The sequence below is a fragment of the Adiantum capillus-veneris genome, chromosome 23 (genome assembly GCF_014529385.1).
Source record: "Adiantum capillus-veneris isolate H3 chromosome 23, ASM1452938v2, whole genome shotgun sequence".
Classification (NCBI taxonomy): Eukaryota; Viridiplantae; Streptophyta; class Polypodiopsida; order Polypodiales; family Pteridaceae; genus Adiantum; species Adiantum capillus-veneris.
Genome location: NC_140953.1, coordinates 49,069,914 through 49,142,002, shown reverse-complemented (window position 1 = coordinate 49,142,002; position 72,089 = coordinate 49,069,914). Strand labels below are relative to the sequence as shown.

The 72,089-nt window shown below is 43.6% G+C and overlaps 2 protein-coding genes across 2 annotated transcripts; both read right to left on the bottom strand.

The window, feature by feature from the left end:
* Positions 1-5,397: 5,397 nt before the first annotated feature.
* On the bottom strand, positions 5,398-6,241 carry LOC147427758 (uncharacterized). Its single transcript, XM_086497190.1, has one exon. The coding sequence runs from the start codon at positions 6,164-6,166 to the stop codon at positions 5,570-5,572; it is 597 nt and encodes a 198-aa protein (XP_086353316.1). The 5' UTR covers positions 6,167-6,241; the 3' UTR covers positions 5,398-5,569.
* A 33,772-nt stretch (positions 6,242-40,013) lies between these two features.
* On the bottom strand, positions 40,014-69,053 carry LOC147427757 (pfkB-like carbohydrate kinase family protein). Its single transcript, XM_086496724.1, has 8 exons — positions 68,753-69,053; positions 41,953-42,216; positions 41,743-41,814; positions 41,610-41,648; positions 41,412-41,522; positions 41,147-41,244; positions 40,832-40,943; positions 40,014-40,734 (listed from the first exon to the last, which is right to left on the bottom strand). Exons 1-8 carry the CDS (start codon positions 68,897-68,899, stop codon positions 40,477-40,479), a joined length of 1,101 nt encoding a protein of 366 aa, XP_086352850.1. The 5' UTR covers positions 68,900-69,053; the 3' UTR covers positions 40,014-40,476.
* Positions 69,054-72,089: the final 3,036 nt, after the last annotated feature.

Here is a 72,089-nt window from a genome sequence, read left to right as displayed (position 1 = left end):
GACCGCCATCTTTGTGGAGCCACATTTTCAGAGGAACTTAGAGTTTCATTGCTTTCTTGATCTTTGGATTCCCCCTCTCGTATGGGAGAGAGTCTTCTTTTGGGGGTCTCTTCAAGAGGCCCCCTAAGCTCTCTCTCCTCTTGGAGAGGAAGGGAAATCCCATTAGCTCGAAGTTGTTGAGTAACTTTGGCTTGCAAAGAAGGGTTTCCCGTAGCTTGCTACAACCTAGTAATGAGATAATTGACAAACATGGGGGCATCATAGCACCTTCATGTGCAAAATCAAAGCTATCAATGTGCATTCTACTCTCTTGGTTATTGTCAGCTATGTTAACAAAATTTGTGTACGTACTTAGTGTATGCTTTGGCAATTCAAAACCTTAGTTTCCACTCCTCTTTGCTTGAAGTGGTTAATTATAGAGAGTAGTGGAGTGGGTCTAATATTGCAGAGTTTCTCAGGGCTAGCTCCTTTCGGACTTATTATGGCTCACTAATGGTAAAGCCGTAGGCAAGTCTAAAAAGATTCCATTATTAAGTCCAAAGCTCCCAAGGTGTGCTCCATATCCCACATAGTGGGCTCAACAAAATAGATAATAGATCCCAGTCCCAATTACCCTGATATAATTAACAAAATCAACCATTTATAGGCTACTTAAGGACCTCTCTTCTTAAGCAAGAAAAGAGAAACCAAATTCTCTGATACCAATGTAATGAAATTGGCCTATTAACTTTGAGAGTAGTGGAAATTAGAGAAGTACTTTTATGAAATTACTTTGTGAGCATAGTGGGTGAACTTAATTGATGGTAGCAACATAAACACGAAATTTAGTTAACTTGGCATGAGCAATACTTTTGCGAGAGAGAGAGAGAGAGAGTTTAGAGAACGTGACAACAGTTGCGGACTGGATTTATGTGGAGCTGGTCCCCCCTCCAATAGGCATTTGTAAATTATAGTTTCTCCCATCAAGAGAGACGAGACTTCTTACAATACCATCTTTGTGTTCCTTGTGACCTAGGTGATGCAATGAAGATGGATAGCTTCATGCATCGCGAGCATAACATAAAGTTTGTGGAAAGAATTAACTATCCAAGCCTCAGTCCCAAGACCTCAAACACCTTCGAAGGTGGAGAGAGCTAGTAGAGAATGAGGGTAGGGAAGAGAAAGAAGAAACATTTCATAGGAGAAACAATTAGTTCCTCACTTATCATCACTCTTCTTCCTAGCATACATAAAATCATAGTAATGAAGATGGGCAAGATGGCAAGCTTAAGCATTGAAGCATGGCCCTTGGTTGGATTTGCATTCCATAGCCAAGAGTAGGAGAGGGAACTCTTGCACTTTTCACACTACACAATGAGAGTGTGTGTGAGTATGTGTAAGAGAGTATACCACTCAAGCAGGCCCCCTACTTGCTTTGGTCGACCCCCCCTTGTAGCTCATGCTTGAAGCTCATTGGACCCCTCCAGGCCTAGCCAATCACAAAGGGCACTCAACCTCTCTACTTGCTTGGAGAAGGAGAGGGAACTCTTGCACTTTTCACACTACACAATGAGAGTGTGTGTGAGTATGTGTAAGAGAGTATACCACTCAAGCAGGCCCCCTACTTGCTTTGGTCGACCCCCCCTTGTAGCTCATGCTTGAAGCTCATTGGACCCCTCCAGGCCTAGCCAATCACAAGCAAGAGTCATACCAAGCAACAAGGGTAGCCTTGGGACAAGTGTCCCCCTTTCCCCTTTGAGAGAGAGGGCTTGATAAATGCTAAAATGATTAATTAAATTCACTAAATTATCATTGGACCCTTTGGAAGGCCAACCAATAGGCTTTAGGCACACCATGAGGGTAACCTAGCTAGGGGCTTGTTGACATGTGTCCTACTTGCTTGTTGGGCAAGGGGTGCCCTTTTGGAGAGAGAGAGAGAGAGTGGTCAAGCAACCACCTGCCTTCTTGCATGGCTTGCCCCTCCTTGTAGGGATTTACTTTGACTTTTGTGCTACCTCAAGCCCCTCAACCTTGGGCCTAGATCTCACCAAAAGCTTGGCCCTTAAGCCCCTCAAGCTTGGGTTGGGTTCGCACCTCAAGTACATTCCTAGCATCTCAAGCATGATAAGCACCTCAAGCATCTCAATCATCAAGCACTTCAATCATCTCAAGCATCTCAGTCCTCAGCATGTCAAGCACCTCAAGCTTGGGCCGAGTTCCCACCTCAAGCACAACCCTAGCTTACCTAAGATCAAAGGACTTTTAACACTAACTATTGGAGGTCTTCAATGAAGCTAACCATAAGGTCTTTATGCTCCATTGGTTAGCCTTGCTCTTTTATGGACCATCTCTCATTTGGGCCCCTTTACCATTGGCCCCATTTTGAGATAGGTCTATAAGCACATGTCTATATCCTAACCCTTGTTCTCATTTATTCTCCCACATTAAATGATCAGTTTAATATGAGAAAATCATTTGGGTTGGTTATATATTAGTATGACATTCTCAATTTGTATATGAAGATATTTCTTGCAAATTTGGAATGCCATTATAGTTACTTTTTGGGAGAGGTCTAGGTTTTAGAGGAGAGTTGGTGGATTATCTATGCGAAAAGTTGCATGTGTGCTACAATTTTTCAATACTCCCTATTATGCCTAGTGTAACGGAATGGATGAGAGGTTTAATTGAGAACTCATAAAAATGCTTACAACTGACAAAAATAAATGTGAATACTTGGGATTTAGAGCTACCTTGTGCTCTATGCACCAACAAGACTACCATCAAGTCAGGTACTGGTTTCTCTCCCTTCCACTTAGTTTTTGGCAAAGGAACTTTGCTTTTTATTGAGGTTGAAATACTAGCTTTAAGGCTGATATAATAGCTTCAAGATGAGTCTCATAATGCACTCAAAGAGAGACTCTTGCATTTACAATGTGTACAATAGGGTAGGTTGCTTGCTTTAAGCATTATGAACAAGTACTAAAAGAACAATCAAGAAAAGGAAAATGAGAAGGTGAAACACAAAGACATCAAGAAGGGTGGCATGGTTCTTCGTTACAATAGAAATCTTGATAGCACGTTTTTAAAAAAATCTTAAATCAAGTGGCGAGGTTGTTTCTTGGTCTTGAACAGGTTTCCAAATGGCACATATCAATTTCGATGGTATCCCACAAAAAGCACGAGTGAATGGCTATAGGTTGAAGAAGTATATTGAAATGTTGATGATCGTGTTTGAGCATGAGTCTTCCTTTGAAGATTTTTCTAATCATGTGGTTGATTATGAAGTCCTTTACTTAGTTTATAGGTTCTCTTTTCTACTACTAACTATGAATGATCTAGGAGGATGCATTGTGGCTAAGTATGTTGCGTGCAATTTGGACTCCAAATTTTTGTGAATTTTTACATATAGACATGACTTTGTGGTCCCAAAAGATGTATGGATTTCTTTTTGTGTGCTTTTGTCTTGCTTTAGCAAGCATATGTACATGCAGTGCAAGTTATTACTGTAGCAGTAAGTATCGGGTTACTTTAAGTGCTCGTTAGTGAGTTTTTTGAAGTATCACTTATATATAACTAAAGTCATGTAAAAACATTGAAAAGTTCAGCCAAATATAAAAAAATATCATGTTTTGGGTCGTTGTGGCTTCTTCATGCGTTTGAATGCAATTTTTTGTTCTCGACTAGCTTTCTCTACACCTAGCTATGGCAGTTTGATATCTGTGCCAATTTTACACATAGTGGTGCATAGATTTGAATTTTAGTGTCTTCGAATTTTTGTTGTGAAAAATGCAGAGAATATTTGAGGTTTGAAATTTCCCCTTTTGGAGTTGTGGTCTAGAGGACACAATCTATTTTGTACAGGGTACAAGATATGGTAGGTCGTGGGCAGTTTGGTATAAAGTTGTGGAAGCTTATATGTTTAGTTGCATATGTACACTTTTTAGCTGCATATGTACACTTTGAAATTGTAGTTTGAAATAAGAAATTGGTGAAGGAGAAAGATCTTTCCTCAAGTGTGTGTGCTACAATTTCATGCCAAGACAAGTGCTTCCTGCTTCCATGGTGATCTCTTGCATGGGTGTATGCTTGTAAATTCCCAAGGGATACCTTGCTTTTGATTTGTGGTTTTGTGAGAGTTCATGTGATGCAGTTTATGGTGTTGAATTTGTATCTTGAGCGCTATTGTGAGACATTGCTATAGAGGTGCCCATTGCTCTTGTTTTCCCAAAAATGTTCATTGCATTGATCTACTAGCAGTCCTTTTGCTCCTTGTGTAATTGCATAATAGATCTCATTAATTTTTAGCTTTTAGGTTTCACTCATCTTCAATGAGAATAGCAAAACATGGATGTAATTTCATATTTTTCTCATAAGCCACATTGGCCTTTTGTAGACGTTAATATATATCTATGTCCGAAAGGCCACATTGACCTTTCATAGTACACGGTAATATACCTCTCTTTCTTTTGGTCTACACAAAACATGCACCACGCACACACAAAGAAAAATACAAGTCTCTCATTCTCTCATGATACATAAAAGAGTACAATTCTCTCTCTCTCTCTCTCTCTCTCTCTCTCTCTCTCTCTCTCACACACACACACACACACACACACACAAGTAGTTGACTAGTGTTGTATTACTTGCTAATACATGGTCATAGCTATTAGCATCCTAATTGCTTGTGTTTTAATATTGTTACATCATTGCTATGAGATTGAATGGGGTGACCTTCTCTAAAAAAGAGAGAAAAATGTCACACTTAAAGCTCTCCAAGTTTCTCAATCAAAATTTGTAGGTAAGTTCGGGGTAAGTTTAGGAAATGAAAAGTAAAAAGACTTTTCATGTCCATGTAAAGAGCTAATCGAGTGTGCATTGGTATATTTGTATTTTTTTTCTCTGCCTTTCCTTTATCAATTTCTTCTATAGTTAGAGTTTCCTTGCTATGTAGGTCGTAAATTTATTTACTTTGAATCCATTACAAAATATATACATTAAGATATATATATTTATATTTATTTATTGGCTCAATATCAAGATTTTGAGCCCTAATATATTGGAATAGACACAAGAAGTTTTGGACAAATTCTCACAATAATTCCCACCGGGCCGGCGGTCCCCTGCCCCCAATCGTACCTAGCTAGATATGCGGTGCCTCCCTCACAGAAGCTCATGATGTTATTCATTGTATGAAAAACACTGGAAAATATTTCGTTTTCCTACATGAGAAAATTTCTAAATTTTCTTGTGAGATAGAGATTTGATGTCCCGTGTGCACTTGAGGCATCAAAACCTCTAATTATTGGAATATTAATACTCAAAGGTAAGGATATTGAGCCCCCCATCTCACCCATTTTTCACGTGCCCATGGCAATTTAACAAAGCCTATCAATGGAGAATTAATGCTAATCAAACTAGTTAAACTTTTCAAAGAAATACATCAACATATGTAGAGCAACATAATTTTCTAGTTAAGAATGTTTTGGTTTGCCATTATTACAGTATTTCTCTTAACCTTAAACCTTTGAGAAAGCTTTACATGTAGTATGCCACCTGTTCTCAGGCATCTACTGTATTCCTTAAGGGCTGGTCATGGTAATGCTGATATGGCTTGAGAGACTCTTGCAAGGGAGGCTTCTGCTTCCTTGTGTACATTGCTCATAGCCAATCGATGCTCACTAATTTTGTCTTGCACTTGTGCTAAGCGCTCTTCTCGTGTGCGCTCCACAACCGTAATCTTTTTGCGCAGGTCTTCGAGCACGGCATGGGCTTGCTCTTTGAAAGAATCTTCACTCTCCCTATCCATTTGTATCAACTCTTCCATCTTCACCTTAAGAGCGTTAGCCTCCTTTTGCCAACCCTGCCTCAAAATGTCACAACCCTTTTGTTTCTCTTCAAGTTGTGCTCGAATACGTGCAAGTCTTTTCTTGAGTTCCTCGGATTGCTTCTCAAGGCTGTGTGATGGAGGTTCTTCGACGAGTTCGGGAAGTCCGGTGGGCAAAAGGGGTTCTGTAGCAGGCCTTTGTTTGTTCCACATTGCACACCATAAGGGGCACAATCTATGACGAAGTTGCTCATAAATGGTGAGCAATTGGTGTGTCAAAGTTTCCATCAAAGCATTGGCTTGCTCATAGAGAGTGCTTTGAGGGGGTTGCTCGATGATGTTGGACGAAGAAGGAGATGGCATGCGTATGCGGCGGAATCGAAGGTGTGAAAAAAGGAAAGATGGATAGACAGAAAAACGAAAGGAGTAGATTGAAAGGGGGATGAGAGGAATGCAACATATAATAGTAGTGGTCCCGAGGCTTGAGTAAAGAAGTGGCAGAAAATGATACATTCTTTGCCTCTTTCGTGATAACGGAATATGATCACGTTTTGTGCAGCATAGATTCCAGTGAAGGGGATCTCGTATGAGAGAGATCAAAAGAGTAGAGAGAGAGAGAGAGAGAGAAAGAGAGATGAGGTATTCGTTTCCTTGCTTTCATAAGAAGATTTAGAAATTTTCTCATGTAGGAAAACGGAGTCTTTTCTAGTGTTTTTCATACAATGAATAACATCATGAGCTTCTGTTCGAGAGGCACCGTATACCTAGCTAGGTATGCGGTGCCTCCCTCACAGAAGCTCATGATGTTGAGGTAAGTCACAATGTGGGAATTATTGTGAGAATTTGTCCAAAACTTCTTGTGAATTTGAAGGGAACCTTGCAACCATACCTCCAAACGAGCTTAACCATACCTTAGAAAACTCACTAAGGTCACCACAATTTGAGAAATCTTCAAAGATAGTAGAGATTTCTTTGATAATGCTAAGAGTGGGAGCCTCAGGGATCCATTGAGGTTTACTGAACGGTAACATGTAAGTGTAGGAGGGGGTCCAATTATCCATAGATAGGGGTAAAAGGGTCATTTCACGCACAAAGCTGAAGACCCCTGATAATTACCAATGAATCCGCATGGGAGTAGGAGTATGTATAGGCTAGGCTTAGAATTGATTCTCAGCATTGGTTCAATCAAATGAAACATTGAAGTCTATTAAATTCATATTTTCATTCTATATCCCCAAATTTCAAAGCAAATGTCCTTAGTTGTATTTCCTCAATAGTCAATTAGTATACAAGTTAACATTGTTACCTCAGACGCTGATCTACACCATACCACCTCAATCAATGACCTGCATGTCATGATTGAGCTATCTAAATGAGTGATGTACACAAATATGAGTGTTGCCTCAATCTACTACCTCAAGAATGAATGGATGCTATCGGGGGCTTTAATTTGCCGACGGGGTTCTAGCCAAAGGTGTTGGTTTAGATAGGTGCTCAGGATACAAAACCACAAGTGAGGTTCCCCCCTCACTTATTCAAGGAGTGCTCGATGATTAGAGGCCTGGTAGGCAAGCTGTGCAAATAGATTCAATGGACATGGAAGATAGGGTTCTTCAAGGATGATTTATTCTTAGGAGAAAAGGTGGTAAAAATTCAAGCGTTCTTAATCTGTACACTACTTTTAGCAAGTCTAGAATGCCAAGAACTGTCAGGGGAGGGATCCCCCCCCTCAACACGTGTCACGAGTTCCTTTGTTCGGCAATGTTCCCTGCAACCTCCGGGCACACAGTGAACAGAAAGAGAAAGAGAGACGTACTACTGGCAATAACACCCTCTTTCTGCAGGTGAAGTCATTTCAGACAGTTCCCTTGTGTAGATTTTTCTTGATGTCTTGCCAGATTCTTACCAAACTTCTGCTAGTACTTCGAGACTTATGACCCATGGAAATCCTGAAGTTTTCTAGTTTGATGCATTGTGCACATTGTTGTTGCAAGAGTCACTTTCCAGGAAAAACGGGACTAGACAGTGTGCAATTGAATAGGCTTTTATTGCTGCTCAAAGAAAAGGTGGTAACAACAATGCAGCCACTTCTCATGGTTCTTCTGCGTGCGAGTGGAAAATCACATGTTTTTAATGCTTCTGGTAGCAGTAATTCGTCTAGAAAATCCGATGATAAGGACAAAAAGAAGATGCGTGGTCATTAATGTAAATCTAATGATCACTTCATCAAGTAGTGTCCTAAATTGAAGGCCAAATAATCTAAGAAGAAAGAGGTTGGTTCCACTACTAATGCTGGTTCCACTACCAATGCAGCTATTGTTGAGTCTTCAATGAAAGGAGATTGTGATGCTGATGTTGATGCAGAATAGGCTTTTAGTACAGAGTGCACTTCTAATTCTGTTGTCCATTATGCATGCGTCAGTTGCTACATATTCACATGTATGGTATTTTGACAATGGTGCTACAAAGCACATTGCCCCACATCGTGATAGGGATTTTTTGTACTCTGTTTAGAATTTTTCACATCAAAAATGGTCTTTTTTGGGTCCAAAATGGCCTAGTTTTTGTTAAAATTGGTAAAAATTCTCAACATTTGACACATCATCTGTGAATTCCCTAGGTAGGAGAGTAGGCTTCTTCTTAACCGAAAAATCCTACAATTTTCTTCTACATTGCAATTCCTTCCATGATTGCTCAATCTATGTGTAGTGCAGTCCCGTCTCTTCGCAATCTTGTATCTGAGCTTGTGAGTGAGGAAATTAGGGTTTCCCCTTATCCAATGGTGTGTGGGATTCAATTTAGAAGTTCTTGAATCTTTGCATAATCAGAAAATGGTCGCCGTGAAGATAGAAGCTCATGTATTCCTTTCAATTGTTTGATGTTATGACTATGCAATTGGGGGCAAGGTTACATGATTCCATGATAGAGGTTTGGGTTTTGATTGGGATTTGTGCTTCTATGAGATTTGAAGTTTCAAGGTTTTAATGTTATTGTTTTTACTCATTCTTTTGAAGTACAATTGGATGTGAATTGGTGATCCTTCCATAACAAACTTACCTACGAAAACAAGCAAATTCCAAGCACAATAGGGGAGAGGGTTTGTGGTTGTCTTGTCACAAACGCTCTTAGATTTTCAGTCATCTTTAGAAAGAGAGTTGATAATTTTTCATAAATGCTTTTTCTTAAATTTTTTGTGACTCTCATCACAAACTCTCATAGCTAGAGGTTTTGCACTTTCCAGCTGGACCGCACACATCCCAACATTTCTGGTGAACCCGACCGGAGGTGGCTGGGGTGAGGATTTGTGATGATATAAATTTATATGTACATGATGTAATTCTAGCAAGAGATAGCAAATATAAATTCATGCAAAATTTAGTTAATCAAAGTAATGGAGATGGAAGAAGTAGTGGGGACTACATTGGGTGCAATGTATGAGAAATGTAATGTCTTTGAGAGTTATGACCCAAGAGGCTTTCTTGAGTGCTATGCAATGGAGATGAGGGTTCAAGGGGTTCCTAAAATATTGAAGCTTATGTCCTTTCAATAGTTAGTGGCTCCATATTTCTATCAGCAAGTACAAGAGATTGCAAAGGAACATGGAGACAACTGGGATGCTTTTTCAAATGCTTTTACACGAAACCTTGGGCTTTATGGAATGGGAAATGGACCACATTGCTTCTACAAAAGTAAATGTTGAAAGTAACAAAGTGATACAAGTAACATGTTATACAATTGATTGCAATCAAATTCATGAAAAGCAAGAAGCTATAATAGATGAGCGCCTTCTCTAGGACATAACATTGTTACGTGCAAAAGATGAGGATATACTCAAAGTTGTTTATGCAAAACTTGGTGTTTTAGTTTTGGCGCATGAACATTGTGCTTCCTTGTGTGATGCTATGGAGTTTTCACATAGACCTATGGTCAAAGATACTATGGATGGCACTCAATCTGTAAAAGATGTGAAGGAGTACGAGCGGAAGTGCGACGCGAGAGAGAGTGAGAGAAGAAGAGCACGACGATATGGTGAACTCGCTCTACTGTAATGTGTAGATCATAGTGAGTTCTTATTAGGTTTTTACAAAAGAATATGTGTACATACATGGCGGCCCTCCCACTTACCTGGGCGACCACATTGGGCTTTATACCCCAACAACCTCCCACTTAAAGTCCAATGTGGTACTTTAAGTGTGCAAGACAAAATGTCAGGGCTCAAGAGGAGCAAGGACAGGATAGAGTGGAACCACAGGTTGTGGCTGAGCCTGAGCCACCTATTGTGCGTAGTTCTGGACGTGTCACGCGACCTCCTGATAGGTTTGTTCCATCTATGAACTATGTCATGTTGACTGATTGCAATGAGCCTTCATGTTACAAGGAAGCAGTGCAAATGAAGGACTCCGGGAATTGGCAATTGGCCATGCAGTCAGAGATGACAGATCTGCATAAAAACCAGACATGGACGCTAGTTAAATTACCACGGGGCAAAAAGGCTCTACCCTGTAAATGGGTTTACAGGTATAAGATCACCGCTCATGATAGTCAGCCAAAGTACAAAGCAAGGCTTGTTGCCAAGGGCTTTAAGCAAGAACAAGGCATTGACTTTGATGAAGTCTTCTCTCCGGTGGTCAAGATGACTACATTGAGATGCTTTCTTGCATTGGTTGCCATATTAGATTTGGTGTTGCACCAAATGGATGTCAAGACAACGTTCTTGCATGGTGATTTAGATGTGGAAAATTACATGCAGCAGCCAGAAGGGTTTGTTGAGAAAGGCAAGGAAGATTGGGTATGCCAGTTGTTAAAGAGTCTTTATGGCTTAAAACAATCACCGAGGGCATGGTACCATACATTCCACAAGTTTATGCTTTCTCAAGGCTACAAACGTAGTGAGTTCGATCACTGTCTATATACAAAGAAGGCTAAGGATGGTAGTTGGCTGATCCTTATTTTGTATGTGGATGACATGTTGATTGTTGGCAAGCACTTGGAAGAAATTTCAGCTTTGAATTCAAAGATGGCAAAATCGTTTGACATGAAAGACATGGGTGAGGCAAGTCATATACTTGGTATGCGCATTGAGAGAGACAGATCAAAGAAGTTGATTTGGTTATCTCAAAAAGAGTATATTGACAAGGTTTTGCAACGTTTCAATATGGAGAAGGGAAAGGCACTGAGTGTTCCATTGCCACCATATGTGAAACTTAGCAAACAAGATTGTCATGTGTCTGAGGAAGAACAAGCTGAAATGGATAAGATTCCATATGCGTCTGCAGTGGGTAGTTTGATGTATGCAATGATTGCTACTCGCCCAGATATTGCATTTGCAATGGGAGTAGTAAGTCGATACATGTCAAACCCAGGCAAGAAACATTGGGAGGCAGTGAAAGGAATATTGAGATACCTGAAAGCTACAAATAGTATGCGTATATGCTATGGGAGTCAGGAGCTAAGTGTAAAGGGTTTTACAGACTCAGATTATGCAGGTGACTTAGACAATCGAAGGTCTACGTCAGGGTATGTCTTTACATTGGTTGGTGGAGCAGTATCATGGCGTTCTAGATTACAAGATTGTGTTACTCAGTCTACTACAGAGGCTGAATATGTTGCAGCATCAGAGGCATGCAAAGAATCAATTTGGCTTAATCGACTAGTAACAGATTTGGGAATCAAAGAAGAGATGCATGTGTTATATTGTGATAGTCAAAGTGCTATACAATTGGCTCGCAATCCAGTTTATCACTCAAAGACAAAGCATGTGGATGTGAAGTATCATTTCATCAGGGAAATGCTCGAGGATAAGCAACTTCAGCTTGTCAAAGTTCACACCACAGAAAATCCTGTTGATCTACTTACAAAAGGACTTCCCTCAGAGAGCTTTGCACATTTTCGCAAGCAGTTAGGTGTAGGGTAGTACACCACTTCTCTACATCTCTTGTATATTAGCTTGTATAGTAGCTTCTCTCACACTTAAAGTACCACATTGGACTTTAAGTGGGAGGTTGTTGGGGTATAAAGCCCAATGTGGTCGCCCAGGTAAGTGGGCGGGCCGCCAGGTATGTACACATATTCTTTTGTAAAAACCTAATAAGAACTCACTATGCTCTACACATTACAGTAGAGCGAGTTCACCATATCGTCGTGCTCTTCTTCTCGCACTCTCTCTCGCGTCGCACTTCCGCTCGTACTCCTTCATTTACGATGTCACTTTTTGGAAAAATAATTCTGGTATAATATCATAATTATGTTTCTCCATCGTATATTCTTTTTTATGATGACCAAAAATTATACTTTTGTAGTTAAGACGTTATTAAAAAGCATATTGATTTTGAAAAACGATGAAAAGCACAAAAAGATTTTTTAAAATGAGAAGAAATTTTAGAATTGAAAGATGGACCTCCACGTGCAAGACAAAATGTCAGGGCTCAAGAGGAGCAAGGACAGGATAGATTGGAACCACAGGTTGTGGCTGAGCCTGAGCCACCTATTGTGCGTAGATCTGGACGTGTCACGCGACCTCCTAACAGGTTTGTTCCATCTATGAACTATGTCATGTTGACTGACTGCAATGAGCCTTCATGTTACAAGGAAGCAGTGCAAATGAAGGACTCCGGGAATTGGCAATTGGCCATGCAGTCAGAGATAACAGCTCTGCATAAAAACAAGACATGGAAGCTAGTTAAATTACCACAGGGCAAAAAGGCTCTACCTTGTAAATGGGTTTACAAGTATAAGATCACCGCTCATGATAGTCAGCCAAAGTACAAAGCAAGGCTTGTTGCCAAAGGCTTTAAGCAAGAACAAGGCATTGACATTGATGAAGTCTTCTCTCCGGTGGTCAAGATGACTACATTGAGATGCTTTCTTGCATTGGTTGCCATATTAGATTTGGTGTTGCACCAAATGGATGTCAAGACAGCGTTCTTGCATGGTGATTTAGATGTGGAAATTTACATGCAGCAGCCAGAAGGGTTTGTTGAGAAAGGCAAGGAAGATTGGGTATGCCAGTTGTTAAAGAGTCTTTATGGCTTAAAACAATCACCGAGGGCATGGTACCATAAATTCCACAAGTTTATGCTTTCTCAAGGCTACAAATGTAGTGAGTTCGATCACTGTCTATATACAAAGAAGGCTAAGGATGGTAGTTGGCTGATCCTTATTTTGTATGTGGATGACATGTTGATTGCTGGCAAGCACTTGGAAGAAATTTCAGCTTTGAATTCAAAGATGGCAAAATCGTTTGACATGAAAGACATGGGTGAGGCAAGTCATATACTTGGTATGCGCATTGAGAGAGACAGATCAAAGAAGTTGATTTGGTTATCTCAAACAGAGTATATTGACAAGGTTTTGCAACGTTTCAATATGGAGAAGGGAAAGGCACTGAGTGTTCCATTGCCACCATATGTGAAACTTAGCAAACAAGATTGTCCTGTGTCTGGGGAAGAACAGGCTGAAATGGATAAGATTCCATATGCGTTTGTAGTGGATAGTTTGATGTATGCAATGATTGCTACTCGCCCAGACATTGCATTTGCAATGGGAGTAGTAAGTCGATACATGTCAAACCCAGGCAAGAAACATTGGGAGGCAGTGAAAGGAATATTGAGATACCTGAAAGCTACAAAGAGTATGCGTATATGCTATGGGAGTCAGGAGCTAAGTGTAAAGGGTTTTACATACTCAGATTATGCAGGTGACTTAGACAATTGAAGGTCTACGTCAGGGTATGTCTTTACATTGGCTGGTGGAGCAGTATCATGGCGTTCTAGATTACAAGATTGTGTTACTCAGTCTACTACAGAGGCTGAATATGTTGCAGCATCAGAGGCATGCAAAGAATCAATTTGGCTTAATCGACTAGTAACAGATTTGGGAATCAAAGAAGAGATGCATGTGTTATATTGTGATAGTCAAAGTGCTATACAATTGGCTCGCAATCCAGTTTATCACTCAAAGACAAAGCATGTGCATGTGAAGTATCATTTCATCAGGGAAATGCTCGAGGATAAGCAACTTCAGCTTGTCAAAGTTCACACCACAGAAAATCCTGTTGATCTACTTACAAAAGGACTTCCCTCAGAGAGCTTTGCGCATTTTTGCAAGCAGTTAGGTGTAGGGTAGTACACCACTTCTCTACATCTCTTGTATATTAGCTTGTATAGTAGCTTCTCTCACACTTAATGTACCACATTGGACTTTAAGTGGGAGGTTGTTGGGGTATAAAGCTCAATGTGGTCGCCCAGGTAAGTGGGCGGGCCGCCAGGTATGTACACATATTCTTTTGTAAAAACCTAATAAGAACTCACTATGCTCTACACATTACAGTAGAGCGAGTTCACCATATCGTCGTGCTCTTCTTCTCGCACTCTCTCTCGCGTCGCACTTCCGCTCGTACTCCTTCATTTACGATGTCACTTTTTGGAAAAGTAATTCTCGTATAATATCATAATTATGTTTCTCCATCGTATATTCTTTTTTATGATGACCAAAAATTATATTTTTGTAGTTAAGATGTTATTAAAAAGCATATTGATTTTGAAAAACGATGAAAAGCACAAAAAGATTTTTTAAAATGAGAAGAAATTTTAGAATTGAAAAATTTTCTAAAATTGAACCAAGGCTTCATCTAGCCTACTTGAATTAGGAAACGAACGTGCATTTTACAAAAAAGCGCGAAAAGCACTCAAAATTAAGAATTTTATAAAATTGAACTCTAGCCCTTGGAACTAGTAGCTTAAAGATCCTTCGCTTCTTTTCACAAAAAATATTAAAAATCACAAAAAGCAAGAAAAATCAATTTTTTTCAAAACTAAACCAAGCGTTAGTCTAATGTACTAGAACATAAAAACGACGTTGATTTTCACTTTAAAGCCTCGCAACATTGCACAACAAGCATTCTAGACCAAAAAATAAAGTAATGTATACTGGAAATCTATTTTTCTTATTTTTAAAAGAGACCCAAAAATCGGGGACCTTACAGTCTCGCTTGGGTATACTTTTTTCATTAATAGTCTCCTTTGGTCTTGTTTCATCAAGCTCTATTGGTGCTTGTTTTTAGGCTAATGCTATCATGGTCAATCTCTCAGAAGCTTCAAGTTTTGATGCTTCAAGATTAGGATGTGGATAGTTTTTCCATTGGTTTTTCGTGTTTTGCCCCGCTTGTGATCGTGTTTGGTATGCTTCTAAAGTATTATTGATTTGTTCATAGACTTTGTCAACCAGGACAGATCCCATTGACTTGGCTAATAATTCCACTATCTTGCCAGACTCAAATTTGTTTCTTTTTTCCACAATCTCTAGGGATTAAGTCCACTTGAGCCTGAAGTTGTTGTGCTCTTTTCTCATACCTCTATCTTTTGGCTTTTTGCATCTCCGTTAAGGAGTTGACACTCTTACTCGAATGTTTCGGTGAGATGTAAAGCTCAACATGTACTACTCCTGGATTACTATCACTGACGGCCATCATCACTGGTGCATATTGGTGGATATGTGTATCTTTGCTAGTGATACTATAGCTGGACTACATCTACTTGGTCTACTTACAAGAGTGATGGCACACTTATTTATCTAGCTCACTCACTAGCAGTTCACACTAGACCGTTGTATTAGTTTCTCCTTATGTAAAGTTTAGGGAAGAGAGGGTTGGTGGGTGCAAGTGGGGTGGGGCTATCCTCCCATTTAAGGCTGAGTCAGATGGGTAATATTTCTTCTTCATCTTCATTTTCTTGGAGCATTATTTTGTTGAGGATTAAGGGAGAACTCAAAAGAGTCCTTCGAGAGGTGTTCATTTCTCCATGAAGACCTTGTAGGGATCCAAAGTGAGGTCGTCAAGGATGAGCAAGCTCTCCATTATTTGATGAGGATCTGCATTGTTATCCATTGGTGGAGAGGAATAATGTAAGTTATGGTTCTCCCTAGTGAAGTGGCCTCCATGCTATACATAAATTAGATTACTTTTGCTGGGAGTTAAGGCTAATCCAGATTGCTTTTGTTTTTCACGACAAAAACTCTTCTCTAGAAGGGGGAGTAGTGTCAGAACAAAGGTCCTAAACTTGGCAAGGCTAAGTGGGCGAGACCCAATGGTTATGCAATATGGACGATAAAGGGATGACATGCACAAGGGCGCTTGGCTAAGAGCATATAAGCAGAGGGAGAATGGTTGGGAGGAGCATCAGTCATCACCCATAGAGGCCTTGGGCTTTTCACATATGCTGAGCTAGATATCAATCTCAACACTCTCTCTTAAGCTCAGTGCCATCTCTTGTACTCCAAGCATAGCTTGAAATTGCCTCAAGTTTTCTGCTCCTAGGGCCATTATGAAGATGATCCGTTATATGTTGCTAGACGGAACAGAGATATGAATGAGTGATCATGTAAGTGTGGTAATAAGAGAGAGAAAAAGGTGCTAGTATGTACATATATAGGCAATAAATTCACCAACCATGCACTTTAAACAAGGCATCCATGTAGAAAACTGTGATAATAGCTAGATTTAAACTAGTGAAGCTACCAAAACAGGGCATATAGTGAAAAACATAAAAAGACTCAACTATGTTTGAAGTATTTGGCCCACCAATCATGGCGCTAGCCTCACTTTATTTCAAGCTTATAGCCCATCCTTAAGCACGTTGAAAAATCATAGAAAAATCCAAACTGTGAATATTTAATTCTTCCCAACGAGACCTTATCTATGTTTGTATGTATGAGTGAGAGCATGGGTATGATTTTATTCCTACCAAAGGTTCAAATATAGAAGATTGAGACTGAAAGGGAATGTCTTAGAACATGTTGTACATGTGTGTGTGTGTGTGTGTGTGTGTGTGTGTGTGTGTGTGTGTGTGTGTGTGTGTGTGTGTGTGTGTGTGTGAGAGAGAGAGAGAGAGAGAGTGTTTGTGTGTGTGTGTGTTGGGGGGGGGGGGGGGGGTGTGCACATGCATGAGTCTATGTGTATCTATGCAAGCGTGAACGGGGGGTGCATGTGCACATGTGCACATTTATAGAGAGAGAGAGAGAGAGAGAGAGAGAGAGAGAGAATTTTTTTGCGTTGATGTTACGTTTAAAACATTTTATCTTACAATTTTAATTTATTTTATTTTAATCAATTATTAACTTTTTTATTGTAGATAATATATAAAATATATGTGCTCATCACTAATTCCCACTCAAGCATAGGCACATAAGAGTAAGAATTTTGTGGATTGAGATAGAACTTGATCCCCTTGATAAAAATCCCTTTTTTTTTAATGTCATATGAAGGTGAAAATTTTCATGAATCTATCATTAGAAGGGCTTGTTAAAACAATTGCCCTCTCTGAGGAGGAGAGGAGGAATAAAATAGGGTATCTATCAATGGAAGGGGAGTACATTAAGATGCATGTGGGAATAGGAGTCTCTTCTAGCATTCATATGTATTTCCAAAATGCTTGTGCAGAATGTGTTGGCCTATACTAATAAGAATTGCAAACAAAAATTTCGATTTTATATCATTCACCAAACATGTTGCTTGTTCTATTCTTCTTCAAACCTGTCTAGCTAAGTTACAAAAATTGAGTTGTAATTTCTATGATATTTAGGCATTTTATTAGAAGGGCAAGATGAAAATATGCCCTTACATAGGGAAGGGGCCTAGCTTTTCCAATGCCTAACTTTTGAAAGAATAGGGAGCCTTTCAAATCCTAACCCTAGACTTGTGGAAGTGTATTTCATATTTTTGTTCAAATCTTTTCCCAATTCGTTTGGTTCTTCACAAAATCCTTCTACTTTTGCACATGAGACTTATTTGTTCACAATTTTCTGTTGAGCTAAACACAAGGAATATTATTATTGGAAAGAAGAACCAAAATACAACCAGTTACAAGTTAACCACCCTATAGGTATCAAGGATATGTGACAAGCCTAGTTCTAAAAGAGAGCAACAAAAATAATTACAACATAGGTTCTTGCAATAAACATCTTCAAGCCAAAGTCTATGCTCAAAGACACACATTAGCAAAATGTAAATGCAAAAATAGATTCAAAGGCATAATTAGTGCTATTTTGTCGATTTTCCTTAACACTAGCCGCCATTTGGAATAGATTCAATGGCATAATTAGTGCTATTTTGTCGATTTTCCTTAACACTAGCCTCCATTTGGAATACTGAGTGTCTAGACACCTTTGGGATGTGATATGTATGTGAGGTCATCCAATATTGCAATAAGAAGCTCCTCAGACTTTTCATACATCTTAGCTCTCCAACACACTATGGGGCCCAAAATTGATTTTATTTTTTAAGTATGGCTGTCATGATTAATATTTGAATGGACGTTTGCAAATAATAAAGCATTTTGTAATTTGATTATGAAATAATACTTCACTATACCTCAATTCAAGTGTTGGTGTCAAGTCTACCTTTACTTATTCCTTTGCAAACTAAGTCAAGATCAAGCAAAAATTGTACTTGCAAATTCTAGCCAGCATGAGAATCAAGATATCTTTTCTTGTGTTAAGAAATGTATCCACCAACTTGATACTTGATAGCATGCCTTCATAGTGTTCAAAACCCACCAAGAACGTTTCTTAATATATGCTCTAACCTTTCAAAATTGCTTGCATGCATTAATCATATTGCATTATTCAACATCAAAAATTTCATGTCAAGGCTACACATTTCAATTGATTACCATTAGTAGATGCGCTCGCTTGCTATACGAGGCACCTGTTATTGATTGTCTTTGAATACTACATGATGAGATTCTTTGCAAAGTCCTTCAACACGTCTTCTTTAAGTGATGTCCCCCCACAAAATGGTGAATGATAATTGTATTCAAGCAACTCACCATCAAAGAGATGCGCATACGCTTTGCCGCTAGACCTATGGTTAGGTGTTTGACAGTTGGATACAACAGAGTTGACCAGTGTCTAGGGGGAAATTCACTCATATGATGAGAAAATATTTTATTGCACATAGATCTTAAAGTTTTCTATCAGATTGATGAATTGAAAAATTAATAGTAGTTATATATATATACTTTTAAGTGTTGTGGGAAGATAAGTAAAAGTACATGCATACTTTAGCTTGGCTTTGAAAAATAGTGAATAATGGAAGATACTAATTGCACTTTTGTCTCTTCTTTTTAGCAGTTTCTAGCTTTTGGTAGATGTCTTACTTTTGATGAGGTGGCATCATGGGCAAAAGGCTACAATGCAAGTAGGTGAGTGAAGCAACAGCATATTTCATAGTGCACTAATTCTTGGAAGTTTCACTTTTATCTTGGAAATGTTGGTTAATTGGGTGGCTTGCAATAGCCTTCTCGTTACACTATTCAATTGAGGATTGTCAATGAATCATTTTGGAGTATGTCTACTATCTAGTCTTTCGTTTTTGCTATTTGTTCCCTTTTAATTTATACCTAAAGAGAACAAAGACATGCACTCATGTACAACTCTCCTCATACTAGACATGCAACAGTTTGGATAGACTTGGCGGGTTTTGAACCCTCGACCATGAGAGGCATCTAACCAAATGATGATTAATTGGTTGAGCCTCAGCTTAGGCTTCAATTTGTGACTTACTTTATCCAGGAAAAAGTTGCAGAGAGAGATTTTTGATGATTTGTATGGTATTATATGATCTGTTGTTGACAGGCAAATGATGTTCAAGGGAGAGTACGAGACAAAAAGCCTACGTGAACTTTGTAAGAGGCCATCATGCTCTTGCATGAAAAGCTAGCTTGTTCATGAGCATAATATTTCACAAGAAGATTTAGAAATTTTCTCATGTAGGAAAAGGGAAACTTTTTCAGTGTTTTTAATACGATGCATAACATCATGAGCTTCTGTGAGGGAGGCACGGCATACCTAGCTAGGTACGAATGGGGGCAGGGGAATCGCCCCCAATCGTACCTAGCTAGGTATGCCGTGCCTCCCTCACAGAAGCTCATGATGTTGCGTTAAGTCATAATGTGGGAATTATTGTGAGAATCTGTCCAAAACTTCTTGTGTTTACCTTTCAGCTTCATGCAAAAGTAGTGAGCCTCTTCTTTAGCAAGATGCTTTACTATGGGTAAGCCTTGAACACGGGTGGAAGTTCAAGGATCAACCGTTCATTGTCAAGAGGGTGCAGTAACACTCTATTCCCATTGAAAAGAGGAGAACTTTTAACATCATAGGAACTATGCCCCGGAACCTCAAAGATCTAATCGATAAGTCTTGATATGAAGACGTGTGAGCATGCTCACACAATTTCCCTCTAGCCCCGTATCCTAATTCACACTTGCACAACAACATGGTTTCTCACCAACTCCATGTAGGATATCACCCATAAACATCAGACAAGAGCTTGAGGCACATTACTAACCATATATAAGAAGGGGAAGCCCCTAAGCTTGAAGTAAGGCTTGAAGGAATATCGAAAGTTGCGCCCGAGTCACTTTGTTTGGGACACACTATTCATGGTCGGCAACGGAAATGCCAACTTGTAGCACATTTGCCTAGCTAGGGTGTTGGTGGAAAAGTTTATACGATAAGATCAAAGCATCCCCAAAAAAATCGCCAAATTTTCATCTACTTTGTGCAACATCGTTGCATCCACCATAGACTACCAAGGTACCTCAATTTAGACAATTCAAGTGCCATCCACATATCAATTGTATCGGCTTTCATAAACATTATTGTAATACAAAAATAAATGTTGACTTTACTAGACTAGTAGTCCTCAAAAAAAATCCCTTTTTTATTTCATACTAGTATGGCCGGCCGCCGGAGGCGGCCTCTCTCTCTCTCTCTCTCTCTCGCACGTGCACGCGTGCAATCGCCGCCTCCAACAGCGGTGTTGCCCACAGTAATAAGAAAGAAGAAGAAGAAGAAAGAAAAAAGAGAGAGAGAGAGAGAGAGAGAGATGTGATCTATACACTACCTACCAAAACCTACGTTTAGGCGCATGCAAAGAATTGAGTAAAAGGAAGCTAGTACAAAGTTATATCACTCAAAAAAATCAGGCTTAAAAATACCAAAGATCTAGCGGCAAAAACCACAAAATCTAATGGAGCAAACATCTCATGGTTGCACTCAATAATATCCAAACGTCTCTTCTGGCCCTCGTGTATTTGCCTATTTTCAAACCCATTAGTAGATTCTATGCTCCATATTATATTCTTGCTTGCATTATTATCATATTGCCAAGATTTCAAGGGGACAATACCCTTTGGGCCTAAGGAGAATTCAAATACAATATGGCACTAAATATGTAGGTGGTCTTTGGTTACTCTGAGTTGCCTCGCAAAAGAAAGTATATTTAAAAAATCTTTTTTACATTGCAAAATTACAAAGGGCTAAAACGAAGCTCTTTGAAACACTTCTGACCAAAAATCTTCCTTCATTAGAGCCTTCATGCAACCAAGGTGACATGAAGGGCGCAGATGCATTGGCTCGACAATCGCGACGACGATTGACAGGAGTTCCAGGGAGTTGTAGATAGCTGGGACTTCTGGAGGCTGATGGTGGAACTCCAGCTATAAATTAGAGTCGAAATATAGGGAGGGGAATTTGAAAGGAGTTTGAGGATGAAACTCTTACAACGCGTGAGAGAGAGAGAGAGAGAGAGAGAGAGAGAGAGAGAGACATGACACTGAGGACCCTACATGCAGCCACCCTAGGTCCTTATTTCTCCCCCTCGCACGCTTCTTGATCTGCTAGCTACCTTTGCTCAACATGGCCTCGTAGCCAAGAACCCTACAATGGGCGCGTGTCTGAGAGATCAGAGAGAGTAAGATTTAAGATTGCTTCCGTTTTGGATCGATAAGCATGAAAACTTTACCATAACGGGCAGGGCACGAGTTTGCGTACTTCTTTCTACAAGCTTTGGCAAGTGTGCTCATGCGAATTTCTGCAACTGTCGAGTACGATTAGTGATGCAATGTGTGTGTGTGTGTGTGTGTGTGTGTGTGTGTGTGTGTGTGTGTGTGAGAGAGAGAGAGAGAGAGAGAGAGAGAACTCGAGTGCACCCACATACAAAGACGGAGGGAGCTCAACTCCTCCTCTCAGATAGAGAGAGAGCAAGGGATAGAAGAAGCTCAAAAGCCTGGCTCCTATCTGAGAGAGAGAGAGAGAGAGAGATTGGGGGCTGCGTTATGACAGAGAGAGAGAGAGAGAGATTGCCGAAATAAAGAATGGAAGGGGAGAGGATATTATAGTGCATGAAGACCTCAACTCGAGGAGGCGCCACTCCGAGGCAGACGACGTGGCAGCAATGGCCACATGCAAAGGCAATGTAACAGTGGCACAATTGACCTCAACTCGAGGAGGTTCCGCTCTCACGCAGATGTGGCAATGGTGCAGTTGCAGCAAGTCCGTCGTGTCGCAACAGCTTAAGCTCGCATGCCGATGTGGCGCAGTCGCAAAGCTTGGCAAGGAAGACGAAAATGAAAGAGAGAAGGCCTTAGATCCCGCCACGTGGATCTAAGGCCTATCCTTTTAATATAGATATAAGATTGTACAATTGCTTGAGTGACATGCATGAATCTTCTCCTAGGCTTCATTGTCTCCATTAAATACTGCAACCATGTCATCCACATGTTACCATATACATGTGGTAGTGATGTGTGTGAACACACTAGGACCGCCGGGGCATTTTTTCCCTCTTTAGGAGGTTTTTTCCCCCGAGCATTGTATATATGTCCATCACTCTAGGGCTATCTATCTTTCCATTGCATACTAAGTAACACACTCTCTATTGTATGCCTTGAGCTTCCTTCGTCTTCTCCAAGCTGTGTGTGTTTCTCTGCAAGCCTAATTCCAACAATTGATATCAGAGAATGTTGCGTCCTCCCGGGCTTAGTCGCCAGCTGCTCTAGCATGCGCCTGCTCACTTTCTCCGATTTCAGTGAGCTTTGGCAAGCGTTTGCAGGTCGACAAAAATTTCAGGCAAGCTCGTAGAGCTTAGTCTGCTCATATTTTTTATTCGGGCTCATTTCGACCTCCGTTTCCACTATATGCAGTACTGCACAGGCTATTTCGTCATTTTGTGCATAATTTCTATCAGTGTCGTTTTCTGCATAACAGGTGCCTCATAATCTTCTACGGTTTGTGCTATATAGCACGTGTTGTTCCTGCTCCGTTTCTCCTATTTTTTGGCAGTTTTCACATCAGATGCAGCATTTACCATGGCTGACAACAACACAGATGTGTTCAAGATGTTTGCTGCTGAGGACAGGTTGGATGGGGACAACTACCCTATGTGGGCTTATATGATGCAACATGTTCTTGTGTCAAAGGGCGTCTGGAACATTGTGCAGGGCATTGATGTACGTCCTGGTTCTGAGGATGTAGCGATGTTGAGGATGTTGCAGGTCTTGTTGCAAGGATTGCTGCTATTAGAGTTGTTTTGCCTACGGTAGAACAAGCTCGTTGGGATGTAAAGGATGCATAGGCTCATGCATTGATTGCGTTGTCTGTGAAGCGCACCATTGTTCCTCACATTCGTTCACCAAAAGTTGCAAAATATGCTTGGGATATTCTAGCAGGTCTTTATGCAAGTCGCAATGAGGCTAGAATTGCTTTGTTGAGTAAAGAGCTGGAGTCGAAGATTATGCATGAGGAAGATGATATGGACACTTTCCTTGCTGGTGTCAAGGATATCAATGAGCAACTTATTTCTGCAGGTGAAGTCATTTCAGACAGTTCCCTTGTGCAGACTGTTCTTGATGGCTTACCAGATTCCTACCAGACTTTTCCTAGTACTTGGAGAATGATGACCCAAGGAAATCCTGAAGTTGTCAAGTTTGATGCATTATGCACATTGCTATTGCAAGAGTCACTTTCCAGAAAAAACAGAACTAGGCAGCCTGCAGCTGAACGGGCTTTTATTGCTTCTCAAAGAAAGGGTAGTAACAGCAATGCGGCCACTTCTTATGGTTTTGCTGTGAGTGGCAAAACTTGTGTTCCTAATGCTTCTGCTGGCAGCAACTCGTCTGGAAATTCTGGTGATAAGGGCAAAAAGAAGATGCATTGCCATTATTGTAAAGCTAATGATCACTTGATCAAGTCATGTTGTAACATTTAATGGCCTAATAACTTGTGTGTAGCGGAAATGAGCATGAACATAGTGGGCATTCCATTAGAATAAATTCCTAATGAGAATTACAAGAGTGCTTGGGTGGAGAGAGCAACAAAAAGCATAACACCTAGTTAGATAGCATCGACAATACTTTCAAGAGAGAGAAAATTAAGCTATTGACAACAGTTGAGGACCGGATTTGCATGGAGCCGGTCCCCCCTCCAAAAGGCTTTGTATTATGGTTTCTCCCATCAAGAGAGACATGGTACAATACAATTTTTTTGTGTTCCTTCAAGACTAGCTAGTGCAATGAAGATGAAAGCTTCATGCACTAAGCAAAACACTTAACAAACACAACTTTAATTATCCCCGTTCTCAGACCCAAGACCTCACACACCTTCGAAGATGGTGAGAGCTAGCAGGGTATGAGAGTAGATTGAGAGGAAGAAGGAGTATCTTACGAGAAAGATGTACATCTCCTCACATAATCACTCATATTAGCATAGCTTTAGCTTAGTAATTAGCTTGGTAGAGGAGATGAGCATGCATTGAAGCTTGGCTCTTGGTTGGATTTGCATCCACATGCCAAGAGTGTGTTGATGTAGGCTTCTATCTCACAAGCTTGGAGTAGGTGATGAGCTCTCCATTAAAGCTTGGGAAGAGATAGTCTTCTTTGCTTCACACATAGACTGTGTGTGAGTGTGTGTGTGATAATGCCTTGCAAAAATCAGCCCCCTCTCTCTCTTGGGCGAGCACCCTTGCTATTTGCTCTTCCTGCATCCTCATTGGCTCTTCCCAAGTCAAGCCAATCACAATTAAGCAGCATAAGTGATAGCCTTCTGACATGTGTCCCCCTTTCCCCTTTTGTGAGAGTTTTAGGTAATTAAATAATTAAACTAAACTCTCATTGGACACCTTTGCCTCCTGGCCAATAGGAATCAGGAAAGCCATGGGGCTCTTGAATGCTCATTGGACCCCTTGGGAGACTGCCCAATAGTCTTCTAGGAGACTTAATTCTCATTTGTTTCTTTTATTAAATGTTTTTAAATTAATTAAACTTTAGCTGAATTCTCATTGGTCCACTTCAAGGGTCATCCAATAGGAATCGGGCACACCTTGTGGGCATCTGGGCTAGGGAGCTGACATGTGTCCCTAATTCCCTGTGTGTAAAGGGGCTTGTGTGTGTGTGTGTGTGGCTTTCTCTCTCATCCCCTAGAAGAAGGGCTCGCCCCCTCCCATGTAGGGATGTGCAAAGACTTTTAGGGCACACACAAAGCATCCAATTTTCCCTAGGGTTGACCTTTGGACACAACCTTTGAATTTTGGAACCTTATCATTTTGGAAGTCATAATGGGCTGAACCTTAGGGTCTTTTTAGCCCATTGTTGCACATGGCTCTTTTGCATATGGCCCCCCCTTTGGATCCCTATTTTCCCTCCTTTGGATCCCTACTGTGGCCGGTCTGCTAGCTTAACCAATATTCTAGCTTTTTCTCCCTTGGCACTTCCCCACATTAAATGATCAGTTTAATATGAGAAAATCATTTAGGAGAATTAAATATTGATTATTATGACATTACCTCTCTCTTGAAATCATAGTCGTCCTCGACTATGGTGTAGAGAAGATAAAGCATGTTCATGAGTCCTTTTCTTAGCGGGTAGAGGATCCCTATGTTACCCTACGACATCATTCCATAATGGATGACTAGTCCATTTGGCGCTTGAGAGCCTAAGGTTGCTGCAAGCATGTCTGCACATTAGGCCTATCAGTCTTCCATAGTAGAGTGACAAGCTCTACTTGGTGTTTGGGAGACGTCATCTCCGCAAACTTGATCTAAGCATGCATACTACTTCATTTTTTGTGCACAAATAAAGAAAAAGATAGTCTTATAAGACAAAAACTGTGTTCATTTTTAACATTTTGTACATTTGCTTACTCTTGGGAAGCATTGTAAGCATTGACAAGGTTTAGGTTATCCTTTAATTGTATGCCTTGCATCCATCTAGCATCTTCAAAAGGATAATTCTTAAACTTAATAAGATATTGTCGGATAGTCTTACCGCCTCTTAGTACCTTGTCTTCATGTCGGAGAATGGACTCAGGCTGCAGCACCTCCTCTTGGTCCCCAATCTCCGGTGGGTCTTCAATAGTTGGTTCTTGAGGTGGCTCTCCTTTGTAAGGCTTTAATAGGCTCACATGGAAAGCGTTGTGTATGAGCCAATGATTGGGCAACTTGAGTTGATAGGCCATCTCATTGATTGGCCTAAGAATCTGGAAGGGACCATAGTACCTTTTTGCTAGTTTAGCATAGTACTTTTGGTGGCCCGTAGGATTCTTGCCCGTCGTGTGCCTTAATCGAGCCTTGGGAAACTTTAACAAGACCCAATCATTTTCTTTAAAGGCTTGGGCTCTTTTGTGCTTGTCAGCAGCAGCCTTTTGCCTTTGCTGTAAGATAGAGATAGCATCCTTAATCTTTTGAAAAGATTCTTGTAGATCTCGGCTATACTCATCTGCAGCGAAGATCTACCCATGTACCTTAAGTAGCAAGGGACTTTTTGATCTTCCCTCAATTACCTCGAAAGGTTCTTTTCCCGTGGAAGTATGTACAGTGTTATTGTAAGCATACTCCACTAAGGGTAAGTACTTCTCCCATTGGGATCTTTGATCAACTTCCGTTACATAGGCTTTTAGTAGATCGAGAATGGTTAGGTTAGCTATTTCACTTTGGCCATCCGTTTGTGGATGATAGGCCGAAGATAAGTTTAGCCTTGTCCCTAAATTCTCAAAGAGACCCTTCCAAAAATTACTGGTCATTCTAGGATCTCTATCCGACACTATGGACATTGGCAAGCCATGGTACTTGAAAATTTGTGAAATGAAGAGGGTTGCCATTTGATGGGCTTTGATAGTCTTTTTGACAGGTATAAAATGAGCTTGTTTACTGAACCTGTCTACTATCGTCCATATTCCCGTATTTCCATGGATAGACTTAGGCAATCCAAAGATAAAATCCATGGATATGCTCTCCCATGGTGAATTAGGGATTGGCAAGGGTTGAAGCAATCCAAGTTGCTTCCCTCTATCAAATTTTGTCTTTTGGCATACCACACATTTAGAAACATACTCTTGTATGTTCACTTTCATGGTAGGCCAATAGAAATATTTTTCAATTCCCTTTAAGGTAGACTGAATCCCTCTATGCCCCGCATAAGGTGGAGCATGAGATTCATACATTACTTTCTCACGTAGTGAGTTAGTAACGCATAGTCTATTGCCATAGAGAAGATAACCATCTTGTAAGGTAAATGGTTCTTCTTTCTTCCCCAATGCAAGGGCTGAAATCACATCTTTAAAATCGGGATCAATAGCATACTCATCTATCATTGAAGATAGATCATTGTGAGTTGCTATGGAAACCGCATTCACTCTCGGCCGTCTTGAGAGTGCATCGGCTACTTGATTATGCTTGCCGGCAATGTGAGCAATATGAAAATGAAATTGCGAAAGGAAATTTGCCCACCTCATTTGTTTGTCGGAGAGCTTGGTCTGCGTCATGAAGTACTTAAGACTTTGGTGATCCGTTCGCAGAATGAAAGGAGTCCCCAATAAATAGTGCTTCCATGAGTCTAAGGCATGTAGAACTGCAAGGAGTTCCTTTTCATATATGCCTAGAGCTTGCTCAACAGGGTCAAGCCTTCGACTCTCGTAGCCTATGGCATGCCCTTCTTGGAGCAAAACAGCCCCAAGGCAATCACCACAAGCATCACATTGGACCTCAAATGGTTTTGAGAGATCCGGTAGTGTAAGCACAGGTTGAGAGATAAGCTTTTCGAAAACATTGTTCTCCTTAGCAGACCATGTATACCTAACGCTTTTCTTTGTTAGGTCATGTAATGGTCCCGCAATTTGTGAGAACTTTTCTATGAAGCGTCTATAGTATGCACACATACCTATAAAGCTTCTTAATTCATGAAGATTCCTTGGTTTAGGCCATCCTTTTATTACCTCTAACTTAGATGGATCCATTTGGATGCCATCTTGAGAGATAATATGACCTAAATACTGAATCTCTTGCAAGAAAAATTCACTTTTCTTTCGATTAACATAAAGTTTATTCTCTCTTAAAACTTGAAATATTACCTGGAGGTGTTGCTTGTGTTCCTCCAATGAATTAGAGTAGATGATAATATCATCAAAGAACACTCCAGTGAAGGTTCGATGAGGCCTGAACAGCTTCTCCATCAAGCGGTTGAATGTGGTTGGTGCATTGGTCAAGCCAAAAGGCATGACAATGTATTCGTAAAGACCAAATGTGGTGCGAAATGTGGTCTTTACAATGTCTTGATCAACTATCCTTATTTGATGATAGCCACTTTTTAGGTCAATCCTGCTGAAGTAGGTCGATTCTTGTAGCTTATCAAATAGGTCTTCTACCCGTGGAACGGGAAACCTATTCTTGATAGCGATCCTATTTAGTGCTCTATAGTCGACACACATACGATATGTGTTGTCTTTCTTTTGCACTAATAGCACAGGTGAGCAAAATGGAGATGAGCTTGGCCTAACCATACCCTTCTCAACTAACTCATGCACTTGCCGCATAATCTCCTCTTGTTGGTTTCAGAAACTCTATAAGGAGGTTTGTTAGGCGGTGAACTTCCTGGAAGAAGTTCAATTGCATGGTCATCATTACCTCATTTAGGAGGTAGCTCACAAGGGATTTCGTCAATAAAAACATCTTGAAACCCCTTGAGAAAATTGGATAACTCTAATTCCTTTTGGTTGCTTTTATTTTCTTTTGCTAAAGCATTAGGTTCATTTTGAGAGTCTTTAACAAAAATCATGTACACGGAAATAGAGCTCTTTATTGACTTGTTGAAAGCTGGTGTATGTACAATGGGGATGGTGTTACCCATTTCCTTTGCATCTATATACATGTCTTTTTCCCTGAACTTAAAGGATATTCTCCTTTCAGGAAATTTAACATCGGCAGCCAGGCGGTCAAACCATGGTGCCCTTAGGATTACATCCTCATGCTTGAGAGGAGAGATAAAGAAGTCCTCTTTGTCCACATAGCCTTGGACATGAAGCCTCAATTTCCCAATTAAGGGAGTGACTGAAGCTTCTTGCCCCTTGAAGGCACTGTTTGCGGGTAGGACATCTCCCATCTCGTAGGATTGTATGCCTAGCTTGGTGTCTAACTCCATAGATATAAAATTGTGAGTAGAACCAGGGTCAAAGAGAATAAAAGCATCATGTTCTCTTACCTTTCCCCAAGCATGGCATAGAGGAGATCCTTTGTGGTGAGTTTGGTGAGTCTCCTCCTCTTGGATTTCAACCAAAGAAGCTCTAGGAGGATCTTGGCGGTTGTTCTTTTGGGGACAAGAGCGGTACGCATGCCCTTGTTTGCCACACTTGAAACACCGGTTATCCTTACGATAACGCTCAAGCTCTTCAGGAGAGAGTTTATTCTTGCCTTTGTAAACTCCCTTCTCTTTAGCTTTGTTGGAGTTGCCCTTAGGAGACTTTTGGACATTGTCCTTCCCCTTAGGCTCATTGGAACCCTTGTTTTCCGGGGGCTTATTATTTCTTTTAACCCCCGTTTGGAAATTGATTCGAGAGGCCACCATAGTATGGTGTATTACCGCCGATATGGTACGTGGCCTTTGGGAGTTGACATGCTCCGCCATTTCTTCGGTTAAGCCCGCACAAAACTGTTGCTTTTGCTCTCCAAAATCCAACTTTTTGAAGACAGTGGCTTTGAGTTGTAAGTCCCAAAACTTGTCGACATATTTGTGGATGGATTCATTAGGAGAGAGCTTTAAGCTTTGCCATTCGGTGAGTACTTTGTCTTTGGCATCGGTGGCCAAAAACTGCTTCATAATGGAAGCTCTTAAAGCCTTCCATGTTCGTGGAGCTTCACCGTTGGCTCGTAGGCTAGACCACCATTGTCTGGCGGACTTTTGAAAGTGCATAGCTACATGGCGTAGCTTAGAGGACTCCGTGAAGCCCTCATCTCCAAACGCCGCATCGAATTGTTGGATAAAGGCCAAGACTTTGTCCGTAGCACCAAAGGTGCCATCATTGGTAAGGAAAGAGATGCTCTTCCCTCCCTCTTTGAATTTCTTCAGCTTGGACGACCTCTTCCATGCGGCATAGGATTTCCTATGGCCTCTTCTTTTTGATGGTTCAAAGGTTGCACCATCACTTTCTTCAGAAGGTGAAGAATTTGAAGAAGGTGGAGAAGAGGGTGACCTCTTTCTCGCCTTTTTCTTGTCTTGATCTTTGTCGTCTTCACCATAGCTTTCATAAGAGGAAGAGGATGAAGAAGATGGAGAAGAGGGTGTCCTCTTTCTCGCCTTTTTCTTCTCTTTCTTTTTATCATCCCTCTTTGAATTGTGGTGAGGAGAAGAATACGATGGTCTTCTCCGCTTTGGTGGTGATGGAGAGCGTTTAGCCCGCCGTCTTCGTGGAGCCATCTCCGCCGAGGTGACAGAAGACTCGCTTCTTTCTCGTTCCTTCGGTGGAGGCTCTTGAGTTCTCCTTTGGGAAGGAGATGCATCATCAAGAAGTAAATTCTTGAGCCCTTCATATGGATTCTCTTCTTCTTCCCGAATCGGAGAGAGACCTCTTTTGGGAGTCTCACAAGGAGGCTTCCTAGGTGTTCTCTCGTCATGGTGATGAGCTTGAAGAATCCCGTGAGCACGGAGCTGCCGTTGCACTTCACTTTGGAGAGATGGATTGCCCATGGCTTGTGGAAGCCTAGAAACAAGATAGTTAACAAGCATTGAAGCATCATTAGTAGCTTGCTCATGAGCAAAATCAAAGTTATCAACCTTAATTTCACTCTCTTTACTATTGTCAGCCATTCTAACAACTTTTAGGTGTAAACTTTTTAGGTGTACTTTGGCACTTCAAGCCCTAGTTGCTACTCCTCTTTACCCCTTTAGAAAAAGCACTCAAGCTACTGTACCCGCGGCTCGAATACCATTAATTGCAAGGAATAGAAGAGAGGGTCTTTCGACACCAAAACAGCACCAGCTCCTGTCAAGATTCTAATAGCTCAATAGTGGTTAAGCCATAGGCAAGCCCCGTAGGACTCCACTATTAAGACCATAGCTCTCAACGGTGATGCCCCGTTAACTGCAGAAGGCAGGCGCACTGCAAGGCTGAAAAATCCCTATTCTACTTACTCACAGGCAATTAATAATACCAACCATTTGTAGCTAGCTTGAGGACCTCCCTTCTTGAGCAAGAAAAGAGAAACCTTGAGCTCTGATACCAATGTAACATTTAATGGCCTAATAACTTGTGTGTAGCAGAAATAAGCATGAACATAGTGGGCATTCCATTAGAATAGATTCCTAATGAGAATTACAAGAGTGCTTGGGTGGAGAGAGCAACAAAAAGCATAACACCTAGTTAGATAGCATCGACAATACTTTCAAGAGAGAGAAAAATTAAGCTATTGACAACAGTTGAGGACCGGATTTGCATGGAGCTGGTCCCCCCTCCAAAAGGCTTTGTATTATGGTTTCTCCCATCAAGAGAGACATGGTACAATACAATTCTTTGTGTTCCTTCAAGACTAGCTAGTGCAATGAAGATGAAAGCTTCATGCACTAAGCAAAACACTTAACAAACACAACTTTAATTATCCCCGTTCTCAGACCCAATACCTCACACACCTTCGAAGATGGTGAGAGCTAGCAGGGTATGAGAGTAGATTGAGAGGAAGAAGGAGTATCTTACGAGAAAGATGTACATCTCCTCACATAATCACTCATATTAGCATAGCTTTAGCTTAGTAATTAGCTTGGTAGAGGAGATGAGCATGAATTGAAGCTTGGCTCTTGGTTGGATTTGCATCCACATGCCAAGAGTGTGTTGATGTAGGCTTCTATCTCACAAGCTTGGAGTAGGTGATGAGCTCTCCATTAAAGCTTGGGAAGAGATAGTCTTCTTTGCTTCACACATAGACTGTGTGTGAGTGTGTGTGTGATAATGCCTTGCAAAAATCAGCCCCCTCTCTCTCTTGGGCGAGCACCCTTGCTATTTGCTCTTCCTGCAGCCTCATTGGCTCTTCCCAAGTCAAGCCAATCACAATTAAGCAGCATAAGTGATAGCCTTCTGACATGTGTCCCCCTTTCCCCTTTTGTGAGAGTTTTAGGTAATTAAATAATTAAACTAAACTCTCATTGGACACCTTTGCCTCCTGGCCAATAGGAATCAGGAAAGCCATGGGGCTCTTGAATGCTCATTGGACCCCTTGGGAGACTGCCCAATAGTCTTCTAGGAGACTTAATTCTCATTGGTTTCTTTTATTAAATGTTTTTAAATTAATTAAACTTTAGCTGAATTCTCATTGGTCCACTTCAAGGGTCATCCAATAGGAATTGGGCACACCTTGTGGGCATCTGGGCTAGGGAGCTGACATGTGTCCCTAATTCCCTGTGTGTAAAGGGGCTTGTGTGTGTGTGTGTGTGGCTTTCTCTCTCATCCCCTAGAAGAAGGGCTCGCCCCCTCCCATGTAGGGATGTGCAAAGACTTTTAGGGCACACACAAAGCATCCAATTTTCCCTAGGGTTGACCTTTGGACACAACCTTTGAATTTTGGAACCTTAGCATTTTGGAAGTCATAATGGGCTGAACCTTAGGGTCTTTTTAGCCCATTGTTTCACATGGCTCTTTTGCAGATGGCCCCCCCTTTGGATCCCTATTTTCCCTCCTTTGGATCCCTATTGTGGCCGGTCTGCTAGCTTAACCAATATTCTAGCTTTTTCTCCCCTGGCACTTCCCCACATTAAATGATCAGTTTAATATGAGAAAATCATTTAGGAGAATTAGATATTGATTATTATGACACATGTCCTAAGTTGAAGGCCAAAGAGGCTAAGAAGAAAGAGGGTGGTTCCACTGCAAATGCTGGTTCCACTACAAATGCAGCCATTGTCAAGTCTTGTGTGAAAGGAGACTGTGTTGCTGATGTTGATGCAGAATGGGCTTTTAGCACAGAGTGCACTTACAATCCTGTTGTCCATGATGCATACTTGCGAGTTGCTGCAGATTCACATGTGTGGTATTTCTGCAGTGGTGCTACAAAGCACATTACCTCACTTCGTGAATTGTTTACCTCTCTTGAGTCTGTCCCTCATGGGAATTCAGTCACTTGTGCCAACAATACCTCTTATCCAGTTCAAGGAGTTGGAAAGATTGTTCTTATTGCTGCAAATGGCAGTTCCTTCACACTTGTTGATGCACTTTATGTACCTGGGATCAAGAAGAATCTCTCGTCTGTATCCGCACTTGCTAGACTTGGACTTGTAGTCAAATTTGTACATGACAGATGTACAGTTCATGATCTCAGTTTTGGTGATGAAATTGTTGCATCTGGCCTTTTGTACCGTGGGCTGTATAAGCTCACTTTGTATGACAAGTGTGGACAAAATTTTGCAAATGTTGTTGCAGATTCAAGGGCTATTTCAGATGCAAAACTTTGGCATGCACGTCTTAGTCATCTAAATTTTTCCAGTTTGCTGCGTTTGCAGAAATCTGATCTGGTTGCTTCTTTGCCGCCTCTTGAAGCACCTGTCAAACACGTTTGTGAAGGCTATATTATGGGTAAGATGCAGCGTTCTAAGTTTCCAAAGGATGGTTCAGTTCGGGCCACATGCAGGTTGCAGCTTGTGCATAGTGATGTTTGTGGGCCCATGCAAACTCCGTCCTTGGGCAATTACCTGTACTTCATGAATTTCGTTGATAATTACTCCAGGCATGCATGGGTATTTCCGCTTAAAGAGAAGTCCGAAGTTTTTATGTGCTTCAAACAATTTCTGGCTATGGCTGAAAATGTCTCGAAATGTACTATGGGCACCCTCCATTTCGATCGAGGGGGGGAGTATATGGCTCATGAATTCAATGCATTTCTGGCTAGTCATGGGATAAAACACCAATTTACAGTGCCTTATACACCTCAGCAAAATGGTGTTGCTGAGAGGAAAAACAGGTCACTTACAGAATGGCACGATGTATGGTCAAAAGTCAAGCTTTGCCGCATTCTTTTTGGCTTGAGGCCATCATCTGTGCCACTTATGTACTAAAATGGTGTCCAATGAAAGCTTTGAAGTCTATTACTCCATATGAAGCATGGCATGATAGAAAGCCTTCTATTGAGCACATGCGTGTTTTTGGTTGTTTGACATATGCTTTGGTGCCACAAACACAACGAAGAAAATTGGATGATAAGGCTGTCAAATGTATTTTTGTTGGTTATAGTGCTCCAAGCAAAGGTTACAGGTTGTATCATCCACAAACAAAATGTATTCTGGTTTCACGGGATGTAGTGTTTGTGGAAGATTCTGTTCAGCCCTTGCTGTCATGTACTAGACACATTAATGTAAGCTCACAGGACATTTATGACACCTTGTTGCCTCTTTTCAGTGGTGGAAATACGAATGTAATTTCCAATGAGGCAAATGTACAGCCTATGGGGGTTTCTGAAAATGTTACAGATCAGCTTATTACTGATGCAGATGTACATGATGTACTTGATGACGAAAGGGCTGAAAATGAGCAGGCTAGAGGTATGCCAAAATGGCTGGTGCACACTTTGCGTGACAGTAAATTGGATGCGCCTTTGTCTAGTCGTACTTGTTCAGGCTCTCGCCATGCATCTTATGCATCATATTGTTATGCTTTGGCTGTGTCTAGCTTACATGATGTTGAGGAGCCTCTGTCTTTTGATGAAGCACAGAATTCAAAAAACTGGATGGCTGCCATGCAATCAGAATATGATGCACTTATAGAAAATGACACATGGACTTTATGTGATTTGCCTCCTGGCAAAAAGGCCATTGGTACGAAGTGGGTTTACAAGTTGAAACGCAAGCCAGATGGTGAGATCGATCGCCATAAGGCTCGACTTGCTGCAAAGGGTTATGCACAGCAAAAAGGCATAGATTATGAAGAGACTTTTGCTCCCACTTGTCGTATGACTACTGTGCGTTTTCTATGTGCATTGGCAGCTCATTTTGGTTGGGATGTACATCAATCTGACATTGTTACTTCTTTCTTGAATGGTGACATATTTGAGGAAGTTTATGTAACGCAGCCTCGCAGTTTTGTCATAAAAGGACAAGAGGACAAAGTGTGCAGATGTAAGAAGGCTTTGTATGGGTTGAAGCAATCTCCTCGTGCTTGGTATGAGAAAGCTGACACTCATTTGGTTAAACGAGGCTTTCATAACAGTCCAGCAGAAAGCACATTGTATGTAAAGCGTGAGGGTGATGTACTTCTGATTGTGGTTCTTTATGTCGATGATTTGCTGATCACTGGACTGAATGAGAGACATATTGCTGAATTTAAGGCTGATTTGAATGCTACTTTCAAGATGAAATATTTGGGGCTATTGCATCATACAGTTTAAGCAGTGTGATGGTGGTATTGCCTTGTGTCAGAAAAGTTACATAGAGACATTGCTATGTAAGTTTGGACTTGAGCATTGCAAACCTATTGCCACTCCCATGGAAACAGGTTTGAAGTTGAGTCTACATGATGCTGGCGATCCTGCTAATGTCACTCTTTACCAAACTGCTATTTGCTGCCTCATTTATGTATGCAACACGAGGCCAGATATTCAGTTTGCAGTCTCACAGGTCAGTAGATTTATGCACAGCCCAGGGTCTAAGCATTGGCAGTCTATCAAGAGGATTTTCCGCTACCTTAGTGGCACTTTACATCTTGCTTGTTTTATCCCAAGGGGGGATCATTGCTACCAGACTTACATGCTTTTTCGGACTCAAATTGGGCTGGTTGTTTTGACACGCGAGTGTCCACAAGTGGTTTTTGTTTCATGCTTGGCAGTTCATGTATATCATGGTTGAGCAAGAAGCAAGCTACTGTGGCCACTTCGAGTTGTGAGGCTGAGTACAAGGCAGTCTTCACAGCTACGGTTGAGTGTGTATGGCTCAGACACCTTATGGCTGATTTGGGTGTTGGACAGGACACTACCAACACTATCTACACTGACAGTCAGAGCGCATTGGCAGTTGCAAGGAACCCTGTTTTTCATGCTCGCACAAAGCACATTGAGGTGCACTACCACTATGTCAGGGAGAGGCTCTCAGCAGGAGAGATCAGCTTGGCTTATGTGCCAACACAGGACAACCTTGCAGATCTTTTCACAAAGGCATTGTCTCGTGAGAATCTTGAAGCTTTCCGCAAAGCTTTGGGCTTACTCCCCTTTGTGGACTGATCATGTCCTCAGGGCATGGCACTCCCCTTTACTCATGTGCCAGCTCTCGTTCACCGCATCACTCCAGGGGGGATTTGTTACCAAATACATGTGGTAGTGATGTGTGTGAACACACTAGGACGGGCATTTTTTCCCTCTTTAGGAGGTTTTTTTCCCCCGAGCATTGTATATACGTCCATCACTCTAGGGCTATCTATCTTTCCATTGCATACTAAGTAACACACTCTCTATTGTGTGCCTTGATCTTCCTTCGTCTTCTCCAAGCTGTGTGCGTTTCTCTGCAACCCTAATTCCAACACCACATCCTCAAGACTACCTCCCATCCCATTTTATTGTCTCTTAGACACTTGTGAGCAACAACACCAATCATTTGTTATGTTCCAATTAGGCCTCCCCAATCTCAAAAAACTAAAAATTCTCTCAAAACATAATTAAGTGCATAAATGAAGGGTGAGTTTAGGAAATGAAAAGACAGATGAAAGTGACAAGTCAACATACATATGAAGGTGGAAAGTCAAAAGACACATGAAGGTGGAAAGTCAAAAGACCTCTTGTGTCCATATAAGGAGGTGTTTCTCTTCTCTTTTATTTTCCCTTTAGCGTTTTCTTCTCTTCAAAGTGTCCTCCCTCTCTCTCCCTCTCTCTCTCTCTCTCTCTCTCTCTCTCTCTCTCGCGTATAGCTAACATTGTTACAGATCTACATGCTTTGTCATTGCTCGTGGCTACGTGCTATAGACTAGCACATCATTTTTGTTTTTGTTGAGGGAATCTTTGAGTTAAGAATACCTTTTAATTTTTTTGAAGCCATTAGGAATACCTTTTAATTGTACTGTTTGGCAGCTTGAGTGGCTATCTTTATGGGTGTATGTAATGATCAAGAGTTATAAATTATGTATTCCATGTCAACCACATAATCCATTTGGTTTCCTTTCTTTGTGTGCACAAAATCAATGGCCGACCAATTGCGTTTGCAATTGCCACTTGATGCTATAAACAAAACCCTTACAACAGTATGTTGGAGCCCCACTCTCTCCCCCATAATTATTCCTCCAAGGAAAACTTACTTGTTTGATGGAATCTATGTGCCATGGATCTTGGAACATATAAATATATTTGCATAGTCCACATACCGATGAAAAGCCAACTTACTATCCTACCCTAGCAAGAGTTGCACCCACACCTTATTGAAGTCACCCATCACTTCACTCTTTGTTGAGTGTTTATGTAATTTTTTTTAAAAAAGATCCAACATGAAGAAAACCTCATGCAAAGTTGTATACATCTACACCCACTGTGAATTTTCCCTTGAAAGCCCTTGAAAGCACATTTGACTTTACTCTAGTAGTGTATCCATTGAAGTCCCTCACTTTTCGCATGTCTTCAAACATATACCAATATACTTTACCAAACACAAATCTATTTTTGTCAAGGAGGCAAAGAAGATCTGCAAATGGCTTTATTACCCCCAAAACCACATATCCTTGCGTGACTTTACCATGGTCGCTCCAAGCACCAGTTGCACTTCTATTGATGTAGGCTAAACATAAAACGCTACAACAGATTGAATAACACAAAAGATTTAGAAAGTTGTTGTTGATGAATTTGTTTGCAAAAGAGCAAAAGTGAAGTAGTTTTCACTCCACCATGTGATTGACATCCAACAATGTTTTCTTCCAAAGTCTTTTAGTAGTAGATTAAAGATATGGGCAGAACATGGGATCCATTTAAGTTGAGGATACTTCTTCTTGCTGGCATAGCATGCCCTTTGTAGTTTGTTGCATTGTCTGTCATATGGCATATGGCAATGACATACTTGGGCGACCCCCAACTTTAGCTATGGCACGATTACATACCTTTGTCAAGAAAGGGAATGTCTTTGCCTTCAATAATGTGTCAATGGCTTTCAAAAAGTAGATCCCCTTGGAAAAACTTGCATTATATAGCTTTTTATGCAATCGGCCCATCCATTTAAAGCTTTATACATCCAAAGAAGGGAATAAAATCAACCATAGTCCACTTGCATGTTGAGTTTGTCCCAGCACTTATGTTCGAAACACAGATCCTTTTCTGTACTACTCGTTAATGCATCTAAACGACAAGGCCACAAGACATGTTAAAAGAGATCCCGCAGGCACTAAAAGCATGCGACCATCGCAGGTGTAGCAAATTCAAGGCTTGCTTGTTGAATGTGGAGTGCAAGATTTACACCCTCAATCCGCTTGTGCCTGAAGCAAAGCTAAAGGTAGGTCCAATTGGGGAGGCACAAGCTTGTTTCTACCCATTGTTCCGTGATATCAAGCACGCCTGGTCGCACCACCAATGCTGGTATGTACCATGTAGAAAGACACTCAAATTGGGCTCGTTGTTACGCGAGTGTCCACAAGTAGTTTTCTTTTCTTGTTTGGCAATCCATGCGTATCATGGTTGAGCAAGAAGCAACCTACAATGGCCACTTTCAGCTGTGAAGCGAAGTACATGGCAGTCTTCACAGCTACGTTTGAGTGTGTATGACCCATTTGGGTGTTGGACAGGACACTGCCAACATCACCTTGTTGCACTCCTCTCACTCTTGAGCACCATCTCAAGAGCCACTTCTTGACAAATGCATCCAACATTGCACTTCTTTTTTTCTCAACCCTTTAATTTGGCCACAAATTAGGGAAAGAGATTCCAAATGTCGATCGGTGGACTATCATGTGAGCTGACATTACCCTTGATCTCAAAAAAAGGGTCCTAGATTCTACTTGCATTGACAAGAAAAATATCCCCACGGTTTTTGCACCTTACATGTTGACCCACCTTGTCATCTGTAAACCTTGGAATCCCATATAGATAGAAGAACAATGGTCGTCACATGACATTCCTTGCTGAAATTCCGCACATGCAAGTTTCGTAAGGTAAAGGGAGGCCATGAACACACCATGGCAATAATTTGAGACACCCATTTGACTCTAATTGCACTCACATGCAACCGAGTAACATTTAGTAGGGAGAAATTATATGTATACGTTTTATGAAGCTGCACAAATGAGCCCTGATGCATAAGATGTTATACAATGATGGAAATAATACATATAGCATGTGAGAAGAAGTATAAATATACCACTAACACATTCATCAGGATTAAAACCTAGAGTTTCCTAAGCCTACTATTATTGGAGGTTGCTGGGAGTTGCATTAGGTTTCAAATGCAAGCGTTAAAAATATTCATCAACATCATTATGTACATGAGTTACTAACCAGGAGCTCAATATGGAGAGATCATTTGCAACTACTAGCCTTCATCTGTACGTACTTGTGTGTGTATAAATTTTTATCCCATCCCATACAATGTACAGAATACAAATGCTTACCATTTACTTTGTTCCGAAACCTATCCCAATAGTCTAGCATGATTGTCATGTACAAATGAAAAACTCATTCACCATTCAACATGGCAAGCAAAGAAACGGACCTGTCGTTCTCCTGAAAATGATCATAGTAACTTCAAGAAAGAACTACTCCCTTATAATTAGTGACAAAAATGCAGCATAGACCGAAAGGAAAATATACTCGACCTACACTTTTGAGTCTCCATAGTTCTTCAATAGAAAGTGATGCCTTGAGTAGAGAGACACAAAACTATCAAGTCTAGGTGACTGCCTATCTAAGACCATATGGGCCTCCATGATTATACAGCTGAATGAGATCATGTAAGCAACCTCACTATCATATATACACATTCCACCCACTTCGAGAAGAAGCCACCATACAGTACTCGTGTTTTTATATAGACTATCTGGCAATATCCATATTTCACACCAACATACAAAAAAACAATGGCCCACATAAGATATGTCAGCAATAACCAAATATGAATAATGTAAGGTTTGCATAGTGCTTAAGACGAGCATAAATATAAAGCACTACCAGTCTACCATCAATAGTCAACAAAATCTTTTTCAACAAGTGTATTTTTTCTGCAGGTATCCATGTTCAAAATGAATATGGTGTGAAAGAAATAGGATATGCAATTACCCAAAGGACAATACTCAACATTTGAGAGACAAGTACTGCATGTCAATATCCATCAGACCAAACTTGGCATCAGAAAATACGCCTTTTGAGGTCGAGTGCACATATGGACATACGCCATAAGCACATAACACTTGAGGGTATCTTATCTGGAGTCCACTTGTTAGACGATTGATTTCCACAGGCATTCAGGCCCTTAATTTTATGGAAGGGCAAAATAATGAGGGCATGTAGTCAACCCAGGGGGCGAAGCCCTTTCACCTGAAGCTAATCTGCTCAATGGCACCTTCATCTTTCCTTTATTACAAAAGCTTCAAGAGGGAGATACACGAACTCTCAAAAAGCAGGGGAGTTGCTCTAAAACTTGAAACTAGCTGTAAACATAGGTTATTCCTTTAGATGGAAGGCTCCGCAAATCCAGCTGTTTATGCATCCATCGTACATTCTCCTTTGTTATCTCACCCCCCAGGGCTCGTACCGCGGCGGCCCCAGCACAGCAACCTATCTTGCAACAATCCTCTAGAGATAACTGATTCAGCATTCCAAAAAGGAACCCACTTGCGAATAAGTCACCTGCACCTGTCGTGTCAACCACCTCTCCAACTTCGATGGCTGGGACTCTTACAATCTGTTTCAACTTGACTCATTAACTAAAACTGCTGGCAAGCACACATTGCAAAGGTATATGCACATCCTTTATACACGTAAAGATATTCGCAACACACCTCTTCCTTGTGAGAAGCAATGCAGCCCTTGGAGCCAAGCATTACTACGGCCCAAGAACAGTATTTGGCCAAGAAGGCAAGACCCTCTTCAGGACTGAAGTTACCTGATCCCCTGGATCATTGAAAAAAAGAGCTAATCAAATTTCTCCCTTTCATGTGTTGTCTCATATACAAGAGTTTTCATCCAGCATGCATTGCTTCTTACCAACTTCAAGTTATCCCGATAGACATAAGCTGGGTGATCAACATGAAGCTTCCTCTCTCTCACTTGCATACAGTCAATGCAAAATTTATAATGAAGATAATTACTGTTACCGCAAAAGCTCCCGCGCTTCATCTTCATTAGCGAAACATAAATCAATTTGGTGTGATGCCAACAGCTTCATCAATCGAGGACGAAAATTACGAATAACCTACTCAAACAGAAGATAAAATGCTTACGTCAATAGATAACTAGCCTTTAAATGCCGCACAGGACACACCTTTTCAAACCCTCTTCCTCTCCTCTCTGCAATTAAATAAAGAACTTCCTCCTGCACGCTCACAGATGTATAAAGACAACGAAAGAGTTTGCCCTCACTTCGAAGCTAGAAAGATCCATTGCCACTTGTGCACCCTCTTTCTTTGCCAGTTCTACAGCTCTTTCCACAAGCTCCTCCCCGTACAAGCCATATCCATTAAGCACAATCCACTATAATACAAACAAAGATGTAAAAAAGGTTTTACAAGACTTGCTGATAGAAACAGTACACCCCAAAGCACCCCACATGAAGCAGACCTTGGCTCCTTGAAAATCGCCTTGGCTAAGTTCAGAAGCCTGAAATGGAGAAAACAAGGTGCTAAAGAAATGTTTCACTCGCCTTTTGAAAGTGACTTCTATCATATGTTCACAACACTAGGTGAGGACATACTTGAAGCCTGACAGCGTCTGACAGGCATGGCCGCATTGTCCTATTGCCTTCAACATCTACTAAACAAACACACTGTGCCATGAAGGATCAAAAGTTAAGTCCCACAAAACTGGATGCTTGTCAATAGATGATTAGATTGGTGCAGTGGAAGAGCAAAACAAGTTCCACAAAAGGTTAAGAATTGTGAAAGCAAAGGCCCCCGAGCGATACCTGCCCTGTAGGCCCCTGTTTAACTCTCAATCTGTCAAGGTGCACCCCTGACGCCTTCATACTGTCATTAAACATCTGCCCTGGGTCATCATCACCCCTGGTCCCAACGATCGCCGAAAGTATACGGAAACCCCCTGCTAAACCCCTGATCATGTTTGCAACACTACCACCTGCCAAAGTACGAACAGCAGCAGCCTCACCATATTGAGGCAAGATGTGCAAGTTGACCTCTGCCAAGATCCTCTCAAGCTCCTTTGCAGTTACCTGAATATTGATGAACCCGATAACTAATCATTAATCATTAGAGATAGATATCAAACAGAAGTAACTACTACACAAATCACACCTACTTCCAAATACATAGTTGTTTAGCCAATAGACTCCTTGATTTAGGTCAAATAACCGAGACCTAGACCATATCATGTGTCATTGAAGTATAATTACATATTCGAGGGAATAACATATCTGAGGCACCCAAGCAATTTGCAGAAGAGCCTGAAGAGCAAATGCCATACTACCTAGACCTAAAACTGTGAGAAATATATAAACCTTTGTAAGGCCACTGTCACTCCATAGATACACCGGTACATATATACCTTCGTACGGTATATATATACATATTGATGTATGTCTGCTTTCAGGTTTGACCAAAAGAAGTAGCATTCTAAAGGTACATTCATGGGCATAAGGAGAAGCATGTCCTTCATCCATGATCTTGCGTCTTAACGGTGCGGCCACACAAATTGCATGGTGGTGATAAAGATAACCATCCTTGATGAGGTAAGGATAAACATTGTCACCATTCTGTAACTTGTCCCAAATAGGGTAAAACTCAGGGCCTATTAGATACATCTCATATTCTCAGGAAGAGATTCCAATTCTTGGTGATATATTGAAGTAATTGCATTAACCTTAGGCCATCTAGAAAGAGCATCCGCCGTCACATTCTTACTTCCAGATGTATAAAGAATCTAGAAATAGAACATTGAGAGGAAGTTGGCCCATCTCATCTATTTATCAAGTAGTTTCTATTCAGAGAGGAAATATCTAGAACTTCGGCGATCTGGTGATCTAATTTTATCACAAAGTCAGCTCCAAGTTGTCACAAATGTGATGCGACGAGACAGGGCTGATCTGCTAAGGAGAAGAAGCGGGACGCCAAGGATGAACCCAAACGCTGCTGGCTGAAAACACTGATGTCCAAAATCGTTGGGGATCCTGCTGAGAAAACGCCGGAGAATCTCGCACTGCGGGGCACCGCTTGCTCTGTGCTCCTGAGGTTCTCCTCTTCTGTCTTCTGTCTTCTGCTTCTTACTAGCGCCCCATGGGTCATATATTTAGGTGCAAAATGATGGGTCAAGCAGTATCAGTTAAGCCCCACGATTTAGAATGCCAAAAGCCATTTATTAATAAATGACTTATAAGAGGTGGTTCATATGCAATATGGGAAAATAGGTTCATGCGGTGGAAAATTCTCGTGCTGGGTAATGATGCTAGTGATCATGGGTTGTGCAATCAAAGGGTCTCCTTCTCTATTCGACGGTCTAGGATTGTCAAGCATCATGTATAGTTGATCCCTTCTAGGGGGGGGGGGGGGGTGTCATGTAATGAGAGTAGCTTATGGATCTCTTGTAAGGTGCAACGGAAGTGAATGTTGAACTTTGCTCAAGATGAGTGCTCCGAACTGTGCTCAAGGGTTCCTTTTACTTACGGAAGGGAGAGATTTCCGTTCCTTTAGTGAGAGAGTGCAATGGACACAAACAAAGTGATGAACACTGTAAATGAAGGTGTTGAGACTGAGAGATAGAGAGAGAAGAATACGACACCAGAATGTTGTCAAACCCTCCTCCGAAGGCCCCACTCTCTAGAGCGAGAGCAGTCTACTTATGACTGCACAAATCTCTACAATGCTTGGACTTGCCGACGATGTCAACGACGATGAGGACGACGACGAGACGCGCTGAAATCTGAAAATGCTAATGGCTGAAATCTGCAAATCTTTATCTGCTGAATTCTGACTCTATGTCGATGATGATGTCGATGACGACGATGCGACGACGACGCGCTGAAAATGCAGATGCGCGTTTTCCGGGCTGAAACTGCAAACTTTGCGGGATCTGACCGTGCGGCGAGGATCTGCTGCGGGAAGGTGAGATCTGCTAGGTTCGGGACTTGTTTTGCGATGTCTTACTGCTGAAAACTGAAAACGCTGATGCTATTGTGGATCTTGTCGCGATCGCACTGCAAAACGCCAAGGGCTGATCTGCAACCAAAAACGCTAGGGCTGAATCCTGCTATCTGCGGGGGAAATCTGCTAACGCTAGGGCTGATTTGTTGTTGCTGTGGAATCTGCTAACGCTAGGGCTGATCTGCTGTGTCTTATTGTCGGCGGGCTGATCTTCAATACAAAAATGCCAGGGGGCTGTTCATGCTGAAAAACGCATGCCATGCTGAGGTCTGCTGGCTGAAAACGCTATGTCTCTTGCCGAGGGTTCTTGCTGAGAAGATGCCTGTTGATGTCACACCCGGGAGCGCATAACAATATAAAATACATTCGGATAAATAGGATTTATCACTTATTATTGAAGCCAGAGGATATAGAGAGAAATAAATAGAGAGAGAGAGAGAGAGTGAGAAGATCGACACAGTACTGGGGACCAAAAGATGGGCTGGTCCCCCCCCGTAATAGTATCTTTATTACTGAGGAGAAGTCTATACAAGCACTTGAACCGAACGTATTACCACGTTCGTTCTAGAATAAGACTTGATGGTTCCCGCAAGCCTCAGCTTCCGATTCCTAGGGCAAAACCCTATTCCAAGGAACTTCCGTTCCTTATTCCAATTCCTCGAGAATCAAGGTTCTCGCCTCTAGATCTCACCTTCTAGACTCAGGGCATGGCATCCCTGCAACTCTTTTCCAACTCTCTTTCCAGAGTCCTCTTCCCGCAGAACAACTCTGCTTCCCCGTACACAAAGTCCTTACTTCGGAATCCCAACTTCCGGATCACAACTTGAGAGACTACCTTTCTCCGATCCGTGGATCTACTTCCCAAACTCGGGTACGAAACCCTCGGGCTGATCTGGCTCTAGTTCCTCAGAGTGCTTTTCTCCTGCAGAGGCTCATGCCTTCCTCTGCTCCTACTGCCTCACGAAGAGGAAGTACACTTGCAATCAAATACTCAAAGATCATAACATGAAAATCGTTACCTTCAAAGTCTCGACGCTCGAAACGCAACTCGGTTCTTGAAAAAGAAATTCCCCAGAAGAGATCTCTACATAGAAAATCCTCTCTTCCAATCCTACACACAAAAGAGGTGTGTTCTCGGGTTCCTTCTCGTAAATCAGCCCCGTCTACGACGTTTATGGGCTGAAAACAGAGAAAAACAGCAACTTGTCGCGATGGAAACACGCTTCGTAGGCACTTCTTCGCGAGGGAACTCGCGCACTGGGTCTTGGCGACATCTGGTACACTTGGGGCAGCCATGGGCATCACCGGCAACGTCTTCTTTGCGGGTGAACTCTGCAGCAACATCTTCTTGTAAAAACTGATCCTCCTCTCTGAGTAAGGGCATGTGATGCTTTTATAGCTCCTAGCCACGGGCACGAATAGCTGCTCGCGTAGAGATCGCGGCCGTTTTTTTGTTTTTTTTTCGTTTTTTTTTCCCGTTGCTCTGCCAGAAAAAGAGAGAGAAAACGTTGGCTGATCTGTTGCCTTATTTATCAGATGGCTGCCCACTTATTAAGTGGGCGGTCGGTCACCTTTAAAAATGGTCTGAATCTGTCCAAAAACTCAATAAAACCTTATAAGTTAAAAACAATGCTTTCACAGCACTTCCCAGGCGTCCCTGGATGCAATCACATGCACAGTTGCAATGCAGACATAGACTTCCTCGCGAGAAAGCATCTGCTTTCCCGAAAGGCAATCCCGCTTCTTAAAAAGCATCTGTTTTTCCTCAAAGTTTCCTCTGAACCCATCTTCATTCAAGTGCTTGCTTTTTCCTTGTGCACAATTCTAACACAGTTCGGAATTTCCTCTCGACTATGGATATTCCCTTTCCGATGCACCCGTCACCCACCTTGTGACGCATCAGGAATACCCATCACCTAGTCACTTCCTACTGAACTTGCGGTACAATCTCCTTCACGATGCTCTATGTCACCCATCCTATGACGCATCAGAGATGTCCGTTCCCGGATGGTCGGATACTTCTTTCCGATGCTCCCTGTCACCCATCCGATGTGACGCATCAGAAGTACCCGTTCCTGGTGGCCTTACAGATATTCCCGTTCTCAGTGTTCCCGTCATTACTTTAAATGACGCACTAGGAATACTCTGTACTCGGATGACTCCAGTGAGAAAAACCCTCTCACTTAAAATTCCAATAATTCATTTAGAATTATTTTTCCTTGGTGTTCCAAGCGAGAAAACCCTCTCACTTATAAATCCAATAATTCATTTAGAATTATTTTTCTGTCAGATAAAGCCAATTTGGCAACAGTTGAACCTTGGTTCCTGCTACCTCTTCTGCCAGAAAGTGCTAGCGCTAGGTTTCTTATATACAAGTTTAGCAAAATTGCCCTACCTAGTTTCCAACAAAAGTCACTTAAAAATGATAAACGAAAAATGTCAAAAATAGGGAAAATGGGTCTATGCATTGTAAAAATGCTCCTGATGGGTTCTAAAGGAAATTTGATGATCATGTTGTGTGCAACCAGAGGATATGCATCTACTCTAAGTGTCTGGACATGCACGGTCTGCGAATAGACCCACAAAAGTGCCAGATCACTTCCTAAGCTAACTGAACTGAACCCATGTCATGAAGTAGCTTGTCCACGTACACATAGGGTAAGATGTGCATGTGACATCCCCTCCTTTTCAAAGTGAGGTATTGGTACCAAACTGTATGGCGTCGAGGGAGATTGCCAACAGCGTCTAGAATCCTGGGAAGGATTCTTCGACGGCCCACTCTGATGTGTGGGTCGTGCGATCCTTGAACTTCATAAAGGTCTGCAACGCTTGCTTCTTTGGGCCGGCCGAAAGCGACACGAAGTCTTTTGAGGCTCCTTCAATGCTTCAACTTCGTCTAGAGTCATGCGTCTACCTTCTTCTAAAATCTCCGAGGATGAAAATTCCTGAAACCACTTCAAACACAAAAACATGAACATAACCATTCCATGTGAAGTGATTGGAAAACTTCTAGTCTTCCAAACAAGTTGTGCATGCAATGCAAATCAACAAAGTGACAGAGTGCCAAACCGTTCATCAAACACACCCAAACAATGGAGTCGAAACTTGTCTTTTTTATCTAAATCTATCAACTATGGCAAATCACAATGGAAATGCCGATGCTTGATACTCCATCCTTCTTGTGCTCTTTCTGAAACTGTGGCATGCCAAGGAAGAGACATGGAATGCGAATTCATTGGGTGCAAACATTTCATCTTTTCATGAATCATCTACATACATCCGTGCTCATTCATGAGTGAATCGTGCTCAACGTACAATATGGCATGCCTATGAAAAGGGATCACATAAAGACGCTGACTAAAATACAGGAAACGATCACGAATGAAACACTCGAACAATGCGTGCTGAATAATCATTCGAACGGATAGTCATTCCTGGGGGGTTTTCTGTGGACCTAGGCTCGAGAGCCAAGATCGGTTCTTCCTGAGGGGGTTCTTTGGACCTTGACTCAGGAGCCAAGATCGGTGCTTCGGGATTGATCGTCTCTGCAATGAGGTTAGCTTCACTAGAGAAAGTATCAACGAACACATCATGCTTGTGAACAATCACATCATCTTCATGCAAATCATCATGCTTGTCATTATCATGCAAATCATCGTGCTTATCATTGTCATTCAAATCATCGTGCTTATCATTGTCATTCAAACCATCATGCTTATTATAATCATGCAAATCATGTGTGTCATGCTTGGGAGAAGAAGAGATGGAGAGAGTCTTCTTTTCCCGAATCTCTTACATTTGTGCCTGCACTTGAGAAAAGAGTCGCAACATCTCTCTCATGTGTCGGTCGTGCATTGCTTTTCTTGCTTTGTTCTCGCGAGCAAATTCTACTTCTCTTTCTTCACGCTCATGATCCAATTCGACTAGTCTTACGTTGGCTTCCAAGCGTGCTTGCTCGCGCTCACGTGCTATGGCTGCCATTCTTTCTTGGTACTTACGATCAATTTCTGCCTTTCTTTCTATTGTTCTTGCTTCGCGTTCTAACTTCCTTGCTTCGTGTTCTAACTTCCTATCTATCATCATCTTGTCGAAAGCCTCCATAGCAGTTAGTGTAATCCTTGGCGTAGATGGGGAAGGGGGAGGGTCAGAAAAACCTCTTGGTGGAGAAAACTCTTCTTCACCACTCCCATGCTCACCACCTTCATGCGAAGTATCCATTCCGCTTCGGGTGATGACCATCCACTGGGTTCTTAAGTTCACAAGGAACTTGGGTTCTTGTGGGTCTTGGTTCTTGAGTTCTTGGGAGTCTTGAGGTTCTTGGGTTCTTGAGTCTTGAGGTTCTGGAGTCTTGAGGTTCTTGAGGTTCTTCTTTAGCTTGCAATCTGTGTTAGAGAAGGATCTTCTCTTCACCCGAGCTCTCCTCTTTTTCGCAGGTACCCCCTTAGCGGCCTTGCGCTCACACCAAGGTTGCTTTTTCCCACCTCACGTCGATTGGCCGGCCACAATGTGCACGGTTCGCTCTCAATGAGTGAAACGAGGCACAAGGGGAGGCTGAACAAGCCTTTCTTTCTTGGGTTCCTGTCACTCTTCAAAAACACGATTAGGAATCGACACGCCCAAGTGGACTTGGGTTACGTGCAACCGCAACAAGCAACAAAACAATCTATGGTTCTTGTGGTTCTTTCCTTGAGTGATACAGAACATTGCCAAAGCTCTAATACCAATGTAAGGTGTAGCGGAAGTGAATGTTGAACTTTGCTCAAGATGAGTACTCCGAACTGTGCTCAAGGGTTCCTTTTACTTACGGAAGGGAGAGCCTTCCGTTCCTTTAGTGAGAGAGTGCAATGGAAACAAACAAAGTGATGAACACTGTGAATGAAGGTGCTGAGACTGAGAGATAGAGAGAGAAGAATACGACACCAAAAAGTTGTCAAACCCTCCTCCAAAGGCCCCACTCTCTATGGTGAGAGCGGTCTACTTATGATTGCACAAATCTTTACAATGCTTGGAGTTGCCGACGATGTCGACGACGATGAGGACGACGACGAGACGGGCTGAAATCTGAAAATGCTAATGGCTGAAATCTGAAAATCGTTATCTGCTGAATTCTGACTCTATGTCGATGACGATGTCGATGCGACGACGACGCGCTAAAAACACAGATGCTGAAATCTGCGTTTTCCGGGCTGAAACTACAAACTTTTTTTTTTTTTTTTTCCGGAGAAAAAGATCCTTCTATTAGTTAATGAAAGCTGCCCATAGGGCTACATCCACCTCTGCAAGAGAGGGCTACAACAAACATGATGGGGAGACTCTCCCAATGAAAAAACAGCATATATACAATGGGCCTAAATCAAGAGATGGGAGGAGGGAAAAGCCACACAGGTGGACAATAGTGCCATCTGAGCACCCCCTGGACCATGGAGTAAAACGGCCCAGGGCGCCAGAGACGAAGGAAAGCCTCGCGGCGCTCCCGCATGCGGTCGGAGCTGCCCTGTAGTCCCTCAAGCTGTCCTCTGAGAGTGTGGATCAGCTCTAGCCAAAAGTCACGAACAGTCTCCGCTGGTGGTACACGGCGAGCCTCAAAGATGCGGAAACAACGGGCCCGCCAGATGAACCAGAGAGCTAGGCCGCTGATGAGCTCCCAACACTCCGCTCTCTCACTGCTCCACTCCTGTGGAGTAAGGTCTGTAGCAGGCTGGAGTGTAGGTCGACCCCCCTGTATCACTATCATCCTGCTGGTGGAAGATAGCTCAAACTGAAGTGCCGGGCCCGTGAGGGTGGACCAAGCCGCCGCCCCCCAAGTGTACTGTCGAGCCGTGGAGAGGGCAGGCATCAGCCGAAGAACTCGTAGCCACACCTGCTGGGCCGAGGGGCAGTCCCAAAGACAGTGTCGCTGACTCTCCACCAACTGGTCACAGGCTGTACATGCGGCCGAGAGACCACTATGTACAAGCCAGCTCCCTACTGCTGTGGCTCTGTGTGCAACCAACCACTGGAACAAGGTGACGCGCCTCGGCTGTCTGGAGTCCCACAGCCTCTGCCAAAAAGCTGCCAAGAACTCAACTGTGAGACCCTCCTCCTGCCAATGACGTGCTGCAGCGGGGCGGGCCTCTCTCTGTGGCTAAGCTGAGCTAGGCCTGAGGCCACTTTGTCTGCACGTGGAGCCTGGCTGTCCATGCCCTCTGTCCATAGAGCCTCGACCCTCTCTCTGAGTGCTAAGTCCAACAAGACCCACTCTAGGATGCGAAGCATCGTGCTCCCACTCCTCTGCCTGTCTGCCACTGTGAGGATCACTGGTGCATGGTCCGAGAAGGATGTCCCTGCCAGGATGCCCACTGATCCCCCCAAGTCACTAAAGTGGTCACTAGTGTAAAAGCGATCTATGCGCGATAGATTCACTCCTCCCACTCTGCGGTCCGATCTAGAGAAGGCAAGACTCTCTGGAGGCCTCACAAAGCCAGAATGCTGCCATGTATCCGAGACCCTCAACGTCATACAAAACCTCTCCCAAGCTGCTAACTCGACTCCATGCAAAGTAGCATGGCTGCCTCCGATCCTGTCAAAAGGGTCCTCCAACATGTTGAAGTCCCCTCCTACACACCACTGGTCAACCTGTGGCAAAGACTCAACAATCTGTGACCAAAACTCTGCACGAGCACTCGCCACATTGGGCGCATAGATGTTCAGGAAACCCACAAGGCTACCCTGAACCTGCATAGTAATCCACTAAGCCCTGCCTGGTACAATAATCCCTCTGCCCACAATGGCCTGCTGTAATGAGTCCGCAATAGTCATACATACCCCACCCTGGATGCCTCCAGGTCCAAAAGCAGCTGACCAAAAGGTATCATAGCGTCCACGCAAGATCTGACCACATCGCCGAATGCGGCTCTTAGACAAATGGTGCTCCTGAAGCATAAGGAGATCAATCTCTCCTCCCACAAGGCAACACTGAAGCTCCTGACGCAATCGGCCCCGCTGTCGCTGAAACTAGGGCCCACCTAGTCCCTGCACGTTCCACGAGACGATCCTCATGGGGAGCGAGAGAGAACAGATGCTGCCGCAGCAGCAAGACGAGCTATCTTCGAAGCAGGCTTGGATGGGGAGTAATCCGCATCCGAGCGTCCTCTAGATAGGCGAGAGACTGCAGTGAGTGCCTGGTCCAAGCCCAAGTAGAGCGAGCCGTGCGTAAAGCAACCTCCTCTGTCCAGGAGTCCTCATGAATGAATACATAGCAAGGCAAACACTGCGTATCAGCAAAAAAGTACACCACAATGTGTCTACATCCTGCAGAATCTGGGGGTGTCACCGCAAACTTGGCCAGTGGCCACAAAGTCTGCAGCAAATCTGTAATGCCAAGTTCTCCCATGTGGTGAGAGAACTCGAGAACCTGTGTATGCAACCATCCCACCACTGAGTCGAGGGACCACTCTGTCTCAGTCCTGCCACATAGGGGGAAGGAGAAACCAACTGCTGAGTCCAAGGCCTCTGTCCCCCTAGCGGCGAGGAACAAAGCGTAGGCTCTGAAGCAGGCTGCCTCGTGGTCTGCTGCGGAATCGCCAAGAAAACGAGTAAACCCGTAATCGAAGAAATCCCAGCGGCGTCGGAGGTCAAAGCTCGTCAAACCATGAGGGATAGCTGCAAGAGGAGAAGTCTGAATCTGCAGTGGGGGCCGCATGAAGGGCTGACCCTCTCTCGCTAGGCGACTCGTGGCGAAGGCGCTGCCAAGAGATCTCCTGGCCGCCGGCAAGGGTCCAGTCTCCTGAGCCGACTGTAGTACTGAAGCAGGAGGAGGGGGAGAAGGGGCTGGGGGGGGCGGGGGAGAGGAGAAGCGGGGTGGGGCGGCAGAGATATGGGGGGGGCGAGGTGGGGAGTGAGCGGTAGCAGAGGGCGGGGGAGGGCATGAGCAGGAGGAGGGGAGATCGGAAGGCGGAGCGGCTGGCGAGGGTGAAGCGGAGGCGGTGGCTGGCATAGGGGGCTCCTCCTGCTCAAGAGGACCAAAGCGGTTCCCCGTGGGAACCCACTGCTGCTGAGTAGGCACCTGAGGGCCACTCTGAGTGCCAGGCTGTCGCTGTGGCCCCTGGCGTCGACGGCCACGGGCCTGCTGCCACCCCTCCTCCGCTGGAGCCCCAGGCTCGGAGGGTGGCGCTGAATCTGTGCTCTGTGTCGCTGGCTGTGGCTGCGGCCCAGCCTTGGCAGGCTGGGGCTGAGGCTGGGTGCGGGTCGTGGTCTCCTCCGTGGACAGGCCTTCGCTAGGTGGCCCATCTGTCTGCAAATGAAGCATTGGTTCGGGAGACCCGAGTACTCCACACTCTGTCTAAACCAACCCCCACTCACCCGAGGCAGAAGGATGACCTTCGGGAGCGTGTGGGTATCTCTGACCAAAACTCGAACTGAAGGGATGCCAGCCGCCTTGGCAGCTACTGATGCTGCCGTACGAGGTGTCTCCAGGACAGTTCCGATGGCGGAGCCAATCCTAGAGAGAAGTGGAAGGTACTCCCTCCGTAAACCCGGAAAGCAGACTAAGATGGGGATGTCCGCCTCCTCTACTAGCACATCCGAAGACGGGTCAAAACCATGTCGCCATTGTCGAAAGTGGGCGCGTGATGCTCGGATGGCCAATGGACTCATAGCTATGACCTTGGAGGCCATCTCGGAAGTCTCGAACTCAATCTGGTAGTACCCTTGTCCGAGAATCTGGACATCCAAGATCTTGCCCACCTCTGCGAGGAGGCGGGCCTAGAGAAGGTCTCGCAGCTCTCCTCTGCTGGGACGAGTGCCGAGAACCTTGCAGATGACAGAAGTCGCCTGCAAGCGTTCTACCTCTGTGGCAAGGCTCGCTTGCTTTGCCGGCGTAAGAGCAAGTCGAATGGTGGGCTCAGCGGTCGGGCGAGGGGGCTTCATTGGAGTCCCTCTGCGGTGTAGCATGAGCCGCCATCTGTGTCTGCTACTGGTAAAGAAAAGGCGGAGGATCGTCGACGAAAGAAAGGGGGGGGAGACCTGTTGGACCGAGCACGTCAAAGGTGCTGGCGACGCCCGTCAAGCAAGAATGGAGAGGGAGAAGGCTAACGGTAAAAAGCAAGCGAGGGGGGCGGACAGTGGGAGGGGGCGGGCTGGCGAGGTTGACTGCGGGAGCTGCTTCGGGCTGGCTGGGCAGCAGGCAGCAACGGGGGGTAGCGTGAGGGGGGGGGGGGGGGGGGGGGGGGGGCGGCGGCAGGGAGAGCTGGCTGAGCTGGGCAACGGGCAGCTGCGGGCTGCCAGTGCAGCGGACAGCAGCAGGGGTAGCGCGAGGGGAAGGGGGCAGCGCGAGGTGGACAAGCGGGAGAGCAGCGCGAGGGAGTGAGGGAGGGCGATGGCGCAAGGGGGGAGAGGTGCGAGCTGCAGCGAGCCAAAAAGGAATGCGGTTCGATGTTAGTACTTCAACTTCTACTCGGGTCCCCTGTGTGCTCTTTGCTCTCTCCAAGAAGGTAATAGTGGAAAATCTGAAACTACAAACTTTGTTGGATCTGACCGTGCTGCGAAGATCCGCTGCACGAAGGTGAGACCTGAGAGGTTCAGGACTTGTTTTGCGATGTCTGACTGCTGAAAACTGAAAACGCTGATGCTATTGTGGATCTTGTCGCGATGGAACTGCAAAACGCCAAGGGCTGATGAAACCGGCCTGTACAATCCAAAAAGGGCGGTAGACTTTACTTCAAACCTTGATTTAGCTTTCACCCATTATTAGTCGTCTATTTTACCTGCGCTATAGTGACACAAGAGAGGGGAATGGGATACAGATGCTAGAATGCACCTGTATGAGAAGACCGACACCAGATTGGCCCCTAACTTAGGCGCCCCTTTCGGTATTTCTTTATTCTTTAAAAGAGGGAATAAATGTTGTGGATCCCTACAAGCTGCCCCGCACAAACTTGGCTGAATTTCAACTGTTCCGGCCTGATTTCGGCAGCATAACTGTACTAGGACCCTTCACAGTCAGTATTCCCACGCATTGACTGACTTTCCCGACGCATACGGGCACTTTGCAAAACCTGGCGAGAATCTGCAGCACGCTGAATTCTCTGTTTTCAGCCCTGAAAATGTGCCAGATCACCTGTACAACGGTCCCCTTGCGTCCCCGAACCTCCTGGGGGTATTAGGGTCCGTTTAGGGCCAAAACCCTAAACCTGCAAAAATACACAGCAGGCTGTAATTCACTGTTTCGGGCTCCGTTTCGCGTGCCGGTCGCATCCGTAGCAAGTCCTCGAGCTCCCGCACCTGTAGGGCTACTTGCCCTTTGAATCGGACGAGATTTCTGGCGTGAAACCTCTCCGAATTCACCTGTACCTGCGGGGGAATTAGCCGCTAGCTAATCCAGTACCTGTGCAAGAGGCTCTTGCCTCGGCAATCGCGCATGAACCCACACAGTTGTACATTGGTCAAATGAAGAGCCCACTAGAGGGGCATAACATACTGCCAAAGGGGAGAGAGGGCAGTGCGTAGCATGCAGGGCATCACTCCTGGCACCGCACTGTGCATAAGAGGGAAAGCAAGCACTCCATAGCTCTTAACCTGTGACAAATCTGAAAATGAGGCTCTCCCCCTCCTAAATTCAGCGCCACTTCTTGTTGCATGAGGCAAGTGCACCAGAAGGTGCCACTTGGCACATTTATAAGCATTTTCCCGTTTCGGGGTTGCCGTCTAAAAATATCCCAACCGGTTGCCCAGTTGACTTCACGGCAGAGTAAGAAAATGTTCCCCTTGTCATTCCGGAGGTAATGACGTCAACACATTTTCAGGTCCCAAAATAGCAGTTCCCTAAATTTTAGGAGATGCTGCCATTGTATCTTTCTAGGTCATCCGACCCTCTTTGTACAGTGCGGCCACATCCAGAACTGAAATGTAGCCTCTGTAGCAAAGGATTCCACTTTGGCTAGTCAATGACCCCACTTGGCTAACCATAGTCCTTGTCCAACCTTAGTGGTCTCTTGCCCTCAGGCCTGGACTCCCTCTGGACAGTTCCACACTAGCTATGCAATGCAAGGCAGTTAGATTTCCCGAGGGGTGTTTCCAAAAAGTGAAAGTAAATAGATAATAAGAAAGAAATCAACAAAAAGGATAGATAGTAGTCACACGCTGGTGACAGCTGATCTGCAACCAAAACACTAGGGCTGAATTCTGTTATCTGCGGAGGAAATCTACTAACGCTAGGGCTGATCTGCTGTTGCTGTCGAATCTGCTAATGCTAGGCCTGATCTACTGTGTCTTATTGTCGCCGGGCTGATCTTCAATGCAAAAACGCCAGGGGGCTGTTCATGCTGAAAAACGCTAGGCCTTGCGGGGGTCTGCTGGCTAAAAACGCTATGTCTCCTGCCGAGGGTTCATGCTGAGAAGGTGTCTGCTGAACCTTGGTTTGTTAGGTGTAGCGGAATGAATGTTGAACTTTGCTCAAGATGAGTGCTCCGAACTATGCTCAAGGTTCCTTTGTTCTTATGGAAGGGAGAGCCTTCCGTTCTTAACAAGAGAGTGCAATGGACACAAACAAAGTAAATGGACACTGTGCGTGAGTGTATGAGACTGAGAGATAGAGAGAGAAGAGAATACAACACCAGAGACGTTGTAAAACCCTCCTCCAAGGGCCCCACTCTCGTTGGCGAGAGTGGTCTACTATTGATTGCACAAACCGGTACAAAGTGGATGCATGTGACTGATGCGAGTCTAGGCTATGTAGATGTCGACGACGGGGATGATGAGACCGACGCTATGGCTGAAATCTGATGCTCTTTATCTAATGCTGTCCAAAAACGCTAATGGCTGAATTCTGCTGGGACCAAAAACGCTGGTTTGGCTGAATTCTGCTGGCTGAAAAACCGCTGTTTTGGGGCGGTCAAAACGCTGAAAATCTGCTGCTATGCACTGCTGAAAACGCCAGGGTTGCGGGCAATCATGGTATGCTGAAAAACGCCAGCGAGGGAGGATCTATGGCGATGAAGATCTGCTGATGGAAAACGCTAGGGAAGGGGAGTCTTGGCAATGATGCTCTTGATCAAAAACGCTAGAGGATGGGAGGTCTTGGCAAGGATGAACTTGATAAAAAACGCTAGGAAGCTGAGGTTCTTGGTTGGAGGGAAAACGCCCAAGGGTTGGTCTTGCTGAGAGAGAGGGGGAACCTGCTGCCTATGGCCTGTGTTCTCCTTGCTCTTCTGCCAATTAGTGCTAGCCTAGGTTTGCTTATATACAAACTTATTCAATTTGCCCTACCTACTTTCCAACAAAAGTCACTTAAATTAATAAGTGAAAAATGTCAAAAATAGGGAAAATAGGTTAAATGCACTGGAAAATTCTCCTGATGGATTCTGATGGGAATGCTTATGATCATGTTGTGTGCAACTAAAGGATATGCATCTACACTAAGTGCCTTGGCATGCACGGTCTGCGAACAGACTCACAAAAGTGCCAGAACACTTACTAATCTAGAATGACTGGACTGACGGAACCCTTGTCGTGTTGTAGCTTGTCCACGGACACATAGGGTTGGATGTCACGTGACATCCCCTTCTATTCAAAGTGAGGTACTAGTACCGAACTGTATGGCGTCGAGGGAGATAGCCAATAGCATCCGGAATCCTGAAAGAGACTCTTCGCCGGCCCACTCAGATGTGTGGGTCGTGCGGTACTTTAACTTCATAAAGGTCTGCAACGCTTGCTTCTTTGGGCCGCGTAGAAAGCGACACAAAGTCTTCTGTGGCTCCTTCAATGCTTCAACTTCGTCGGAGTCGTACTTCTTTCTTCTTCAAGAATCTCCATTGCTGAAAATTCCTGAAACCATTTCCAACACAAAACCATGAACGTACCTATTCCATGTAAGGTGACTGGAAAAAATCTTGTCTTCCTAAAAGACTGTGCATGCAATGTAGATGAACGAAGAGACGGAGTGCCAAGCCGTTCATCACACACACGCAAGCAATGAGATCGAATCTTTCTCTTCTGATCTAAAGCAATCAACTATGGCAATTTACAACGGAAATGCCCATGCTTGGTGCTCATACTTTCATGTGCTCGTTCTACGAATGTGTCATGCCAAGGAAGAGACATGGAATGTGACTTCCTTACATATATACTTTTCAGCTTTTCATGAACAATCCGCATACATTCGTGCTCATTCATGAGTGAAACGTGCTCAACGTACAATATGTCATGCCTAGGAAAAGGGATCACATAAAGACGCTGACGAAAATACAGGAAAGGATCACGAATGAAACACTCGAACAATGCGTGCGTATGAATCATGAGAACTCATAATACTTCCTGTGAAGGTTCTTTGAACCTAGGCTCGAGAGCCAAGATTGGTTCTTCCTGAAGGGGTGCTTTGGACCTAGGCTCGAGAGCCAAGATCGATCCTTCGTGATTGATCGAATCTACAACGAGGTTAGCTTCGCTAGAAAAAGCATCAACTAACTCATCATCCTTGTGAACAATCACGTCATCTTCATGCAAATCATCATGCTTGTGAGAAATCACATCTTGATCATGCTTGTCATTGTCATCTTCATTCAAATCATCATGCGTATCATCATGCAAATTCCGTGTGTCATGCTTGGGAGAAGAAGAGTGTTATGTCCTGCTCATAGGAGAGGGGATCTAGCCCAGATGTCGTCGGGATGGGCGTCCAGTGTCCGGGCGGACGTAGTGTGAACACGACCAGTGTGGCCGGCCATTATTATAAAAGGGGGGCCAAGGCCTCATTTACACTTATCGACCCCCACTGGCAGAATGCCAGTGGTTAGCCCGCGAGGCTAGGAGTGCGCGAGGTCACCTCGAGGAGGTGAGGCCGGGTGGTATGGGACGCTCGGTCTTACAGGTGCACGCCTTGGCCCCAGCACGGGGGAGCTGCCGGATGGTGGCTATGGTCGGGTGGTTCGTCCGACGTGTATCTGTAGGCGGTCCGTGTAGCTGGGAGATCCATCTCCTCATTCGTTTCATGGTATCAGAGCCGGCTTGGCTGCACGAAGGACCGTGTGCACACCTGCAGACTGATTTAAGTCGGATAGTCTTTATTTCATGCAATTTTCGATGATATAATTGTTTAATTGACTATTTTCTTCTCATGAGTATGTTTGCAGGTGTAAATTGATACTATGTTGCTGATTTTTGATAAAAATCAGCAAATTGGCGGGTGAAACTGTTGAAAATTCGAGGGTTACTCGTTGATTTTACTGGTTTTCGATGAAAATCAGTATGTTGCTTATTAATTCGCTGATTTTGGATTAAATTCAGCATACAGTATGTTTTTTTTTTTTTTAAACAACCCTCTGTAATCTCCTTCTTTGTGCGAAGCATAGAGAGAGAGAGAGAGAGAGAGAGAGAGAGAGAGAGAGAGAGAGAGAGAGAGAGAGAGAGAGAGAGACCGCTGGTCAATCTCTGTAAACTCTCAGAGAGAGAGAATGAGAGATTTACCTCTCTCTTCTGCCTGCGCACTTCAAGCTTGCAAGGGAGGTACAAGGCAGAGCAAGTGAGAGGATGCGTTCTCCTCCACGTTGGTTGCTTCTCCACGCTGGCTCCCAATCGGCACATCCTTTGTGTGCTAGCCACGAGCAGGCACGTGCAGTTGTTTCCCTCTTTCTCTCCACACGGCATCCGTACAGAGCAAGCAGCGTTCAATTTTTTTAGGCAGCGCTGGAGTTTTTTTACGCTGTCTTATTTTATGGCCAAGGATTTTTTAAACTTCTTTTAAGTGACTTGGTCACTTGAGGTTTTTTTAAGTATAATCAGGACACTTTAAATTTTTAAGTTAAAGTGTGAACCCTGCATATTGTTAATAAATCACTTACAAAGACTTCAAAAGTCTACAGAGATCTCTCTTTTCACTCCTCTGCTCGTCACCTGAGCTCTCCCTCTCTCACCTGCTCGCGCTCTCGCACTCCCGCCATCACTTGCTCGCCTTCAAACGCTCACGCTGACGCGTGGAGCTCCTCGAACTTCAATGTTCCACGACCAAAAAGTGTAGAAAAGGCCCAGCTTTGCGTGCAAATTCCAGTTTTTTCACGCACTTCGCCATGGATTCCTTCAGCTCAGATGTGCAGTGTGACGACACGCCAGGTAACATTCAAATTCCATTCACGCATGCTCTCTACACATGGATTACAAGCACTTTCTAGAGTTTCGACCAGCATGTTACCGCTCTGGAAAACGCGAATGTTCAGACGAACCTTCGCTTGGCCTCTCTCGAAGGGGTCGTACAGGGGCTCAATTCCCGACTTTCTACTCTCGAAAATATGGCTCAGTCGACGACTGCACGTATTTCCGAGGGCGAAACCCATCTCCAACAATTGCGGATGTAGCTTGCTGCTTTTGGCCGTTTGCAGGGTGGTCCGACTACCACAATTCCGTACAAAACTACAAATTTCTCAGGTGAAGAGAAGGAGTGTACGGAACTGGCCATGAATAACTGGTTGCACCAGTGGACCACATACTTTGATCTCCATGGGGAGCATGATGAATGGAGGATTCAGACGATTCCTCTCTATCTGCGCAGTAAGGCGCTTACCTGGTGGCGTGACATGACAGAGAAGCCTACGACGTGGGCTAACTTTTGTGTGAAATTCAAGAGGGAATTCGCCGAAATGGACCCTTTGAAAGCTTATGCCAAACGGCAGTGTCTTTCGATGAAAACTCTGTCCTTTGATAAGTATACGACGGCTTTCAAAGAGGCGCTCACCTTCTGCAAGGTGGATTCTACGCACACTATGCACATGTATCTGCTGGGACTACATGAGGATTACCGTTGGGCCTTGAGCAAAAATAAAGCCCGACTGATGTCGAGGATGCAGTGGCAAAGGCTAGGACGTTCCATTTAATAAATGGAGCGAATTATGAGAAGAAAAGAATTGCAGACCATCAATCCGGTGAGGGTGCTTCGAGGAAGCAACCTCGATTCCAACATAAGTCCAAATCACCGCCAGATCTTCTCAGGAGAAGAAGAAAGCCAGAAATGCTTCAGTTGCGGATGCAGTGAAGAAGGGGGCTTGCTTCGGATGTGGCCAAACGGGTCACCAAATCAAAGATTGCCCCAAGAAGAAGACGAAGAAACCGTAAGGCCGTCCTTCGGTTCAAATTCACGAGATCTCAAGTAACTCTGATGTCATTCAAGTTGAAATCCATCATTTAGCGCACAGTTCATGCACTAATTGTACTTTTAGCACCAAAGTGTTTGATAAACACGATCTTCTCCGTTTCCCCGAGAAGATCAATGGTCACGACGTGACCGTACTCCTTGATAATCAAAGCTCACACAATTTTGTGGATGCAAAATTGGTGCAAAAGCTCAGCCTACGGACGCAGGACAGTGACCATGAGTATCGCGTGAAGATGGCTCATGGCATGGATACGGATGTATGGAATCGGATGGTTCCAGACTTGTCGCTCGAGCTAGCTGATTACAAAGAGAACCTGGATTTCCACATCATGCGCTTGGACAGAGCAGATGTTATTTCAGGAATTCCATGGTTTATGATAAACAAGACTCATTGTATATAGACTATGTACATCAGTCTCTTGTTTTTGTTAAGCAGAACAAGCCTCATGTATCTGTGTCGCTTTGTAATCAGAAGTCTGTAAATAATGGTTTTGCAATACCAGTTGTTGCTGCTTTGGAAATGTATAAAGAAATAAAGTCTTCTGATGTTGACTTTTATCAATGTGTACCATCTGCTTGGTTTGATTCATTAGTGCTTGGTACTTCTGTCACCACTAAATTTCGTAAAAATGTTTCATGTTCTTCTATTGAACTTAGGGATTCCGACGAATCCAACCATATCCGAGAAATCATGACTCATTTCAAGGATGTTTTTCCTAATGATCTACTTCCTAGCTTGCCACCTTCAAGAGGAGTAGATCATGGCATTGAGTTGGTGGCTGGAAGCCAACCCTTCTCAAAGCAACCCTATCGGTTTAGTAAAACCGAAGAGGACGAGATTCAGCGACAGCTAAAAGATTATCTCGGCAGGGGTTTTGTTCGACCAAGTAAGTCCCCGTGGGGAGCGCCAGTGTTACTTTCTCGGAAGAAGGATAACACTATGCGCTTCTGCGTGGATTACAAGGAGTTGAATAAGCTCACTGTCAAGAACAAGTATCCGCTCCCGCGCATGGACGATCTGATAGATCGGCTCCATGGAGCGTTGTATTTTACGAAGATAGACCTGCGATCAGGCTATCATCAGATACGGATCAAACTGGAAGATATTCCTAAGACAAGCTTCCATACGCGTTATGGTCACTACGAGTTTTTGGTCTTGCCTTTCGGTTTGACCAATGCTCCAGCTACGTTCCAGCAGATGATGAATGATCTGCTGAGACCATTTTTAGGCAGCTTCGTTGTTGTATTTCTCGATGATATCTTGATCTACAGCCGAAGTTTGTCTGAGCACCTAGTGCATATATGCACTGTTCTCGAAGTACTGAGAACTGAGAAGCTTTATGCTAAGGCTTCTAAGTGTGAATTCTTTAAGAAAGAGCTTCTGTACTTGGGTCACATCATTACTCGCGATGGAATTCGCGTCGACCGTGAAAAGTTGGATAAAGTGCGAAATTGGCCCATTTTGAAGAATGTACGCCAAGTAAAGTCCTTTTTAGGCTTTACTGGATTCTTTTGCAAGTTTATCAAGGATTACTCTAAAGTTGCTGCTCCACTTATGCAACTTTTAAAAGGAGGGGTGAAAGGGCCGAAGACTTCGGGTCCTCATCGTAAAGGTAATCCCCCTGTTGTCTAGAATGAGAGTCTCGACGAGAGCTTTCGGACACTAAAGCACTTGGTGACTACTGCGCCAATATTGAAAATTGTGGATCCTAGCAAACCGTTTGTGGTTGAAACGGATGCTAGTGATTATGCTATTGGTGCGGCATTATACCAGGATGGACGTCCTGTTGCGTATGAAAGTAAGAAGCTTTCTGACGCTGAGATACGTTATCCAACGTATGAGAAGGAGCTTTACGCCGTAGTCCACGCCCTGAGAAAATGGCGGCACTACTTGTATGGCTCTACGTTTGTTGCATGGACAAATCATCGGTCCTTGCGCTATATCTGTGATCAGGGTGATCTCAGAGGCCGGAAGGCTAGATGGGTGCAAGAGTTTGACTTTGAGATCCGTTATAGAAAAGGATCCAACAATCGAGTTGTCGATGCACTCAGCAAGATTCCTAAGGTTAATGCCTTATCTATGGCTGAAATCTCGATGGATTTCTATCTCTCTCTCCGAGGGCTATGTCGTTCCGATGGCCATTTTGGCAAGATATGGAACGAGGTCGAAGCGGGGCATGACTCGCATACAAGCTTGGGTGGTCTGGAGACCCAAGAGAGTCGTGCTCGAGAGGCGAGACAGCAACAATATTCCATTAGAGGTGGACTATTGTTCAGAAATGGTAAAGCCTGCGTGCCGGCAATCGATGAGATTCAACAAAGGATTTTGTGCGAATGTCACGATGTTCCTAGCGTTGGGCACCCAGGCATCCAGAGAACTTTGACTTTGGTCAAGCGATATTTCTATTGGCCAAGAATACGCTCTTACATAGAGAGCTATGTGAAGAGATGCGCTCAGTGTCAGGTCAATAAGGCAGAGCGCCTTAAAAAAGCTGGCCTGCTACATCCATTGGAAATCCCATATGCCAAGTGGCAGAGTATTTCCATGGACTTCATCGTTGGTTTGCCAAATACTAGTCGGGGCAATGAAGCTATTTGGGTTGTGGTCGATAGACTCACAAAAATGGCGAAGTTTATACCAACGAAGTCGACAGTTAAAAGCCATGAGTTGGCAATTTTATTTGTCGATCAGCTTTATAAGCTGTATGGTCTCCCGGAAGATATCCTCAGTGATCGAGATATTAAGTTCACTGGCCGATTTTGGCGAGATGTCTTTGCTCATCTTCAGACGAAGTTGAGTATGTCGTCTTCTGATCATCCTGAGTCCGATGGACAAACTCAGAGGATGAACCAGACATTAGAAGACATGTTGAGAGCCTATGTCTCTCACAGGCAGTCTGATTGGGAAAGGTATCTTCCACAGTTAGAGTTTGCCTATAATAGTAGCAAGCATTTTGCTATTGGATTTAGCCCGTTCATGCTGATGTATGGATTTGAGCCTAAATCCCCAATTGCTATTGGCTTAGAGAAAGTCAAGGAACGCCAAGCTCGTGATTTCCTGTATGACATGCAGGAAATGCTCGAATGCTAAGGATAGTATAAGAACGGCTCGTGATTGAGTCACTACTTATGCTAATCAAAAGAGATCTCCAAGGACTCTAGATGTGGGACAATGGGTCTATCTGAAGATACCCAAGGATTCCAAGACTATGCGAACAGGAAAACATTATAAGCTTTCAGCTAGATATTGTGGTCCGTTCCAGATCACAAAGAAAATTGGCCAAGTTGCCTACAAACTAGCTCTTCCTTCGGATGTTAGTGTACATTCAGTGTTTCATGTCAGCCGCCTTAAAGTCAAATTGGGCGAAGCCGACGTGGTTGTGCCTATCAAGGAAAATGTGTGGCAAGATATGCAAACTGAGTATATTCCTCGAGAACCAGAAGCAGTTTTAGATCATCGTACCCGTCATTCACGTCAAAAAGCTTACGACGAGTACTTAATTAAATGGAAGGGTCAATCTGAAAGGTTTGCTACTTGGGAACCTGTTAGAGCTTTGAAGGCTCACTATCCCCACTTCATTGATGAGGACATCAATGGTTCTTAAGGGGGGAAGTATGTTATGTCCTGCTCATAGGAGAGGGGATCTAGCCCAGATGCCGTCGGGATGGGCGTCCAGTGTCCGGGCGGACGTAGAGTGAACCCGGCCAGTGTGGCCGACCATTATTATAAAAGGGGGGCCAAGGCCTAATTTACAATTATCGATGCAAGTGGTTAGCTCGTGAGGCTAGGAGTGCGCGAGGTCACCTCGAGGAGGTGAGGCCGGGTGGTATGGGACGCTCGGTCTTACAGGTGCACGCCTACATCCTCGGACGTTGGCCCCAGCACGGGGAGCTGCCAAATGGTGGCTATGGTCGGGTGGTTGGTCCGACGTGTATCTAGATTCTATAGGCGATCCGTGTAGCTGGGAGATCCATGTCCTCGATCATTTCAAAGAGACTGAGAGAGTCTCCTTTTCCTGATTCTGTGCAAACTGCGCGTGCACAATAGAAAAAAGTCGCCACAATTCTTTCATGTGTTGGTCGCCCTTCTCTTGTCTTGCTTTGATCTCGCGATCAAATGCTGCTTGTCATTCTTTGTTCTCGCGATCAAATTTTGCTTTTCTTTGTTCGCGCGCTCGTGCTCACGCTCTATGGCTGCCATTCATTCTTCGTATCTACGCTCTATGGCTGCCATACTTTCGTCACTTTCTAGCTCCTTGTCAAAAGCCTCCATAGGAGTTAGTGTAATCCTTGGCGTAGAAGGGGAAGTGGGAGGGTCGGAAAACCTCCTGGTAGGGAAAATTCTTCTTCGCCTCTCTCATGCTCATCACCTCCAAGCGAAGTATCCATTCTGCTTCGAGTGATGACCATCCACTGAAGTTGTGGGTTCTTGTGGGTTCTTGTGGTCTTGGGTTCTTAAGTTCACGAGGAACTTGGGTTCTTGGGGGTCTTGGTTCTTGAGGGTCTTGAGGGTCTTAATGTTCTTGCGGGTCTTGAGGTTCTTGAGGTTCTTCTTTAGCTTGGAATCTATGTTCGAGAAGGATCTTCTCTTCATCCGAGTTTTTGCTCTTTTCTGCGGGCGCACCCCTTGGCGGCCTTGCGCTCACCCAAGGTTGCTTTTTCCCACCTCACGTTGATTGGCCGGCCGCTAAGTGCACGGTCCGCTCTCAATGAGTGAAAAGAGGCACAAGGGGAGACTGGACAAGCCCTTCTTTCTTGGGATTCCTGTCACTCTTCAAAAACACGATTAGGAATCGACACGCCCAAGTGAACTTGGGTTCGTGCGACCGCAACAAGCAAAAAAAATTCTTGTGATTCTTGTGGTTCTTTCCTTAAGTGATATAGAACACTGCCAAAGCTCTGATACCAATGTTAGGTGCAGCGAAATGAATGTTAAATTTTGCTCAAGATGAGTGCTCCGAACTGTGCTCAAGGTTCCTTTGTTCTTATGGAAGGAAGAGCCTTCCGTTCTTAACGAGAGAGTGCAATGGACACAAACAAAGTAAATGGACACTCTGCGTGAAAGTGTATGAGACTGAGAGATAGAGAGAGAAGAGAATACGACACTAGAGACGTTGTAAAACCCTCCTCCAAGGGCCCCACTCTCATTGGCGAGAGTAGTCTACTATTGATTGCATAAACCGATACAAAGTGGATGCATGTGACTGATGCGAGTCTAGGCTATGTCGATGTCAACGACGGGGATGACGAGACCGACGCTATGGCTGAAATCTGATGCTCTTTATCTGCTGTCCAAAAACGCTAATGGCTGAATTCTACTGGGACCAAAAACGCTGGTTTGGCTGAATTCTGCTGGCTGAAAAACCGCTCTTTTGGGGCGGTCAAAACGCTGAAAATCTGCTGCTATGCACTGCTGAAAACGCCAAGGATGCGGGCGATCATGGTATGCTAAAAAACGCCAGCGAGGGAGGATCTATGGCGATAAAGATCTGCTGATGGAAAACTCTAGGGAAGGGGAGTCTTGGCGATCATGCTCTTGATAAAAAATGCTAGAGGATGGGAGGTCTTGGCGAGGATAACCTTGATCAAAGACGCTAGGAAGCTGAGGTTCTTGCTTGGAGGGAAAACGCCCAAGGGTTGGTCTTGCTGAGAGAGAGGGGGAACCTGCTGCTTGTGGCCTGTGTTCTCCTTGCTCTTCTGCCAATCAGAGCTAGCCTAGGTTTGCTTATATACAAACTTACTCAATTTGCCCTCCCTACTTTCCAACAAAATTCACTTAAATTAATAAGTGAAAAATGTCAAAAATAGGAAAAATAGGTTAAATGCACTAGAAAATTCCCCTGATGGATTCTAATGGGAATGCTTATGATCATGTTGTGTGCAACCAGAGGATATGCATCTACACTAGGTGCCTGGGCATGCACAGTCTGCGAACAAACTCACAAAAGTGCCATTACTAATCTAGACTGACGGGACTGACGGAACCCTTGTCGTGCTGTAGCTTGTCCACGGACACATAGGGTTGGATGTGTCACGTGACATGGTTCCTGCTGCCTCTTCTGCCAGAAAGTGCTAGCCCTAGCTTTCTTATATACAAGCTTAGCAAAATTGCCCTACCTAGTTTCCAACAAAAGTCACTTAAAAATAATAAGTGAAAAATGTCAAAAATAGGGAAAATAGGTCTATGCACTGTAAAAATGCTCTTGATGGGTTCTTATGGAAATCTGATGATCATGCTGTGTGCAACCAACGGATATGCATCTACTCTAAGTGTCTGGACATGCACGTTCTGCGAACAGACTCACAAAAGTGCCAGATCACTTCCTAAGCTAACTGAACAGAACCCATGTCATGAAGTAGCTTGTCCACGTATACATAGGCTTAGATGTGCACGTGACATCTCTCTTTAAATTTTGCACGTGTTTCTTAGAGCTCATCTTGGGAGATCTTTGGCATATGATTAAAATGAAAATATATTTGAAACTTTTCTCCACGTTATGTTGTGCACACACAATATACCGGCGCAGCTCGCTAAAACTCAAGCCATCCTCGTGGCCCACTCATCCACTTCTACACAGCCATGCATTGTCATGGAAACATTAAGTCTTGTCTGTCAAAGGTGGCAGTGGAAGATGCAATGAAGACAAGGACTAGATCGTGATCCGGTGGGTACCTCGACTCCGATCTAGAACACCTGCAATGCCAAACACATGAACAAGACACACCTGTGCAAAAGAGAGATCACTGAGATAGAGAGAGAAAGGATATCTGAGAGAGAGAGAGAGATCTGGGAAAGGCTCTCCATTGCTGATAACAATCTGCTCATACAAGTGACCAAGGGTGGTCCGGCATAGAACTGACATGCCAAATGGATCGACCCGAGGTGCACATGCTTGCCACTACTACTGACACTACCAACTGCTCCTGCACACGAGACCACTGTCACGGCCTCAACATGCGCATCACCTCCAACATGCTCTGAGAGCATAGATTGGGTGCATCTCCTCTTGGCTAAATCTAAATGTGGATCTAGATCTCAGTCAAGGAAACTTGCTCCTCCATGGGCACAAGGCCTGTGAAAGGCTGCCTTGAGAAGGTATTCGTTGCACCATAGAGATGATCTCCGAGCACTGCATCTGCTGCCCATGAAAAACGCTAGGACTGAACTGCTGAGCAAAAACGCTGGGCTGATCCAAGCCAAAAACACTGGCTGTTCTGCCTCTCCACCAAGCCCCTTTGGGACATCCAAGGGAGGGCGCCCCCCTCTAGGCACAACTGCAATGTTGTAAGAGGTGACCCTCCCCCTGCATATATACATGCTGCCCCAACCTGCCCAACGCAGCCAGAAGGCTCCATAACCTAGCATAAATCCCAATAAATGGAAAAAATAGGGCAAGATAGGAGCAGCTATCCCTAGTGCTCCTAGTGCTCTAAGAAAGCACTGAACTGCAAGGAAAAGGAGAAACCTCCTAAGGGCAAAAGGAGCACAGTAGACCATGGAACTGAACCAAAACCCAAGGCTAAACACAACCCGCCATGAGAAAACCTACCTCACGCTGGCCGGGCACAACCACAAAACAGGCCTCGCTCCCTAGCATCTGTCCCTGGGAGAAATTGGGACCGACTGGACAAATCCGGAGAGATACATGAACTCTAACATTGTCCACTTGCCCAAATAAAGAATTTTGGGGGAAAAGAAAGAAAATCACCAGAAAAAGAAAACATAAAATACAATAATAATAAAATAAGTAAAAGCCACTACACACCTCCTCTAATTAGAGGCAAAATGTTTCTTAAGACACCGAAAAACATTGAATTGCAATAGACTTTCTTTCCACAAATTCTACACATGGCCCGTCATTGCTTCAACTTCAGCCCACATGGCTACTGCTTACCTCGTCACAATTAAAAACTTTTCCTCCTGATTTAGCATACCTTTTAAAAAGTCTGGTTCTAGATGACATAGAGTTTCAATGTAGACAATACTAAACGCAATCATTGCTTTCAAGCTCACGGCCAAGTTATAGAAATTGCACACAGCTGTGAATTCGGCACCATACAATGAAAAGCAAGAGGGTGATTCAAGAAGGTGGAGCCTATGTGTCAGAGAGCAGAGAACAGCTTCCAAGATTTGAAACCAGTCACCCCATAATCAAACCATGTACCAGCTAAGCAAATGCTGTTTGCTGTTGGAGTGATTGTGTTCTTGGTTTAAAAACTCACAGCAACATTTAAACTAAGCTCATTTCATCCATTTGCGTGACCCAGCTATGCCAAAGAGTAGAACAGCCTCCCATAGACGAAGAGAAAATCTCTATGCCATTTTGGACAAATGCATTAAGGCATTACAAATCTCAGGCAATGAAGCTCACGATGTATGCAAATAGCCCAATGCAGAAAAAATTCTCGATAAAGCACTATCCAAGCGAGTAGGTGCCAATGTGAGGTGTGTGTGTGTGTGTGTGAGAGAGAGAGAGAGAGAGAGTGTGTGTTACCCGTTGAGAGCCTCCACGCTCGCCAGGAATGGAGTTGAGAAGGGACCAATCCACTCTTGCCACTTGATCGACGAGGGCGAGGGGCTGCAGGCCTACCACAAGAGGCGCCTCTGCATCGCTCTTCTCGAGCTGCTGCTCCACACCCATCTTCTGATTCGCGCTCTGGCTCTCGTGTCCCCCCGCCCTCCCTTGCTCTCAGCCGCTTCAGCTGTTTCGCATCTCCTGCTGCCGAATGTCTTTCCCGGAACTCAAGACTTTAGAGGGGGGCAAGAAGAGGGGGGGTGTCACACGGCCAGCGAATAGCTGGCCTCCAAACCATGTCAACGGACGGCCAGCTTCTTCAAGCATTGGCCATCTGCAAACGTGAGCATGCGGAGAGAGGCGGCAGCGCTTGAGTGGTAGGCGGAAGCTCTAACACTTATGTGATTTCAATTCGTTGTGGAGAATGGCCAAGGGCCGGGTGTCAGAGCAAATTAGCTAACCACTTTCAAGAGGTGCGCACATGGAGCTCATCTTGAATTGCAGCGGCAAGAAAGAACGACGTGGCAAGAATCTCCAACGCGCTGCGGCAAACCCGTCAAAGTAGGGCTTGGGACGTAGTTAGCCATTGCAGCCCACCAATCTCGCAAAAAGCAAAGGGGAGAGAGAGCGTGTTCGATGGAGATGGGGTAGATTGTGTGCGTGAAGAAGGCTTGGCGGCAGTGTGCTAAATTTTCGGCTGCGCAGAATTCCTTGCTAGTAAATCGTCATGTGTGCACCCTTTCAAAGAGATATTGGAGCCATAGTGACTTAAGTTATGCCAACCATGTAGCAATGTGTCCACAATATGGTGCGAATGGCCCCTAGAGGCGGACTTTCCTATACATATTTAAGGATGCCCCTCTATATACAACTATGATGTGAGGACACAAGTAGTCCTACAAAAGATGGCACAAGGACCCCTATTCATCTTTAAATAGGGGGTTGAATGGGAGGAGTGCCTTGTCACTGAAACCTCGGGTCTCTCATTGGTATCAGAGCAAAGGGAGGAGAAAAGAGGGCGTTGCTTTGTTTTTTTTTCATGCATGAAAGCCAAGCTCTCTCTCTCTCCCTCTCTCAATCCATTGTGCGTGTAAAGCCCCTTACACACATGCTCTGTCGATGGTCGACTTGCATGAAACCCAACGCGAGTGGGCAAATTTGAAGTGCATCAACACTCTAGGCGTTTCACAACATAGGCCATCTCCTCTTTGCCAAGGAGACGCAATCTGTTTCACTCCTCAGTAGAGCCGATATCACTCGTCGATTGAAGAAGCTTCTCATTTTCCCGTTTTAATTTTAAATGGCACTTTTCTAAAACCACCCTAAGGGGCTTATCCAGGCCAAGCTAATCCGCGAGTACAAACAACTCCACAGCAGTGGTTCGGTTTGTCGAGTTGGATTGAGGTTGGATTATGGCAAAGACGGCACATGAAGTATAGACCTGCAAAAGTTTGTAGAACAATCAGAACTTCAAAATTCCTTAATCAACATGATCACTTGTAGAACAAGTTTCTGACAACCAAATTTGAAGATTAGAAGAACTTCGGCTACATGCATGGTCGTCGCATGTACGTGCATGCGCCGACCGTGCCCGTGCCAACTTTTGCAATATTACAAGTGTGTCTTGTTCCTGTAAAACGACTACATGTATGCCAGTTTTGGGGTTCTAAACTTGAGTGCTCAGACTTCAGAAATTGAGGTTATTCATTTCCTTCTGTAGCAAGCATAGCACCATGGCTTTAAACATTCCAAACACCCATCACTTCGCCTTCGATCAGGGTTCACCTTTTGCTGATTTTGTTAATCCCACCCTTGATATCTGCATGGCCGATACAAACAAGGATGCAATTAGTTAAAGATTACGCGAAACTTGTTGCTCCTATGACTGGGCCACTTAAAAGGCAAAGACAAAGCTTTCTTTTGGGGAGCTAAACAACATTATAGTGCTGATAAGCTCAAGGTGTCTTTAGCATTAGCCTCTATGCTTGCCATAGTTAATCCAACTAAACCCTTGTGTTAGAAACATATGCTAGTTCTATAGGTATTGTGCAATTTTACCTTCACTTATCAAATAGATTTGAAGGGTCAAAAGGCCAGGTGGACTAAGATTCTTCAAGGGAGTGATGCTCGACTTCATTTGAGAGGTCGGGGGAAGTGGAACCAATACTCCATCTGTCCCATTCATATAAGGTAGCCCCATGACACTTTTCCACTTAGCCCTTGGCCCCACATTACTTCCCCCTTGGAGAAATGCTTTTGTCCTCGAAAACAAAAGTGGGGTATTTCTTTTTAAGAACGCTAATGTTTTCATAAATGGCACCTTTTTCATGTATTTCCACTACTTAACTAATGCTTGGATGCACATGATGACGAGTACGTAAATCATGAAATTTGAGAATGCACAAGGGTTCGTGCAATTGGGTTAGAGGTTCAATGAAATTGACCAAACCTAATGATCAATTACATTTTCATCCCTGTATTAGAGTTTACATAAACGACTTACATAAAAATCTGGATGAATACGAGAGTACGATGTAAAGAAAGTTTGTAGGCCATATCTCTAACTCTCTTTGAGTATTTAAATGGGCCACAATATTTAGAAGCTAACTTAGACGTAGGACCAGTTTTCAAATTTTTGGAATGCTTTAGAACACCTAAGAATACCTCTTCACCTTCAGTGAAAGCGACTTGTCGATGTTTCTCATCAGTATCCTTCTTCTATTTTTCTTGTGCTTGTCAAACATTAGTTGGAATACTTAGGCGTAGAACCATTTTTCAGACTTTTGGAATGCTTTGGAACGCGTAAGAATACCTATTCACATTCAGTGAAAGTGACTTGTTGACGTTTCTGCATCAATATACTTCTTCTATTTGTCTTGTGCTTGTCAAACATTTTGACGAGCATTTTGCAGCATATCCATAATGTCTTGATATAGTCCTTAACTTGCTAAATTTTCTCAATAACCAATCCCACTGTAACTAGTGATCTGAGTTGAAAATTGCACATAAGTATGAAGGGATTAAACCTAGTCGTTGTAACATACTTTGTACTATTATAAGCAGACTCCAAAATAGAGAGATAATCTTCCCAATCGGATTGATTCTTGATAATGTATGCTCTTAGCATATCCTCTACCACCTAATTAACATGTTTAATCTGCACATCCTTCTCTAGATGATTTGCAGTACTAATATTAATTTTTGTTCCCAATCGTTTAAAGACAACCCTCCAAAAATGAGTGTTAAACTTGGGATCACAATATTACTAGGCAATCCATATAGCTTATACAAATTTTCAACAAACAACTTGGCTGAC

Excerpts from the sequence above, each read along its gene's own strand:
- LOC147427758 (XM_086497190.1), bottom strand. The coding sequence starts at position 6,166 with ATGCCATCTCCTTCTTCGTCCAACATCATCGAGCAACCCCCTCAAAGC.
- LOC147427757 (XM_086496724.1), bottom strand. The coding sequence starts at position 68,899 with ATGGGTGTGGAGCAGCAGCTCGAGAAGAGCGATGCAGAGGCGCCTCTT. Across the intron at positions 42,217-68,752 it reads AGCGTGGAGGCTCTCAACGG|GTAACTGCAAAGGAGCTTGA; the intron begins GTAACACACACT and ends ATCAATATTCAG. Across the intron at positions 40,944-41,146 it reads GAAGCGCGGGAGCTTTTGCG|GGGATCAGGTAACTTCAGTC; the intron begins GTAACAGTAATT and ends TCAATGATCCAG.